The sequence below is a fragment of the Moschus berezovskii genome, chromosome 4 (genome assembly GCF_049115385.1).
Source record: "Moschus berezovskii isolate FMDL1 chromosome 4, NW_MosBer_1.0, whole genome shotgun sequence".
Taxonomy (NCBI): Eukaryota; Metazoa; Chordata; class Mammalia; order Artiodactyla; family Moschidae; genus Moschus; species Moschus berezovskii.
In genome coordinates this window covers 107087287-107159375 of record NC_142463.1, presented here as the reverse complement: position 1 = coordinate 107159375, position 72089 = coordinate 107087287, and the positions used below count along the sequence as shown (strand labels likewise).

Below are 72089 nucleotides of genomic sequence, written 5' to 3'. Positions count from 1 at the left end.
CAGGCACCACAGGTCCCACTGCCATAGACCCCAGAGCTCTGACTGTTGCAGCCAGCCCTCGGGGAGCGGTCAGTCCTCTGGAGGCGGCTGCTACTGAAGTGGACGCTGAGCCAAGAAGAGCTGACCTGGGGACAGCAAGTGGACAAACATTTCCTCCTCCTCCTCCTGCTCTTCCAACTGGGCCTCCCCTTCTTGCTGGGGGTCTGGGCAGGGCCTTTGAGCTCTGGTCCTGAGGATCCCTGTGCCCTGGGATCTAGGAACCCAAAACCTCTTCTCCAAACCAATTTATTGACCTCCTTTCCTATAAATGTGACAGCCCTGAGAATACAAAAGCACAGACGCCGTGTCCCTCTGCAGCGTCTCTTTTTGCATAAACCAGGCTGATGTGAAATAATAAAGCTAGAAATCTGTATCCCTTCTTGCCTTGACTGATTTTTCATTCCTACATCATTTTTCTCGTACTATGTCCTCATCTCCTGGTTCCCTTAATGCGTCGGTATCTACAGGTCTTTTCCAGATTTGTCTCTTGTGCTGCTAATGCCCTTTACAGCAAAACTAAATTTCATTGATTCAGTGTCTAGTTCAGAATCCGACACTGCATTTAGTTGCCATATTTCTTTTGTCTCCTATTTATGACAGTTCTTCAGGTTTCTTTGTCTTTCATGACCGAGGTTTTTTAATAGCCACTGGTTTTTGTACAGTGTCCCTCAATTCAGATTTTTCTAATGTTTCTTCTTGACTAGATGTGATTTAGCATTTTTGTAGGGATCCCATAGAAAGTGAAGTGAAAGTGTTAGTCACTCAGTCATGTCCAATTCTTTGTGACTCCATGGACCGTAGCTCACCAGGCTTCTCTGTCCATGGAATTCTCCAGGCAAGAATATTGGAGTGGGTAACCATTCCCTTCTCCAGGGGCTCTTCCCTACCCAGAGATCGAACCTGGGTCTCCAGCATTGGAGGCAAATTTTGTTTACCATCCTTACCACCAGGGAAGGTGCTACTATATCTTTCTTAGAATTTGATATTCAGTTTCATAGTGTATATAATTACTTGTCCTATTCCTGGTGATACAACTTTGACTGCCTGGTTTAGGTGATGACTGCCAGGGTTTTTCATTGCCTAGTTACTATTTTTTTTTTAACATGGAAACATATATTACCATATGTAAAACAGATAGCCAACAGGAATTTGCTATTTAACTGGGGGAACTCAAATTGGGGCTCTGTAACAACCTAGAGGGAGTGCGGTGGGGAGGGAAGAAGCAGGGAGGATCAAGACAGAGGGGACACATGTATGCCTATGGCTGATTCATGTTGATGTTTGGCAGAAACCAACTCAAATCTGTATAGCAATTATCCTCCAATTAAAAATAAATAAATTTAAAAATAAAATAACTGGTGAGAGATACCTTCAGTTCAGTTCAGTTCAGTTCAGTCGCTCAGTCGTGTCCGACTCTCCGCGACCCCATGAATCACAGCACGCCAGGCCTCCCTGTCCATCACCAACTCCCGGAGTACACTCAAACTCATGTCCACAGAGTCGGTGATGCCATCCAGCCATCTCATTCTCCGTCGTCCCCTTCTCCTCCCGCCCCCAACCTTTCCCAGCATCAGAGTCTTTTCCAGTGAGTCAACTCGTCTCATGAGGTGGCCAAAGTATTGGAGTTTCAGCTTTAGCATCAGTCCCTCCAATGAACATCCAGGATTGATCTCCTTTAGAATGGACTGGTTGGATCTCCTTGCAGTATAAGGGACTCTCAAGAGTCTTCTCCAACACGATAGTATTTAAATATCTATATTTTATCAAATATTCACCTCAAACTTTTTGGAATCTGTTCATTCTATATGAAACAACTATTACTCTGGTGTCACTGATGTCATTGATTATAATTTGTGTTTTATATATTGATCTTGTATCCTCCTACTTTGCTGAACTCTTTTATTCAGTTTAGTGCAATAAACATTCTTGTAAATGAATTTTTCCTATACCATATCTTTGTTTTTCTTGGCTAAATTCGTATAAAAATTATTGAATGAAAGGCTATGTTCGTTTTAATTTTAAATTCATTACACAGTAGTAAGTATTAAATTGTCATCCAGAATAATTATGCCAATTTATATTGCCACCATCAAATTTGAATGTATGTTACCACAAATTCTCACATCCACAATTTTATTAGCCATTACAATAGTTGTTATTTTGAAACAAATCAATTAATCTGATAAACCACGTCCCCAAATTTAAGATATTTGTTCCCTTTTTTGTAATGTTTCAAATATTAGTAATGTTGAACATGGTGTGGCTTCTAGCACAACAGAAGGCCTCTTGGGCATACCCAGTTGTTCCTGTAATTCCATTGACCCTACCAGGACTGTACTGTTAGTAACTCTTTTCTCTATGTCAAGGGCTGTGTAGTTAATAGATATTGTCTAATGCTTATTAGAGTCAGGTAGCCTCTCTGCCCTGTTAGTCTCAGACAATGAAAAAGACCTTTGCTGCTATATTCCTAGTACCCATGAGACTAGTTCCCCATCATAAATAAGATAAGGTCTTATTTATGAATGCACTGTCGGTCTTCAAGCATGTACCCCATTCCCTAGATTAACTATAAAACTGACCTAATGGCCACTTGGTGGTTCAGAGTGCAGCAGCTCATGCTTTTGGATCATCATTGCCCAATCCTAGTCATTTGAATGTTAACCACAATAAACTTTACATTTCTATTTTAAGGAGTTGGCTGTTTTGTTTTCGGTCTCAAGATATCTTCTCAGTTCGGTGGTCACTTTTCTTTAGCTTTGTCCTCAGACAAACATCTTTTCAAATTTTTTGTGCCTTTGTGCTTGAGAAAATGCACTCATGCATATGTGTGTGTGTGTGTGTGTGTGTGTGTGTGTGTGAATAAGAATGGGCTGCCTCTTTCCTTTGTCTATTAGATTTTTTGTATTTTCTTTTTCCGTTTTAAGATATATTTTTATATTAGGGATATTAAACCCTTATTGGCAAATGTGCTGTATTTCTCTGTGGTTGATTACCTGTCCTTTTGCTTTTGCAACATGCAGTTGAATTTGTATATAATTTATCCATCTTTTCCTTATATATTATGGGATTTGTGCCATTCTTATTTCCTGGCCACTTAGTAATGAAGCAACAATCACCTATGTATTCTATTCCTTTATAGTACTGTCTCATCATTTAAAATTTAAAAGAAAGTTTTTCAAGAATGGGAAAAAAGCTAAAATTTTTTAATGTACTAGTTGGTAGCTTAAAAGGGAGGGGAGTGAGAAGGCATAGAGAAAAAAAATACAGTCTGAATTCAGTTCAGTTCAGTTCAGTTCAGTTGCTCAGTCGTGTCCGACTCTCCACGACCCCACGAATCACAGCACGCCTGGCCTCCCTGTCCATCACCAACTCCCGGAGTTCACTCAAACCCATGTCCACAGAGTCGGTGATGCCATCCAGCCATCTCATTCTCTGTCGTCCCCTTCTCCTCCTGCCCCCAATCCCTCCCAGCATCAGAGTCTTTTTCCAGTGAATCAACTCTTCGCATGAGGTGGCCAAAGTATTGGAGTTTCAGCTTTAGCATCAGTCCTTCCAATGAACACCCAGGACTGATCTCCTTTAGAATGGATTGGTTGGATCTCCTTGCAGTCCAAGGGACTCTCAAGAGTCTTCTCTAGCACCACAGTTCAAAAGCATCAATTCTTCGGCGATCAGCCTTCTTCACAGTCCAACTCTCACATCCATACATGACCACGGGAAAAATCATAGCCTTGACTAGACGGACCTTGGTTGGCAAAGTAATGTCTCTGCTTTTTAATATGCTATCTAGGTTGGTCATAACTTTCCTTCCAATTAGTAAGCGTCTTTTAATTTCATGGCTGCAATCACTACTTCACATTAAATCTTAGCAACGCCTCCTCCAGCTCCCTGAGAAGGTGAGAGAATGAAAATGTAAGAAAAAGAACCCTTGTGTTAGTACTTGACCTCAGAAAGCCTTTGGTAACCAAACTGTTTACTAAATGAAGCCAAAACCATTGACAGCTAATATCCAAGGCCAAAGGGTCAGTCCAAGTGATATGGCTATCATCATGTCTCTGACTCATCACCTAAATCCAAGCAGATTGATATTTGGGCTCTGCCCTACCTCAAGAAAGAGGTGTGACCAGATGACCTCTTTTCCCCATCATTCTAGGAATCAGGAGCTGGGATCCTATGTGAGCCAGGGCACAGATATCCTGTCCACTCCCCCATAACTAAGCTCATTGAAACAACCTGGGCCAATGTCATAATCAGGTGAGACAGGGACAGATCTCTGCAGGGTGACGTGATCACAGCTCACCGTGCCTGTCTCAGTGTGTGGTCTCCTAGGAGCATGGCCTGTCATAGGGAAGAGCTACTTGTAAACTGCAATAGCAGTGCTAATGTTAATGCAAGGATTTTTAAGAATCTCTGAACCACCCATTTGTATGTAACCTTGTACAGCTGCTGAAGGGAGTAAGAAAAAGAAGACCCAAGTTGTATTGTCAGAGGATCTATTAAAATTTCATTTGTGAGAAATATCACATAAACAATATGGAGTGAGTGGGACTTGAACCGCCTGACTCAGAAAGGAAAACATCATGGAATAAAGCATAGGATTAGGATAGGGAGATGGTGAAGGACAGGTAAGCCTGGCATGCTGCAGTCCATGAGGTCGCAAAAGTCGGACACAAGTGAACAACAAGGATAGGGAGAGACTTGTTTCCAGGACAGCCAATATGTCAGTTCTTTTAGGGAAGCAAATCAGAAATTGGATTAGTTGTACTAAGTCATATTGCAGAGAGCCTTGGATGTTAAAGTGCTGCCCTTGATCCTGAACGTGCTCTCGAGCCCTGGATGAGACTTCCTTAAAGTGTGGGGGTAATGATTTCTAGAGTGTGGGATGGTGGAGAGAGAACACGCTTGGATCCCAGTGAAGACTGGCATCAAGGAGAAATCCTAACACATGGAGGCAATGAAACATCAGAGGAGGCTGTGCATCTTGAGATACCTTGTGCTGAGAACACAGACAAGGTGGATTCTGTATCCTTATCTATGACTGCATTGTATACACTGTTAAACAATTTAAAATACAACTATGTCCACACACACAGCTCACCAGATATTGGTTCTCCTTGCCCGACAGACTTAGGCATAGATACTATTGAGTTAGGTCTTTGTGTGTGTGCTAAGTTGTGTCTGACTCTTTGGGACTCCACAGGCTATAGCCTGACAACTTTTCTGTTCATGGAATTTTCCAGGCAAAAATACTGGAGTGAGTTGCCATTTCCTCCTCCAGGGAATCTTCCTGACCCAGGGATCAAACTCATGTCTCTTGCATCTCCTACATTGGCAGGAGGATTCTTTACCACTGCGCCACCTGGGAAGACTGAGTTATGTCTACCTCCTCTCAAACTCTAGAGAGTTATTTTGGACACTTGTGGAGGGAGCACTTTCTTTTCATAGTTAACTCCTAGGTCTAATTTGCCTTCATCTAATTAATTTGATGATTTTTAAAAATACTGCTGCTCTGTAGGCATGAGAGGATACATACAAAATTAACATCAGCCATTATGTTAATCTCCATAAAATGTTCGAAGGTTAAAAAAGCAGTCCTTGGAGGAACTCTTGTGTGGAAGTCTTCCTATTCTGTCAGGTCCTGCTGCCTCTTCCAGGTGGAGGCTCATCTCCACAGCGTCCTCCTCTACAAATGCCTCGGGACTGAACTCTGGCATTGTCTCTCCTGGCTACTTTCTGGTCCACAGGCTCAGCCTCTTTCCTCGTGTGAGGTCCTTGGAAGGCAAATTCTCATTCTACCATAGAAGGCAATGCAGATTTACTCTCTAGCTGCTCTACATGGATATCATTTTATGAAAATGTACTAAAGAGCTCAGTTGAAAAAAAATGTTCATTTAAAAAGTTAGATGTACTTATCCGAGAAAATAACTTATCTTCAAAAAAAGACTATTCATTTTTAATTATCAGTGAGTAGATAGCTCATATGTGAGGGTTCATTGTGTTACAGGGCCTTTTTCAGGAAGAAAAACATCTTTCTTCCATGGTTCTGTTGACCCTCAGGATATCATTGAGAGTGATTCTTAGCAACTAATTTAAAGTTGAGGAAACGAAGAATGAGAAAAGTTGGGTGATTTTCATAAGATCACACAGCTGAGGGTGAGGACCAGGATTCTGTCCCTGGTGTGTCTCATGCTCAGTCCAGGCTTTTAACCGGACTAGTGCAAACACACACGGGCACACACATATGATGGGCCTGGGGGCTGGGCACAGCACAGACACTTGGAGGCTTCATGAATCTCAGTTCAAAGCAGACCATCAAGGAATTAGGACAGGAGTGCTTAGGAGGCCAAACTCTAAGGTGAAGGTGTGAGGGACAGACAAATGTAAGGAGAATGAGGTGGCACTGGTGCTGGTGATGCCCTGAGCCCCGTGGAGGGAGGAGTGTCAGTCATCACCTGTCAGAGGAGCCACGTGGTGGCAGGAGGCGGTCCCCTCATGCCCAGACCCTGGGTCACACCTGAGTGCATAGGCCAAGCCTGGGATAAAAGGACCTTGGGGCCAGAGCACCTCCATCCACTCCTCTCCTGAGGTGCTGATAGACTCTGCGCTACTTGTACTCTGGTGAGTGTCCACTGGGAAGGGGATAGGGCCTTGGGGGCTGTGGCCCATATTATTAGCGAGAGGGACAAGGCCTGGAAGTTCAGAAGGAGCCAGGAACTGGCAGGAAGAGTGAGAGAACCATGGGAGTTTACTGATGACTAAGGACACTATTAAGGAACCAAAGATGCTGTGTAGGACTCTCAGGATGAAAGGAAACCATTGGCTGCTCTGAAATTCTGGAACAGGCCTCAGAAAGGGAGCTTACCTTTGAGAGATACTGTATTCCCTGCAAAGTATGATCTGGGGACAGCAATTCTCCGAGTGAGGCGAGGATCAGAGGCACTCTGGGAGATGGTTGCGTACGTGGGTCAGGATAGAGCCTGGGAATGCATTGTACAAGCTCTAGAGGGGAAAAAGCAGAAGTTTAATGCTCTGTAGGTCAAGGATAGTGTAAGAGGTGTCTGAAACCATCAGAGGCCAGGCTCTGAGTCAAGGGACCTCTGATCTTTCTCTCTCACAAGGTGAACCAGCCAGGAAATTGCTAAGACTCCTTCTAACCTAATGTTGTAAATGTCTAAAATATTCAATTATTTCAATGTTTACAAAATATTGTTTCCATAAAGAAAATATTTTGGTAATATTTGGATAACATAAGTGAAAAAACTGTGTTTTAGTTAATAGAATTCGGTCTCAGTGTTCAAACTGATGAAGCAATCGATGACCTCTTTTTACTTTAAAATGATAAGCTGAGGTTCAACGGAGATGCTGTAAGAGTAGTTGATAAGACATTAAAATGATCAAAATGTCAGGTTATTTAATCGCATGTATTAGAAATGATTCTAAAAGGTCAGGAAGGGCAGGGAGGTCTCTGTGCACTGGTCTGACCTGCCGTCTGTCTCTCCCTCAGCTCCTGAGCCCGGCCACCAAGATGTCCTACCAGCAGAACCAGCAGCAGTGCCAGCCCCCTCCCAAGTGTGCCCCCAAGTGCCCCACCCCTAAGTGCCCCCCAAAGTGCCCCCCAGTCTCCTCTTGCTGTGGTGTCAGCTCCGGGGGCTGCTGCGGCTCCAGCTCTGGGGGCTGCTGCAGCTCTGGGTGTGGAGGCTGCTGCCTGAGCCACCACAGGCGCCGCAGGTCCCACCACCGCCGACCCCAGAGGTCTGACTGCTGCAGCCAGCCCTCGGGGGGTTCCGGGTGCTGTGGAGGGGGGAGTGGTCAGTCCTCTGGAGGCGGCTGCTGCTGAAGTGGACGGTGAGCCAAGAAGAGCTGACCTATGGACAACAGATGGACAAACACTTCCTCCTCCTCCTTCACCTCTTGCTGTTCCTGCCCCTGTCGCTGGGGGTTTGGGTTAGGCCTTTGAGCTCCAGGATCCCCAAACCTCTTCCCCAAACCCATTTATTCACCTCTTTTCCCATATGTGTGGCAGCCTTGGGAACCTCAAAGCACAGACCCTGTGTCCCTATGCAGCTTCTCTTTTTGCATAAATCAGACTGATGTGAAACAATAAAACTACAAATCTGTATTTCTTGTTGGGTTGATTTTCTATTCCTACCTCATCTTTCTCATACTCTGTCCTCAACTCCTAGTTCCCTTAATGTGTATCTATAGGCCTGTTCAGATTTACCTCTTGTGCTACTAATGTCTTCTATAGCAAAACAAAATTTTTTTGATTCAGAATCTAATTCAAGATCCAACATTGCATTTAGTTGCTTGTTTCTTCAATTCCCTCCTGTTTGTGACAGTCCTTAAGGCTTTATGTCGTTCATGACCTGGACATTTTTTTATGAACTGTTGGTTTTGTGGACAAACACTCCGTGGGGTTTGTCTGAGCTTTCTTCTTGACTAGATGTGACTATGTGTATTTGTAATGGTTCCCACAGAAGTGATGCTATGACCTTCACAGAGTCAGAAGTCATGCCTCACATGATGTGTAATTGACTCATTCCTGGGATCCTGAAAATTGCAATACAAGTATTTGGGAAGATTCTGAAAAAGTGAGACATTAAATTTCTGAATTCTCTTCCATTGCTTTTTTTTTTTTTGGCAGTAGAAGCAGCCTTTCCACCCCACTTGAGTAAATTAATCCTGTATTGTTCCAGAGAATTATAACAACTTTTCCTGAAGTAGTTGCCTTGCAGGAGACTGGTGGTTCTCACCTGGACCCACTCTCACCATCTCCCTTTGCTCTTAGATGTATTAGTGAACTCAAGCTCAAGCAGGCCTGAAAAGGTGAGGCATGAATTGTGACCAACAAACAGTTGGATTATAGTCCAAAAAAACTACATGATTTTTTCCCTGATTTATACAGACACAAACCCAGGGGTATGTGTAGAATGTATATTAGGAGCACAGGATAATTGTGGAAGGAACTTAAAGTTGGTTCAGGGCAAATTTATTGATATGATCAGGCAAGCAGATGTTCCTAGACTTAACATTCTAACATTGTGAGTTGGACAGGGCTTTAACAGTTTGGCTGATTGGTTACCATGAAGAAAAAGGCAGTCTCCACTAAATGAAGGCGAAATGCAAGAACTTCCTTGGTATACTGCAGAGGAAGGGATCCAGAGGCTTGGCTTGATTGGAATGCTAGAGTGAAGTTATCATTTATATCTGCTCGTCCATCCCAGAAAGGTCCAGAGGACTCACCTTTTACAACAGCCAGGAGAAATCAACTTGTAAGGAGAGCCCTGGCATCCTTGACTAACTGCGATTGCTCATCTCTCTAAGTCAAAAACTACAGTGGAATCTGATGTCCCTAAATTGGGAAACCTACATGCAATAGTGATAATTGGATCCAGGATGGCAGGGCCAAGTGGCAGCACTTAGTCACCAATAGCAAAGTGGGTGTGGTGACTGTAATGGACCTCAACATCAAAATGACAGTCAGGATGTTCAGACTCCCAGAGAGCTGTGTCTCTGGTAGTTCATCATGCTGTACTTAGAAGTGAAGTAGATGGGAAGTCTACTAAATTCTCAGTTGATCCATATAAGTGGAAGAGTTCTAAGTCATGTGAACAAAACTCTGACAAGAAAGAACATGCTCCCCAATCAGCTTCTAGTCTTGAGCTAGTTTACAGACCCAGAGCTTTTTGAATTAAGGAGAGGCCAGGTCCCCTTAAAGAAGGATCCCAGTACTCTGCCCAAAAGTTATAGTCAATCTTTCCCCCAACCTTCCTCAAAGAGACCTACGACCTTTGACCAGGGTGATTATGGTTATTTATGGGTTCAGCAGGATTTTTACTCAGAAGGGCTGATGTGTCTATAAAGACCAACACTGAATTCACAATAAGACACTATTACTTGGGTTGATCAGCTAACTACCTGGTGGCAGGTTGACTGCGTCAGGACACTCACATCATGAAAGGGCAGTGCTTTGCACTTATTGGAATAAGGACTTCCTCTGGATACAGATTTGCCTTCTTTGCATGCAATTCTTCTGCCAAAGCATTCATCTGAATGAGTCTTAATAAGAATGGATAAGAATGCCTTATCCATCATCATGGTATTCCGTGTGGCACTGTTTCTATGACAGTTAATTTTATTTTTTGGCCCAAGTGGCCATGGGGTGCCTAAGCTAAACGACATTTCTGGATACATCTGTGAGGATGTTTCTGGATGAAATTAGTATTTGAATCATCGATTCGGTAGATTGCTATTCCCAGTGTAGGTTGGGCATAATACAATTTGTCGAGAGCCTAAATAGAACAAGTAGCAGAGGATGGAAGATTTTGCCCTTTTAAAATTTTTGCCTAATTTTGTGAGTTGGGACACTGACCTTCTCCTGCTCTTGGCGCTGCTTGTTCTTGGCTTTCTGGCCCAGACTGGAATCTACACCATTAGCTCCCCTGATTCTCAGAGAGGCCTTTAGATTTGGACTGAAGTACACCACCAGCTTTCAGTGGGACTTTACAGCATCCTTTATTGCATTGCTGCTGCTGCTGCTAAGTTGCTTCAGTTGTGTCCGACTCTGTGCGACCCCACAGACAGCAGCCCGCCAGGCTCCCCCATCCCTGGGATTCTCCAGGCAAGAACACTGGAGTGGGTTGCCATTTCCTTCTCCCATGCATTAAAGTGAAAAGTGAAAGTGAAGTTGCTCAGTCGTGTCCGACTCTTAGCGACCCCATGGACTGCAGCCTACCAGGCTCCTCCATCCATGGGACTTTCCAGGCAAGAGTACTGGAGTGGGTTGCCATTGCCTTGTCCTCCTTTATTGCATTAGCCCAATTTAAAAAATAAATATCTTCATGCATACATATATATAATCATATTTTTGTTTATCTGGAGAATGCTGACATATACAGCAAATAAAGCATAGCAACGGGTCTGCTTATGGAATTCACTGTTCTTACTGTGCTCCCTATCATCCTCAAGCAGCTGGCTTGAGCACACAGTGGAATGGCCTTTTAAAGACCTAGTTACCGAACCAGCATAGTGGGAATGCCTTGCAGAGCTGGGGCAAGGCTCTTTAGGAGGCTACATATGCTCAAAATCAGCAATCAATATTATGGTTCTGTTTCTTCTACAGTCAGATGATATAGGTCGAGGAGTTAAAAGGTGGAAATAGAGTGGCACCTCTCACTATTACTCTTAAAGATCTCCTAGCAAAATTTTTGCTTCCTGTCCCTGTGACCTTATGCTGTTCAAGAGGTCTTAGTTCCTAAGGGAGGAATGCTTCCACCAGGACACACGGTGACTCCACTGAACTAGAAGTTAAGACTGTCACTCAGCGACTTTGGCCTCCTCATGCCTCTGAATCAACAGGCAAAGAAGGGAGTTACTGTGCTTGTTGAGTGATCAAGTCCGATTACCATTAGGAATTTGGACTATTACGTCAGAATGGAGGTAGAGAAGGACATATTTGAATATGCAAGATCACTTAGGGCATACCTTAGTACTACCATACTCTTTCATTAAAGGCAGTGGAAAAACTACAACAGTCTAATTCAAACAAGACTACTAATGGTCCAGACTCTCCAGGAATTAATGTGGGTCACTCCACCAGGTAAAGAAGAACCACAACTAAGACTTTAATGATTATTATAGTATTTCCTCCCATATTTTGCTATGAATATGCTTGTGTGTATGTGTGAATAGAAAGTCTTTGTTTTATTTCATTTCTAATCGCCTTATCACATAAGGAGTATTGACTACTGTATTTAAGTATGGTTCAACTGCGTATCACGATATTTAAGTTACGACTATCAAGGAGAAGAGTAAACATTACTTAAGGATGCTGCATCTTCTTCTGGGGAAGCGGTTAGTGCATTTTTGATGTATGCAGCATGGTTGTATCATGTTAGCTGGAAACGTGGCCTTGTCATTGTCTGTATTTAGGGGAAAATATGAGGTAAGGAGATGTATGGGGTTTCACTCGTGGCTCAGTGGTAAAGAATCTGCCTGCAATGCAGGAGACCTGGGTTTGACCCCAGGGTCAGGAAGATTCTCCTGGAGAAAGGCATGGCAACCCACTCCAGTATTCTTGCCTGGAGAATTCTGTGGACAGAGGAGCCTGGTGGGCTACAGTCCATGGTGTCACAAAGACACAACTGAAGTGGCTGAGCCCACACGTATGTAAGGAGATGTGTACAAGTGCCAAGTTGACAAGTGGTGAACTGTGATGGTTAACATTATATATTAAGTTGGTGAGACCATGGTACCCAAATTGTAAGTTAAACACCAATCTAGACATCGCTGTTTAGATTTTTTTTTACATGTTATTAACATTTAAATCTGTAGACTTTGAGTAAGCAAATCATCCTCCATAGTGTGGGTGGACCTCATGCAATCAACTGAAAGCCTTAAAAGACTGAGCACCCTAAAAGAAGAAGGAATTCTGCCTACAGACTGCAGGCTATAACATCAACTCTTCCATGAATCTTCAATCTGCCAACCTACTCTACAGATATCAAGTTTACCTGCCCCTACAACTATGGGAGCCAATTCCTCAAAATAAATTTCATTAGATACACGCACATGTCCTGTTCATTCTGTTTCTCTCTGAAGAATTCTGACTAATACAATATGTATGAATATGTGTGTGAATATGTGTTTGTATGAGCAATAAGGGCTCTCTGTGTTTTTTGTCCATTACGTTTTTGTATGTTTATTAATTTTTTAATTTATAAGATATATTTATATGTTCAGTTCAGTTCAGTCGCTCAGTTGTGTCAGACTCTTTGCGACCCCATGAATCACAGCATGCCAGGCCTCCCTGTCCATCACTAACTCCTGGAGTTCACTCAAACTCATGTCCATTGAGTCGGTGATGCCATCCAGCCATCTCATTCTCTGTTGTCCCCGTCTCCTCCCAAACCCAATTCCTCCTACCATCAGACTCTTTTCCAGTGAGTCAACTCGTCGCATGAGGTGGCCAAAGTATTGGAGTTTCAGCTTTAGCATCAAGTAATTCTTTATCAGGTATGTATTATATTTTTCTTTTGTTGATTATTTATCTTTTTATCTCATATATGCCATTTTATGCTGTAAAATTATATTTTTATATTTATTTCCATTACTCTTGAAGGTGGGTCATAAAAGATCTTGTTGTGATTTATGTCAGAGTGTTCTGCCTATGTTTTCCTCTAAGAGTTTTAGTTTCTGGTCTTACATTTAGGTCTTTAATAAATTTTGAGTTTATTTTTGTGTATGGTGTTAGGAAATGTTCTAATTTCTTTCTTTTACACGTTGCTGCCCAGTTTTCCCAGCACCACTCATAGAAGAGACTGTCTTTTCTCTACTGTATATTGTTGCTTTCTTTGTCAAAACTGAGGTGCTCATAGGTGCATAGATTTATTTCCGGGCTCTCTGTTTTGTTCCATTGGTCTATATTTCTGCTTTTGTGCCAGTACCATACCATGTTGATGAATGTAGTTTTGTAGTATATTCTGAAGTTAGGGCGATTGATTCCTCCAGCTCCATTCTTCTTTACCAAGGTTACTTTGGCTCTTTGGGATCTTTTGTGTTTCCATACAGATTGTAAAATTATTTGTTTAGTTCTGTGAAAAATACCATTGGTAATTTGATAGGGCATCCCAGGTGGCTCAGTGGTAAAGAATCTGCCTACCAATACAGCAGACTCAGGAGACGTGAGTTTGATCCCTGGGTCAGGAAGATCCCCTGCTGGAGGAAACAATAACACACTTCAGTATTCTTGCCTGGAAAATTACATGGACAGAGGAGCCTGGCAGGCTACAGCCCATGGGGTCACAAAGAATCAGACATGACTGACCTACATACAGGTTTCTCAGGAAACAGGCAAAGTGGCCTGGTATTCCCATACCTTTAAGAATCCAAGAACATGGTATATCTCTCCATCAATCTGTGTCACCTTTAATTTCTTTCAACAGTGTCTTATAGTTTTATGCACACAGGACCTAATTAAACTTAAAAACTTTTACACAATGAAGTAAACTATAATTTCCAAATATACAAGCATGAGTTCATAAAGCTCAAAAGCAGAAAAACAGACAATCCAATGAAAATGTGGGCAGAAGACTTAAACAGACACTTCTCCAAAGAAGACATACAGATGGCTAATAAGCACATGAAAAGATGCTTCCTGTCTTCGATCTTTCCCAGCATCAGGATCTTTTCAAATGAGTCAGTTCTTCACATCAGGTGGCCAAAGTATTAGAGTTTCAGCTTCAGCATCAGTCCTTCCAATGAATATTCAGGACTGATTTCCTTTAGGATTGACTGGTTTGATCTCTTTGCAGTCCAAGGGACTCTCAAGAGTCTTCTCCAACACCACAGTTCAAAAGCATCAATTCTTCAGTGCTCAGTCTTATTTATGGTCCAACTCTTATATCCATACATGACTACTGGAAAAGCCGTAGCTTTGACTAGACTGATCTTTGTCAGCAAAGTAATGTCTCTGCTTTTCAACATGCTGTCTAGGTTGCTCATAGCTTTTCTTCCAAGCAGCAAGTGTCTTTAATTTTATGGCTGCAGTCATCATCTGCAGTGATTTTGGAGCCCCCCAAAATTAAGTCTGTCACTGTTTCCATTGTTTCCCCATCTATTTGCCATGAAGTGATGGGACCAAATGCCATGACCTTAGCTTTTGGAATGTTGAGTTTTAAGCCAATTTTTTCACTCTCCTTTTTCACCTTCATCAAGAGGTCTTTAGTTCCTCTTTGCTTTCTACCATAAGGGTGGTGTCATCTGTATATCTGAGGTTATTGATATTTCTCCCAGCAATCTTGATTCTAGCTTGTGCTTCATCCAACCCCACATTTTGCATGATGTACTCTGCATATAACTTAAATAAACAAAGTGACAATATACAGCCTTGATGGACTTGTTTCCCAATTTGGAACCAGTCTGTTCTTCCATGTCCAGTTCTAAGTGTTGCTTCTTGACCTACATGCAGGTTTCTCAGGAAACAGGCAAAGTGGCCTGGTAGTCCCATACCTTTAAGAATTTTCTACCCTTTGTTGTGATCCACACAGTCAAAGGCTTTAATGTAGTCAATGAAGCAGAAGTAGATGTTTTTCTGGAACTCTCTTGCTTTTTCTATGATTCAGTGTATGTTGGCAATTTAATCTCTGGTTTCTCTACCTTTTCTAAATCCAGCTTGAACATCTGGAATTTCATGGTTCATGTACTGTTGAAGCCTGGCTTGGAGAATTTTGAGCATTATTTTGCTAGCATGTGAGATGAGTGCAATTTGCAATAGTTCGAACATTATTTGGCATTGCCTTTCTTTGGGATTGGAATGAAAACTGACTTTTCCAGTCCTGTGGCCACTACTGAGTTTTCCAAATTTGCTGGCATATAGAGTGCAGCACTTTCACAGCATCATCTTTTAGTATTTGAAAGAGCTCAGCTGGAATTCCATCATCTCTACTCACTTTGTTTGTAGTGATGCTTCCTAAGGCCCACTAGACTTCACACTCCGGGATGTCTGGCTCTACGTGAGTGATCACATCATCATGGTTGTCTGGGTTATCGTGGTTATCTGTTATGTAAGGCCACCCAAGATGGACAGGTCATGATGGAGAATTCTGACAAAACATAGTCCACTGGAGAAGGGAACGACAAACCACTTCAGCGCTCTTGCCTTGAGAACCCCATGAACAGTATGAAAAAGCAAAAAGATATGACATTGAAAAATGAACTCCCCAGGTCTGTAGGTGCCCAACATCCTATGGGAGAAGAGTGGAAAACTATCTTCAGAAGGAATGAAGAGGCTGAGCCAAAGTGGAAACAACTCCCAGTTGTAGATGTGTCCGGTGGTGAAAGTAAAGTCCATCAGCATGGCCGTCATCAAAAAGTCTACAAACAATAAGTGCTGGAGAGGATATGGAGAAAAGGGAACACTCTTGCACTGTTGGTGGAAATGCAAATTGATATGGAGAACAGTATGGAGATTCCTTTAAAAAATTAGGAATAAAACTACCATATGACCCAGCAATCCTACTACTGGGCATATACCCTGAGGAAACCAGAATTTAAAAAAACACATGTAACCCAATGTTCACTGCAGCACTATTTACAATAGCTAAGACATGGAAGCAACCTAGATGTCTTTCAACAGATATGGATAAAGAAGTCATGGCACATATACACAGTGGAATATTCAGTTCAGTTCAATCACTCAGTCGTGTCCGACTCTCCGCAACCCCATGAATCACAGCACACCAGGCCTCCCTGTCCATCACCAACTCCCGGAGTTCACTCAAACTCATGTCCACAGAATAGGTGATGCCATCCAGCCATCTCATTCTCTGTCGTCCCCTTCTCCTCCCGCCCCCAACCTTTCCTAGCATCAGAGTCTTTTCCAGTGAGTCAACTCGTCACATGAGGTGGCCAAAGTATTGCAGTGGAATATTCAGTTCAGTTCAGTGACTCAGTCATGTCCGACTCTCTGCGACCCCATGAATCACAGCACGCCAGGCCTCCCTGTCCATCACCAACTCCCGGAGTTCACTCAAACTCATGTCCACAGAGTCGGTGATGCCATCCAGCCATCTCATTCTCTGTCGTCCCCTTCTCCTCCCGCCCCCAACCTTTCCCAGCATCAGAGTCTTTATAAAAACAAATGCATTTGAGTTGGTTTTAGTGAGGTGGACAAAGTTAGAGCTTATTATACTGAGTGAAGTAAGTCAGAAAGAGAAAGACAAATATTGTATATTAATGCATACATACGGAGTTTAGGATGATGGTACTGATGAACCTATCTACAGGGCAGCAGTGGAGATTGCAGACACAGAGAGAAGACTTTTCGACACAGTGAGGGAGAGAGAAGTAGAATGATTTGAGAGAGTAGGATTGAAACATATACATTACCACATGTAAAATAGACAGCCAGTGGGGATTTGCTGTATGACACAGGGAACCAAAACTGGTGCTCTGTGCCATCATAGAGCAGCAGGCAGGGTGGGAGATGAGTGGGAGGTTAAAGAAGGTTGGATGTATACCTATGGTTGATTCATGTTGATGTATGGCAGAAAACATCACAATATTTTAAAGCAATTATCCTCCAATTAAAAATAAAATAAATTTTAATGGTATTTTAAAATTTAGTTTATTAAATTTTTCCTTTATAAATTATGGGCTTGTGCCACTTTTAAAATATCTTCTCCTTATTAATTAAGCAACAGTCATTTATATTTTCTATTTCTTTGGAGTGTTGTTTAATTTTTTATAACTTAAAAGAAGATTTACATGAAGGGAACATTTGTTAATGTTTTCCTTTGTAGTTTGGATTGAATGAGAGTGGGAGAGTACAGAGGAAAATTAACTCAGCCTGATTTACTTCCCATTAGATCTCCAGTTTCTTGTTAACTTGAGGGAATGATGTAGAGATAGAATCCTTGGATGAATCGGTGACCTCAGAAAGCCTTTGGTCTTGAAAATGGTATCAGAGCCACTGACAGCTAATATCCAAACCAAAGAGTCAGTCCAAGTGATATGGTTGTAATCATAACTCTGACTCATCACTTAAGTCCAAACTGATTAGTGTTTCAGGCTGCCCTGCCTTGAGGCAGCAGTGTGGACAAATATGACCTCTTAACCCTATTATTCTAGGAATCGGGAGCCAGGCTCTCCTGTGTGAGCCAAGGCATGGATATCCTGGCCACTCCCCATAACTGAGATCACTGTCACCCTGAGCCAGTGTCATAACCAGGTGAGATGGGCAGAACTCTGCAGGGTGACGTGGTCATCACAGCTCATGGTGCCTATCTCAGAGTGAGGTCTCCTAGAAGGATGACCTCAGTCACAGGGAAGAGCTGTTTATAAACTGCGGAATCAGTGCTTTGCCGTATGTTGTTTAGTTGCTAAGTCTTCTCCAACTCTTTGCAACCCCATGGACTGCCGCAGGTCAGGCGCTCCTGTCCTCCACTATCTCCCAGTTCAGTTGAGTTCAGTTCAATCACTCAGTCGTGCCCGACTCTTGCAACCCTGAGGACTGAAGCATGCCAGGCTTCCCTGTCTATCACCAACTCCTAGGGTTTGCTCAAACTCATGTCCATTGAGTCGGTGATGCCATCCAACCATCTCATCCTCTGTCGTCCCCTTCTCCTCCTGCCTTCAGTCATTCCCAGCATCAGGGTCTTTTCCAGTGAGTTGGCCCTTCACATCAGATGGCCAAAGTGTCAGAGCTTCAGCTTCAGCATCCGTCCTTTCAGATTTCTTTTAGGATTGACTGGTCTGATGTCCTTGCAAGGGACTCTCAACAGTTTTCCCCAGCACCACACTTCGAAAGCATCAATTCTTTGGCACTCAGCCTTCATTATGGCCCAACTCTTACATCTGTATGAGACTACTGGAAAAACCATAGCTTTGACTATCTGGATCTTTGTTGACAAAATGATATCTTTGCTTTTTAATATGCTGTCTAGGTTTGTCATAGCTTTCCTTCCAAGGAGCAAACGTCTTTTAATTTCATGGGTGCAGTCATCATCTACAGTGATTTTGGAGCCCAAGAAAATAAAATCTGTCACTGCTCCCATTTTTCCCCCATCTATTTGCCATGACGTGATGGGGCTGTATGCCATGATCTTAGTTTTTTGAATGTTGAGTTTTAAGCCAGCTTTTTCACTCTCCTCTTTGACATTCATCAAGAGGCTCTAGCTTGTCTTCACTTTCTGCCATTAGATTGTTACCATCTGCATATCTGATGTTATTGATATTTCTCCCAGCAATCTTGATTCCATCTTGTGATTCATCCAGCCCAGCATCTTGCATGATATACTCTGCATATAAGTTAAATAAACAGGGTGACAATACACAGCCTTTTTGTACTACTTTCCCAATTTTGAACCAGTCCATTGTTTCATGTAAGGTTCTAACTGTTGTTTCTTGACCCACATACAGGTTTCTCAGGAGACAGTAAGATAATCTGGTATTCCCAACTCTAAGAATTTTCCAGTCTGCTGTGATCCACACAAAGGCTTTAGCATAGTCTATGACCCAACGAAAGCTGGCAATTTGATCTCTGGTTCCTCTCCCTTTTCTAAACCCAGCTTGTACATCTGGAAGTTCTTGGCTTATGTACTGCTGAAGCTTAGCTTGAAGAATTTGGAGCATTACCTTATTAGTATTCAAAATGAGTGCAATTGTTCAGTAATCTGAATATTCTTTGGCGCTGCCCTTCTTTAAGATAGGAATGAAAACTGACCTTTCCTTGTCCTGTGGCCACTGTTGAGTTTTCCAAATTTGTTGATGTATTGAGTGCAGCACTTTAATAACATCATCATTTAGGATTTTAAATAGTTCTACTGGAATTAATTAATGTATCCCAATAAATATTCATTGAATGAATGCCCTGAATCATTAGGCTAATTTGCATTCCCAGTAACAAGGTTTTTTGAAGGACCATTTGCACACAACCCACCAATAATAGTTTTAGAAACATTTTTTTCATTTTTAAAAAATATTCACTTATCTATTTATTTGGTTGGTTCTGTTGGGTCTTTGTTGCAACACTCAAGAGATTTTCATTGTGTCATGCAGGATCTTTCATTGCAATACACAGACTCTCTAGTTGTAGCACCCAGGTTCTAGAACTCAGGCTAGGCAGTTGTGGTAATTAGGCTTATTTGCCCCGTGGCATGTGGGATCTTAGTTCCCTAACCAGGGATCAAACCCGGGTCTGCTGCATTGCAAGATGAATTCTTGGCCCCTGGATTACTAGGGAAGTCCCTTAGGAACCTTTTTAATCTCTGACAATATATTATGAATCTAAGAGCTCCCTCCTGAAGAAACAAGTTCTATTCTTTGTTAGTGAGGTGGAATTTTTTTTCTAAACTAATTTCAGTGGAAACTAGAAATTTTTTTCATTTCTTTCTTCCTTTTTTTTTTGTATTGATCATTTATGACTCTTCCAAATCTTTCATAGAAATGTTTACTTGTTTATTCTTAATATGAAACCTATGTTTTCTAGGGATATTGATACTATAACTATCATATGTAATCTATTTCCCAAGTTAATTATTTTTATTAAAATTAATTTTTAGAGCAATTTTAGGTTCATAGAAAAACTGGGGAAAGTTACTGAGATCTCCCATATACTTCCTGTCCCAACACCTGCCTAGCTTCCTCCACTGTCAACATCCCCCACCAGACATGTACATTTGTTACACTTGATGAAGCTTCCACTTCTACTTCATTGTCATCCAAAGTCTATAGTTTACATTACCATATAGTCTTACTGTTCCACATTTTATAAGTTTGGACAAATGTGTAGTGACATGCATGCATCAGTATGGTATCATACAGAGTATTTTCACTATCCTAAAAATATCCTGCCTATACATCCCTCTCCCACCCCAACAACTCTTGGCAATCATTGATCTTTTTTTTAACAAGTCTTATCTATTTATTTATTTTAACTTTTGGTCATACCCTGGAGCATGTGGGATCTTATTAATAGTCCCCTGACCAGAGATCAAACGTACACCCCCTGCATTGGAAGATGGAATCTTAACCACTCGACCACTGGGGAGTCCCAGTCACTGATCTTTTTATTTCTGCCACCATTTTGCCTTTTCCATGATGTCATATCGTTGGAACCATACAATGTGTAGCCTTTTCATATTGGCTTCTTTCACTTAATAATATGTATTTAAGCTTCCTCTCTGTCTTTTCATGGCATGATAGATCATTTCTTTGTAGTGTTTAATACTATTCCATTGTCTGGATCTACCACAGTTTATTTACTCACCTCCTAAAGGATATCTTGATTGTTTCCAAGATTTGACAATTATGAAAACGCTGCTCTGAACATCTGTCTATAGATTTTTGTATGGATGTAAGTTTTCAACAATTTTGGGTGAATACCAAGAAATGTGATTGCTAGATCACATGGTAAGAGAACATTTGGTTTTGTAAGAAATTGTCTTCCAAAGTGGTTGGAAAATTTTGCATTTCCATTGGCAATGAGTTAACATTCCTATTGTTCCACAGCCTCACCAGTGTTTGGTGTTGTCAGAATTCAAGGTTTTAGCCATTATGATAGGTGTGTAGTGGTATCTCATTGCTGTAATTTGCATTTCCCATGGCATACGACATGAAGCATCTTTTCATATGCTTATTTGCCATCTGTATGTCTTCACTTGTGAGGTATCAAGCCCTTTGTCTATTTTTTAATTGGGTTGTTTTTTCTTTTTGTTGAGTTTTAAGAGCTCTTTGAATGCTTTGGATGGTACTCCTTTATAGTAGAAAATATTCTCTCCAATCTGTGGCTTATTTTATCAGTCTTAACATTGTCTTTTACAAAGCAGAAGTTTTTAATTCAATGCAACCTAGCTCATCAATTATTTATTTCATGTATCATGACTTTGGTGTTGTATCTAAAAAGTCACTGCCATACCCAAGATCAACTAGGTTTGCCTCTGTTCTTTTAGGAATGCTATAATTCTCATTTTACATTTAAGTCTGTGATCCATTTTCAGTTTTGTTTTTTTTTTTGTTTAAGAATATAAGTTCTGTGTCTAGATTCATTTTTTTACATGTTGATGTTGAGCCCCATTACATGAAAAGACTATCTTTGTTCCTTTATATTGCTTCTTTTTTCCCCCCAAGTACCAGTTGACTATAGATTTGGGGAGGTCTATTTCTGGTCTCTCTATTCTGTTTCATTGATCTATTACCTATTGTTTCACCAATACCAAATTGTGTTGATTATGCAACTTACTTATAGTAAGTCTTGAAGTCAGGTAATGTTAATCCTTATGAGCTGATTCTCCTTCAGTATTGTATTGGCTGTTCTGGGTCATATATGAAGATTATATAATCTTTAGAATCAACTTATTGATACCTACAAAATAATTCCTGGGATTTCGATTGGGAGTGCATTGGATTTATAGAACAGATTGGGAAGAATCAACATCTTGATAATATTGAGTCTTTCTAGCCATAAACATGGAATATCTCTCCATTTATTAAGTTCTATGATTTCATTTATCTAAGTCTTATGCTTTTCCTAAAATAGATTTTATACATATTTTATTAGATTTATACCTAAGTACGTAATCTTGGGGGTGCTATTATAAATGATATTGCATTTTAAAATTTCAAATTTCATTTGCTCATTTCTGGTATATAGGAACAAAATTGACACTTGCTTAATTTTGTACCTCCACCTTGCTATAACTCTTTATTACTATCTTTTAAATTTTCTGCAGAGATAATAATGTTATTTGTGAACAGTTTATTTCTTTCTTACCAATCAGTATATCTTTAACTTATTTTTCTTGTCTTATTGCATCAGCAAAACATCCAGTACCACCATGTGGAAAAGGAGTAGTGAGAGGGGACATTCTTGTACCTGATCTTAGATGGAAAACTTTGAGCTTCTCATCAATTTTGCATTCCTCCACCTTTTTAATGGCATTTTCTACCATTTAGATTTAATTTTTCCATATTTAACCATGTAGTTTACATGTATCTATATTTTCCTTTATATATTATGGATCTTATATTATTTTTAATCAAAGTTTTCTCCAGATAATTAACTACCAACTACATTTTAAAGGTGTTGATTGTATTTGTAGTTATATGACTACATATATTTGACAAAACACTGAATTGTATGTTAAAATTAGCAAATTTTATTGCATGTAAATTATACAGAAATAAAAGTGAGTTTTTAATTTAAAATAAAGATTTATTCCATCTATATTTTTGTATGTATATATTTTGTATATTTAAACTGATGGAGGAGTCAAGTAGAGATTGTTAGGAGAAGGGTGAGGGATGCGGAGCATAGGAGTGAAGAATGCTGGTGGGAAGAGAGAGGAAGAAGAAGCTGTCTGTCTCCTGGTCATGTCTGCAGGGCAGAGTTAGATATATGAAGGGAGGAAGGGAGCCAGAAGTTGAAGAAGCTATGTTCACAACTAATGATACTTCAGGATATTGGTTAAAAGGGAAAACAAAGAATTAGAAAATGCAAACCTATAAAAAATACAAACTTTTCCCTTCTGACCCATGACCCTGTCAACTGTCTACTGAGGCTTCTGCAGCCACCAGCAGAGCAGGTAAAAGGATAGAACAACAGTGACCAAAACATGAATGAAATCTGTCTACATCAAGTCAGTGAGCAGACTCTGTATTATTTTAACTCAGGCAGCAGGATGCAATAAGTTGCCGAGGGACACGGAGTCTGTGCTTTGGGATTCCCAGGGCCATCACATGTATGGCAAAAGAGGTGAATAAATGGGTTTCCGGAAGAGGTCTGGGGCTCCTGGACCCTAGGGCACAGGGATCCTCAGGACCAGAGCTCAAAGGCCTTGCCCAGACTCCCCGGCAAGAGGGGTAGGCCTAACAGGAGGTGAAGGAGGAGGAGGAAGTGTTTGTCCACTTGCTGTCCCCAGGTCAGCTCTTCTTGGTACAGGGTCCACTTCAGCAGCAACCGCCTCCAGAGGACTGACCACTTCCCCCTCCGCAGCACCCAGAGCCCCCTGAGGGCTGGCTGCAGCAGTCAGACCTCTGGGGTCTGCGGTGGTGGGACCTGTGGCGCCTGTGGTGGCTCAGGCAGCAGCTCCCACACCCAGAGCTGCAGCAGCCCCCAGAGCTGGAGCCACAGCAGGAAGAGACTGGGGGGCACTTCGGGGGACACTTTGGGGGGCATTTAAGGGTGGGGCACTTGGGGGCACATTTGGGAGGGGGCTGGCACTGCTGCTGGTTCTGCTGGTAGGACATCTTGGTGGGCAGGCTCAGGATCTGAGGGAGAGACAGACAGCAGGTCAGATTCAGCACACAGAGATCTCCCTTCCCGCTTTTGCCCTCTTAGCATCACTTACAATCTTAAAAGTATAACAGCCAGTAGTTTTACTACTCTTAGTAGCTTTCACATACTCTTGAGTTTTATATTTGAAACTTCGCACAGCCTTGTAAGTCAGACAAGAACTTTCATCTATTTGTACAAAGTAGTAACTAAGACCAAACAATATAAAAAACATCTCCAAGAGTCTGAAATCTTGCAAGTGGAGATGAAACTGATTCTATCTATGTCTTCCAAATCTGAAGCTGTCCTGTTTATAGGCCATTTAAGGACAAATTCTTTCTTAAAGAAAAAATTACAGCAACCAGTCCCCTGATCGTAACTTGATTTATTCTGTCAGCATTGCAAAAAATCTTACAGATTACAGCTCTCATTAAGCTCACTTATATTAAATATCATTGCTGTTGTTTAGTTGCTCATCACGTCTGACTCTTTTGCAACCTCATGGACCGGCCCACCAGGCTCCTCTGTCTGTGGAATTTCCCAGGCAAGAATACTGGAGTGGGCTGCCATTTCCTTCTCCAGGTGATCACTCTGACCCAGGAATCAAACCCTCATCTCCTGCATTGGCAGGTGGATTTTTTTTTTTTACCACTGAGCCACCAGGGAACCCCTTAATTAAAGAAGAGACTAGTAATCCTCTCAATCACTGCAGCCCTGGAACTTGAACCTCTGCCTTCTGATCTCAGTCCAGAGAGGTCCCATCTGCTTAAGCTGATGGGTTGCGATGGTGATCCTCAGGCTTACTGTTTCTTAATCAACATGGAAGTTTGTAAACGCACTTCCAGACCCATGAATAAGCATGGAGAAGTTTAATAATAAGAAAGTTTAAAAATCCCAGAGGAGCCTGAGGTCTCTGTCTTGGGCTGCTCCTTCACTGCAAATAGGGGCAGGGTACATTTTCACATGTGAGCTCCCTCCCGACACCTGTCAGAGTGGAGCACGGTGTCTGTCAGTCATCAGCGTCCTTGCCCTGAGAGGCCCTCTCCACTGCAGGTCAGCTTGCCTCCTTTAGAGCACAGCCGCCTGACTCGTCTCCCTGTGTTCCCAGCTGGTACCAGATCCCTCCTTGCGTCCCTCCCTCGGTCTTCCTGTGCCCTCCTCTGACACAGTGACCTTACTCTGTGAAGGTCCTGCCTTCTCGCTCTTATCTGAGCATCCTCTGTGGAAGGCCCCACTCCAGTTCTCCGAGGACGCTTACCTGTACACACGCAGCACAGGCTTGTCGGGACAGCAGGAGAGGAGTGGATGGAGGTGCTCTGGTCCCAAGGTCCTTTTATCCCGGCCTTGGGCTCTGCCCTCAGCTGTGAGACAGGGCCTGGGCATGAGGCGACCGCCTCCTGCCAGCCACGTGGCTCCTGTGACAGGTGATGACTGGCAGCTTCTCCCTGTCTCACTCTGAACTCAGGGCAGCCTCTCCCAGTAGCTTGGACTAGAGCTACTTAGAAACAAGGAGTAGAGAAGTTGGGAGACACTTTACTTTGGATCTTCTGTTTCATTCTCCTTGAGAAATGCCAGCATGGAAGGCCTCTTAGCTCCTTGTTTTGCTTGGGCCCCAATCACTTTCTTTTTTTTCTTCCTTCTTCTGATAAAAATTCATTACTCATGGCAGTCCGTTTCAGAATGTAATTTGGAGATGTCGTCACAATTCTCCACTTAGGTAACCCTGCCAGGCTATCAAAGGTCAGCAAAATTTGATCTGCCCCCAGATATGCCCCGTGGCCTGTTTCACCATAGCCTGCAAACTAAGAATAGTTTTACATGTTAAATGTTTGTGAAGAGGAATCGAAAGAAGACTCTTCCATGAAACATGAAAGTTATAATAAATTCAAATTTCAGTGTTCATAAAGTTTTACTTGGAAGCAGGCCTGCTCATTTCTTTATTCTCCAGGGCTATTTTCATACTGCGGTGGCAGGATTAAGTAGTTGGGAGAGAGACCCTAGGGTTCCCAAAGCCCAAAGTACTTACTCTTTAGCCTTTACCAAAGTTTGCTGATGTATCTCATTGCTTTTATGAGCCAGAGATTAGACAGATCTGGAAAACAATCCTGATTCTGCCACTTGCTAGCTGTGTGTCCATGCAAAATTACTTGAGTCATTTTTAGTTTTTGTTGTTTGTTTGTTCCTCAGTTATAAAGTACAAGTAGTGATAAAAATATTTCACAAGGATATTGTTTCAGTCAATAAGGCAGTATAAAGAAAAGGACTGGTGGAAGACTGGTAGTGTGGTGGATCCTCAAGTTATAAGAGGTCTATGTATTTGTAAATAAAGGGAAATTATGTAATTTTAAACCATAACTTCCTTCAAAGAAGAGTAAATCTGGATTTTTTTCATTCTTTTCCTTTTCAAATTACTTGCTCTGCTTAAATATCTTGACTTTTTTTTTTTTTTTGGCCATGTCCCTCAGCTTGTGGGACCTTATTTCCCTGACCAGGGATGGAACCCATGTCCCTGCAGTGGAGTCCTAATCACTGAACCGCCAAGGAAGTCCCTATCTTGATGTTTTTGACTATGAAATATGGCCAGGAAAGGAGTTTGTGGTGAGGAGGAGATGAGCTCTGCATTGCTCCACATCGAACATCAGAGATGATGTGTAGGGAAACAGAGAAGTGCAGAGTGGGACACCTAGGCACCAGGGCCGGGGACCTGGGGGTGAGGTGGTAGAGCGACCTCCAGAGGCTCTTTTTAAGCCCTTTGCAACTTCCTGACCCTAAGTTTTTATTGTAGATTTCTCTGCTTGTAAAGTTTTACTACCCCAGCAAGTTAAGTAGTTGAAAGGCAAAGACAAGAATTCACATTTGGTTCAAGTTGGTGTATAGCACCACGATGAGATTTTCTGAAAGGAAACTAATTAATTAATTAGAAAAAGGCACAATGAAGCCAGAAGCAGTATGTGAAGGAAAACCCCCTCCTTCCTGTCAGTGGCAGAAAAATTTGGGGAAAATCAAAAGTTTCCCAGAGTCTGGAACATTATAATGACTTAACAAATCACAAGGGGAAGAATGAAGTCAGTTAACATATAGTTGCAAAATATTAATAAGTAATATATACATTTGGGTGGACAAATTATATAAACAGAGACTAAATGTGTATGTTTATATAAACATACACACACATATATTTTATAGTGGTATTGTGTATATTGTGTATACAGAGGTATTTTATTGGCTGTTATTCTGCATCCCACCTTCCTGGTGTTTCCCTCTATCTTCTTCATTAGAACTCTTCTAGAAATAATTACCCATGACCGTTAAATAAGGTGACCAAAATCATACATCAGAGTTTGACAGAGACAGTTTTAGATTATGTCTTTTATCCCAGCATACATTTTCAGAAACCTTCTTTTCAATTTTCTTTTCAAATTCAACCCTGTTCCAGTTCAGATAATGATTATATAGTCACACTACCATCCAATGATGTCTTCTTAAGAGGCTTCCCTGATTCAGGATAAAACCTAAACAACTTGGCTTTGATTCAAATATCTATACAGTATGATCCTTTTCTGTTTCTAAAGGGTTTTTTTCTTTGTTCCCTTAAGAGAAGAAATCTTTCTCTTAAATTGAATTAGCTCATTAGCTCTACTTTGAATAGGCTGAATGCACGGGTGCTAAGTCCCTTCAGTCATGTCTGACAGCTTGTGACGCTATGGACTTCAGGCAAGACTACTGGAGTGGGTTGCCATTTCTTCTCCAGTGGATCGAACCCCCATCTCTTATGTCTCCTGCATTGGCAGGTGGGTTTTTACCATCAGCGCCACCAGGTTACTTCATGCCATATCTTTGTTTTACTTATGTGACATATTTCTGATCAAGTATTTATTGAGAACAGGGTCTGGATATAAGACATTTATATCCCCCTCTGCTCCTAGAGCAGAGATATGCAGACAGTCATTTCACAAGGGTTTCTTAGCACCCAAGAGTCTGCACATAGCTTTTCCATGGGATTTAAGTCAATCAGGTAACAATTTGACATTAAGACGTGTACTGTTATATGCGCTGGTCATATCATCCTACAGAGATCTCTCTATGTATTACTCAAGTGAAATATTTGTTCTCAATATCTTCTAAAGGGCGTAGCTATGGAAGGAGAGACTGGGATATTGATTCCCTGGTTCACACAGTCAGTACTACTCCAAAGCCCAGCTCATGGATTCCCAGGTTAGTGGAGCTGATGTTCCATTGGGTCACACCTCTGCCTCTAGGCACAGCAGCACCCAACCTTCCATGAGTCTGACTCTGGGTAAAGGTGATTAATCAGCAGTGCGGTTGCAATATCTTGAGGACTTCTTTCTAAGCCTTGGCTTTTAGAGTTCAACTGATGCAGTAACATTTCAAAAGAAAACAAAAATGTTTAGTAATTAGGGATTGGTTTTCTGAAGTTATTTACTCATCAAAGTGTAAGGCGAGTGCAGAGAAAAAGAGAGTGAGCTAGGCAGTCGGGCAAGAAAAGGAAATAGAGGAAAACGAGAGGGTGACTGGCCCTTGAGAAGAACCAGTGTCCTCCCTCTCTGACGGGATCTTTCTTATATACCTCCAATGAAAAATTCTCTGAAGGGATGGTTAATTTTTAGCCTGTAGCTGAGTCCTACGGTCACACAGCCAGAGGTCTGGAATCTGGTGGTCTCCTAGCCTTCAGAAGGTCTGTGCCAGCAGGAAAGCAGAATGTCCTTTGGGCAATTTGGTCATTCTCAAGGGTCACTGTGACTTTATCCTTTGTTTGAGAGGTCAACATAATAAGTTATGTTAACAATGAGTCCCCATGTAGGCTCTATCACAAAGGTATCTGTCTCCCATGTTCTTGGATAATTTCACAGGATGGGAGGAAACACTGCTGAGATTCACAGGAAGTTATTAAAACTGGGTGAATTTTTCTCATTCCCTGCACCCTACAGCCCCTTCCAGAGACAGGCCCTTGTACATCATCAATTTTTACTTCCCTTCCCTTCCCCTTCAAAACATTTGAAAGTGAAAGTGTGAAAGTGTTGCTTCGTCATGTTCAACTCTTGCAACCCCATGGACGGTAGCCTGCCAGGCCCCTCTGTCCATGGGATTCTCCAGGCAAGAAAACTGGAGTGGGTTGCCATTCCTTTCTCCAGAGGGGTTTCCCAACCCAGGGATCAAATCTGGGTCTTCTGCATTGCAGACAGATTCTTTACCTTCTGAGCCACCAGGGAAGCCCTCAAAACCTTTATGTTATAAAATATGTTTAAAAGGACATTTTAAAAGTTTTAAGGGAAAATAATTCATTGAGAAATAAACTTATTTTGAAGGAAAAAGAATGATAAAAGAAAAGTTGATAAATGGGTATATCAAGTTAAAAATCTATATAACAAATAGCACTCACAAATAAGACAAAGAAAATCAATCATTGGGGAGACTGCAACACATTTACGAGGAATATAGAGGGCAGCTCTTACAGGTCAACGGAAAATACGCAAATTCAGTTCAGTCACTCAGTTTTGTCTGAGTCTTTGCACCCCATAGACTGCAGCATGTGAGGCTTCCCTGTCCATCACCAACTCCCAGAGCCTGCTCAAATTCGTGTCCATTGACTCGGTGATGCCATCCAAATATGCAAGCACGCCAACAAACCGATGAGCAAAGAACATGAACAGGCAACACACATTGTATTTGGAGTATTTCTATGGAGTATTTCCTGCCATATCAGTAAACAAAGATGTCACAGCCATCAGTGATTTCCACACCTCCAAATGTAAATTTCTGAGCCCAGAGGGTGTCCGAAAGGGAGAACAATGCCTGCGATCCAGCAGCTGTTGGATGCCACCACTAAAAATCAAGAAGCAAGATGCTGGCCCCAGATAGCTGAGATACATATGAAAGGAATGATTTCGATGAGCCCAGATGCTTGCATCTTCCCATACGAAAAAGAACACTAAATTCCTTAACTTGAGGTATCTGGTTTTCCTTAACTGACAATAATCTTTTGCTGTTCAGACTGCCTGCTGCCTGCCCCTTTTGTTGCAAACTTCTGTATAACCTGACTCCTCCTACATCCTCAAAGCAGTTTCTCAGGACTATTTGAGATACTACCTCCTGAGCGTGAAGTCCCAAGAGTCCCCACCAAACAAAACAACTCTCTGCTTTCAGGTTGTGCCTATATTTTTCAGTTGACACACATATCAGAAGATAAATACAAATGGCCAAAGAATAATTGAAAATATATTTAATGTTACCAATCAAAAAAGAGCGACAAATTAAAAGGAAATGTTTTGTGGAACAGTGTCAATCCAGTGTATTCATTTACTGGCAAAGATTGAGTGCCTGACAGACTCTCATTGTGGGAGGGGATGCATGGAATTGGGCACTCAAACTTCATTGGCTTGAAAATAAATTGGTATAATTATCATGCATGACAGTATGATGATTCATTCATTTAACAAAGACTTTATCATGTGTGAATGAATTAAAATATAAAATGTAAAATGCATACTTTTTTTTTACAGTGTTTGAATATATAGGAACTTAGCCTAAGGAAATAAAGGAACAGTTAGAAAAGAATATATGCATAAGGATGTTCCTTGTAGCCAATTACCAATAATAAGAATACAGTAATCCTAACCCTGCCAGACTCCTCTGTCCATGGGATTCTCCAGGCAAGAGTATCAGAGTGGGTTGCCAATTCCTCCTCCAGGGGATTCTCCCAACCCAGGGATCAAACCCACATTTCTTATGTCTCCTACATTGGCAGGCAGGTTCTTTACTACTAGCACCACCAGTTAAGCTCCCCAAAACACATTTTCCCTGACCGGGAATCGAACCCAGGTCATAGTGGTGAAAGGACCTAATCCTAGCCACTAGACCACCAGCCTGACAATTGGAATTGCTCCGTCATTGACAGTTCTTATATCACCCTGTCCTCAGGACTCAGAGCAGTAAGAGAGTAGGAGGTGTTTTTCAGACAGTGCACAGATGAGGGTCACCAAGTCTGCTGGAAAGCCTGTCCTTCTTGTGTAGTCCATGACAGTGAAAGACGGTGAAACTCTCCTCCCACTGGTTTGACTGTCTAAGGTGGGTAAGAGGGTGGTCAGAGAGAGCATCCTGGATCCTAACGTGTTGCCTGGACTGTGTGGACATCCTGACCTCAAACTCAACAGAAATTGTGGAGAATTTCCTATGTGTGGGCAGGAGGGCCCCCATGCATGGGAAGCAGAGAAGAAATTAAGTCCAACCTCCACTGCTGGACACTGACTGCTGGACTCACCAGAGATCAAAAGGTAAAGAGAAGGGGAGATCCAAGAGTTTGTCTCCTTGTTTGTAAGGAGCTTCAGGCCTTGACGCATCTATCAGGACCCATACCTGCATTTCTCCCTGTGCCTAGAGGAAGTGGTCATTGAACTTGCTACTTATCAACCTTTATTTGCCTTTCAGTTCTTCAATAAGTCAGCAGTTCCTTACATAAAGTTCTGCCTGTTAAGGCAAACATCTTAATTTCTGTTTCCTGACCTCTGCTAAGAGAGCGACTCGTTTCAGCTTTAATGAGCACAGGAGTTGAAGGAATTTAATCTTGACTCTTGAAAGCAACTGATACTGTTCTAGGGTCCACACGACAAGTGGAGAAAGGGCGGAGGGCAGACATGCTTGTCTTTCCCGGGACATCGACAAGTAAGGGAAGAGCAGTCTAGGACAAGGGGGTGAACGGATGACTTGTTTTATTGTTTCATTTCAGGTAGGGAACTGCCAGAGGCATAAGAATTATTCTCTGGGGTTCCCACGGCAGCTTGAAGAGATGGGATCAGGGATCAGCAGATGAGTTTTTAGGAAAGAACACAGATTTCTAGATTCCAGGTCAGGAGAAACTTCTAGGACAAAATCTGAAATTTTCACTGATATATCTCAGCAGACAGTCAGGTCAAAGGAAGATGGCCTTCTCTTTTTCATGCCTCTAATTCAGCTCTTCTTGGCTCAGGGTCCACTTCAGCAGCAGCCGCCTCCAGAGGACTGACCACTCCCCCCTCCACAGCACCCGGAGCCCCCTGAGGGCTGGCTGCAGCAGTCAGACCTCTGGGGTCTGCAGTGGTGGGACCTGCGGCGCCTGTGGTGGCTCAGGCAGCAGCCCCCAGACCCAGAGCTGCAGCAGCCCCCGGAGCTGGAGCCACAGCAGCCCCCGGAGCTGACACCACAGCAAGAGGAGACTGGGGGGCATTTTGGGGGGCACTTAGGGGTGGGGCACTTGGGGGTGCACTTGGGAGGAGGCTGGCACTGCTGTTGGTTCTGCTGGCAGGACATCTTGGTGGGCGGGTTCAGGAGCTGAGGGAGAGACAGACGGCAGGTCAGACCAGTGCACAGAGACCTCCCTGCCCTTCCTGACCTTTCAGCATCTTTCTAGCCCTTTTATCTGGAAAGCCTTCAGATCAGACAAAAGAAAATCATCACTTTCGTGCTCATTAACATTTCCTAAGTGTCAGAAAAAGGACCAGGAAATAAATTGGCTCCAGGTCAGCATTCGCTCTACCACGTCACCAAGATCCTTGAAAATGTCCAATGTAGGGACCATTTTAGAACTGAAAGCCTCATTAAGGAAAAAGCAAAATCTTCCTCTCCCTGAAGAATTTCTGATATGTTTCGGTTTTGCAGAACATAGAAAATTGCAACTGCAAAGGGCCTTGGAGTCCATGTGTCCCAGTCAGCTCATTTCAGAAGAAACCGAACAAACAGAGGCAAACTCACTGGCCCGGTGCTATTCACAAACACATCACAGTTTCATCCCCAGGTTCCCTGACTCCCAACCCAAAGACTATCTTATATCCTGCTCCCCAGGCCTGTCAGTGGGCTTCTCAACCTCACTATGGATCTTCTTCTTGGAATCCAAACAGATCCACAAGTGTTTCTGATTCTCTCCACTAAGTACTAACATCCTCAGTCCATTATTTCTACAACTGGGTGGGGATGTGTTTCCAAAATGATGTTTCCATTATACACCTCACTCCAGCATAATCTCGAGGTCAGTATTTTTATTCCCTAAAAGCAGAAAAACACACCCAGCAACTGAAAACTGTTTGTTTTCTCTAGATTTCCAGCACTAGCCACAAGAATCTTCCCAGTAGCTCTTGGTCTCTCCCTCATCTTATCCTTCTCTCCTTCAGATTTCCTGGGCTTTTGTCCTTGCCAGCCACAATTCCAGCCCCCAAGTTTCTGCCCTGCCCTCCCCTCTGGTCTGAGCATTGTCTGTGGAAGGCCCTGATCCCTGCCCTTCCCTCTGGTCTGAGCATCGTCTGTGGAAGGCCCTGCTCCCTGCCCTCCCCTCTGGTCTGAGCATCCTCTATGGAAGGCCCTGCTCCCTGCCCTCCCCTCTGGTCTGAGCATCCTCTGTGGAAGGCCCTGCTCCCATTCCCAGTGGACACTCACCAGTGCACACACAGCGCAGAGTCATCAACAACTCAGGAGAGGAGTGGATGGAGGTGCTCTGGCCCCAAGGCCCTTTTATCCTGGCCTTGGACTCTGCCCTCAGGTGTGAGCCAGGTCCTGGGCATGAGGCAACCGCCTCCTGCCACCCACATGGTTCCTGTGACAGGTGATGAATAGCAGTTCTTCACTGCCTCCCACCACATGGCTCAGGGCAGCTCTTCCTGGCTAGGAAAGCACCTGCCTAAAATGAGGGTTATAGTGGGCAGAAACAGACACCAAAATTCATGGAATCCTCTGTTGCCTTACTTTCCATGGAAGATGGCTCTATTCACAGCCTTCTCTTCACACTGAGGGACCTGGTCACATGATGCCTTTCCTTCCACCCTAGATACTAATTTTTCATCTGGACCTTTGGATCTAGATAGCTTGGAGTGAAAATCTACATGCCTAAGTTTTGGGGTGGTGTGTATGTGTGTATGACTGTCAACTAAAAAATATATTCACAGTCTAAGAGTTTAGAGTTGTTTCATTTGGTGAAAATTTTTAGGACTTCAAGCCCTGGAAATAGCATCTCAAGTAACCCTGAGAAAACTTAGAAGAGGTGAGGGGGAAACTAGGATATACAGGAGTTTTGCAACAGAGGGCAAATAGTAGATGCAAAAGATCACTATCAGTAAAAGAAAACCAGATATCTTAAATTAAGGAACTTAGCACTTTTCTGTGTTTGGGAAGATGCAAAAGTCTGGGCTACTGAAATCATTCCTTTGATATGTGCCTTAGCTATCTGTGACCAGTATCCTCTGTTTACATATCCCAAATTTCCCGGGGGCTCACCATAGGGAGTGGCTGCATCTGATGACTGCTAGATAGCAAGTATTCTTTTCCTTGGGGCTCACCAGCTCACCATTGGTGGATGACTGTGACATCCTTTGTTTATTGATGTGGCAGGCGATATTTCATATCAGAATAGAATATTCTGATTATTAGAACCATATCAGAATGGAATATTCTATCACAACTTTAGTTTTACACTTGTATACTCATTGCTTTTCCTTTTTATGTAAAGTCTACTACATTTAAGGCCTCAGTGGATGTTTTCCATATCCCGTAGGTATTAAGACTTTGTATTTTTGTTATTTTTCTGTAATGATGTTGTTTTTAAATGCCATGTACTCAGTGAGTGATATAAACACATTGTAAACTTCAGTTTTCTAATAAAATTTTTAAAAAAGCAACTTTAGTTTTCTAATATTTTAAATTGAGATTATGACAGAAATGTCTTCTTAAGGATCTACAAATTAGGATGGCAAAGAGGCAGTAGACCAGATGGTATTCAGCACTGAGTGATGTTCAGATTGATAGACAGGCATGAAGAAAAATAGATTCAGACATGCATTTTTAACAGACAGTGGGCTTTTATTAAGCCGAAGCTATCTTTTAAAAATAGGTGGATCTCATTAAAACTAAATACCATTTTTTCCAATATATCTCAACGAATCTGACTTTATAAAGAGACCTCTAGAATTAAAATAGGAGAAGAGGACTGAAGAGAGGCATATTTCCCTAAATTATAGCCTGAAAAGAATTCACAGTTTCCTGGGGCAAATCTGAAGGAATGAAGTAAAGTAAAAATGGGATAAGTGAAAAAAGAAAGTGACCAAGGAAGAGGTCTTAAAGTGTGACTTCAAGTGGTGTGACTGGTATACTTAAGAACAGACATATTCAATATTCATTAGAAATTTTCCATTATTGCAGTATAGATTTCCTATGTTCCCCAAGGTTAAAAATAACCAAATGGAAATTTTAAAAATGAGAAACAGATTATCTGAAAAAATAAGTTCAAAATTAAATATAATGTCAGAAAACTCACTGGATGGTCTTAGCAGATTGTAAAGCACAGAAGAACAGATTGGTGAACCTGAATTTGAAAAAAATTATTCAAACTGAATGGAAGAGAGGAAAAAGTACTGGGGAAAAATGAACAGATGATTGGTAATCTGTTGAAAAATATCAAACAGTCTACATACATGTTAGAGTCCAGAAGATAAAATAAATAGAATGGAGGAGGAAATATATTTTAAAACAACAGTCAAAAATTTTCCAAATTTCATAAAAATTGTTAACTAATAAATCCAAAATGTTATGAACAAACAAACAAAAAGTCCAGTAAGTAGTAAAGTGTGTCTAGGGGCAAGATACAAATTAGTCTTGGAAAATAGTTAAAAGAGAAAGGAATTCTGAAGAAGGTAACCAGGAAGACTTGTCAAAGAGGTCTGGTATGAATATAGGTTTTAAAGGGTGGTGAAGCCTTGATCCCTGGGGTGGAACCAGGAGGACGTTCAGTGGAGAAGAGCAGTGGGAGAATGTGTGGTGCAGGAGGATGCAGGTGGTCTTTTGGGAGCAGAGTGGTCCAGCATGATTGGAATGTAGGGCATGTGTGATGGAGTAGGGAGGGACAGTGAGGCACAGAATAGGCAGAAAAGAAGACCAGGTCCAGATGTTGGGGAGACTACAGCCAGGGTCAGTCCCCCAGGTTTTATGCAACGTTCACCAAAAATCCGCTGAAAGTCTCGGTTCAGTTTTATTATTGTAACTTGTGTGTTTGTCATTTTAGCAGGGTAAGGATAGTCGCATTCATGCTGGGGATTCATGCCGGAGACTTTGGGACAGAGGACGACAGCTGTAGGGGGAGAGCTGAGAAAATGCCACTGCCGATAATCCTCTAGATGTTGCCACAGATTGATAATCCCTTTCTCATGGATTCCAAATCCAAAGACCTTAGAACACTGAGTTTTTTGTCTGATTATTTATGATAGTCATTTGGTGGCAAGAAAACTGAACTGAGCTGACAGTGAGATCTCTTCACATTACTGTGAATGTTCCTATGTTCTGTTGCAGAAATACAAATGACCTCTCTGAGGGAACCCTGAAGCCATGGGGTGTGGAGGATCTGGACTATACACCCTGCCTCCCCAAGATGTGGTGGACTCCTTGGCTTGAGTTTTTAAAAATTATGTGAATACCGCAATTAAATAGAGGCCGGCACCACCAGGGGGAGCTCTCATGCCTTGCAAGGATAACAGAGTCCAACAGGAAGAAAAAGACTCTTCTTTCCTGGCAAGGACTCAGCCAGTGAAAAACCATGGACTCTTGCTAACTGCAGCCCTCCCAACTTCCTTTTCCCCTTTATAAAAGTGTTCTCCTTTCCTCACCATGTAGGGACTTGTATGTGACTCCCCATGGTTGCAGACACCACATTGCAATTCACCAAGGATCCCAAATAAACTCATCTTTGCTGGAGAAAAATCTGGCAGTCTGTTTTAAGTCAACAAAATCTATGGTGTTGGGGTAGTACATGGCCAACTCTGAAGTATTCCTGAAGCATTACTATCAAAAATAAATTATATTTATTGACTATCCTCCTTTTTAAAAATGTCCTAAATTTTATTTGGTCCCAAAGGATTCAGATAAGGAATAGGTCTGTGGTATTTGTATCCTGGCAACCCACTCTGGTATTCTTGTCTGGGAAATTCCATGGACAGAGGAGCCTGGTGAACTACAGGCCATGGGGTTGCAAAGAGCTGGACACGACTTAGCAACTAAACAACAACAAATGTCAATATAGATGAGGGTGAGAAACACTGTTTGCTACTGGAGGATTAAGACTATACTCATTGGAAACAGCTCCTGGATTTCTGACTGAATAAAACAAACCTCTGAAGAATGCAAATGAGATGCTGTGGAAATAAATGATGAATGAAATGCTTGCTCAACCCAGGCTTTTTATCCAGGCTGGGTCAAGTCAGGAGGCTTTTGAGTGACTAAGGGCTCAATCTCCATTCAAGCCTAAAAAGTATCTCTGATTGATGGAGAGCCTCTTCTCCCTGGTACCACCTGTCCCTCTGGCTGGTCCAAGGAGACACACCAGTGGAGAACTGGCTGCACAGCATTAATAAGCTGATGGTCACTTGTGATAGCTGCTCATCTCAGTATCCTTAAACCCAACATCCACCCTGGTACTTGAACTTTCTGATCTCAAAACTTCTACTCTTTCTAGATTCAGCATTTTGCCTCAGCCATTTTCCAGCACCATCACTTTATCTCTCTTCTGTCTGCCATTCCATGTCCCTTTACTTCTTCAATTGCTTTTCTTACAAGCCCCTCTACTTGACCCAGCTTGAGGCAGGAGAAAGATGGGCCCCTGGGGAGTTGAAGTTAGTTTCCGGTGAACCGATAATCCCAGATAAAAATAGCAGGACAATTGAGGAAGGAGGCTGGGCTCTGCACAGATAGAAGATGTGTGTGTGTGTGTGTCAGTGCTCAGTTGTGTCCAACTCTTTGTGACCCCATGGACTGTAGCCTGCCTACCAGGTTCCACTGTCCATGGAATTTCTCGGGCAAGAAAACTGAAGCGAGTTGCATTTCCTACTCCAGAGAATCTTCCCAACCCAGGGATTAAACCCATGTCTCTTTAGTCTCCTGCATTGGCAGGCAGGTTTTAATCACTGTGCCATTTGGGAAGCCCCAGATAGAAAATAAGAGACCACATATTTCTCATTCTCAAAGTCAGGAAACCTCCCCAACTACACGTAAGCAGAAGGGCTCCTTAGAGGTCAAAAGAGAGAAGGTGTCACCTCATAATAAGTGATGTCAGCTACCCATAGGCCTCTTTGCTAGAATCCATCCTGGTTGAAAGATGCACGTGTACACGTAGGAGGACCCTGTATTATAACAAATTCTGACTCAAAACCAGTCAAAGCAAGATAATTGGCCAAAGGAAACCTGGAAAAAAATGCCCCCAAAAGGTGATTCCAGGGGGCATGACTCCATGTTTCTATCAGCACATACTGTACCTTTTTTCCCTCCTAATAAGCACTTTGGTGGTTTCACTGCTTTCCATCTCTTTGTGGAAATGCGTTTCTGTACAGCTGATGGTCCAGGGCCTGTCACTGGCCACTGGCCCTCGTGGTCTAGTGGCTAGGATTCAGTGCTCTCACTATCACAACCCAAACTCAATCTCTGTCTGGGAACCAAAACCTGGCTTTAAGCCACTGCAGGCCGAGGCCGCCGGAGATCAGGCTGACCACATTCATTCCTGATTGTGCTTCTCTTCTACTCATTTAGCCTCTGCTTGGGCCCGGATTTACCTGTGTTTGTGGTCTACCTCCTTTATCAAGTGGACAGTTCCCAGGGCCAATTGCTATATCTTTCCTCTACTTCTCTCCTTAAGGCTGACCATCTTACCGCCAAAAACAAATGTATTTGTAGTATTTTGTAACATACAAAGTGTTTTAAATATATATCTCATTGTAACTCTCAATGTGACCCAGACAGGTGTATGTATTTTTTTAGCTGAATTTTATAGATGAAAAAACTAAGTGTCAGAGAGACTTAGTTAAGCTAAGTCTTAGCTTAAGACCTAAGCTAAGCTAAGACCTCCCAGTTAGTAAGAGGTGGGGCCTGCATCAAGTTCACTTTTCATGATGTCCATCCTATGTCTTTACTATTCCTGTGTGCTGGTTCACAGTTCCACATCCCTCTGAGCCCCTTTTTGCCACACACCATGTTCAGTCCCTCTCCCCTTCCTATGCTGTCTGGGATGCATGCACAGATCATCTTCATTGCTTTATTTGTTTTTGCCTCCAAAGTAGTTTGGGTATTTTATTATAAAATTTAAAAACACATCCACTGTTTGTATTTTTCTTTGCTAGAATATCAACATGGGCTTCCCTGGTGGCTTGAACACCTTGAGAATGATAATCTTCGTCTATTTTGCTCACTGATATATCCCACGCATCCAAACACCTGGCACATAGTAAAAACTCAATTAATATTTGAATAAATATTTGTTGAATGTGTGGATAAATTTTCCATTTCCAAACAGTTCTGCTATCTTCTTTATTTTTAGCCAAAATCTTCTCTTTATGCTTTCCACTCATTTGATTTAAGCTCTTGGATTATGTTTTCTATGAAAAAAAAAAGCCTTTCAAATAGTGGAAGACTGCAATATGCTACTCTTTTTGTAACATCACTCTGCCTTTCACAGGGAGACAGACCAAGTTTGGGAGTAAGATACGCCTGGACTTGGATTCTAGCATTATCAGGTCTTAGATGTATGACCAGATAAATTAGTTAACGTTGCTAGATTGTGTGTGTGTGTGAGAGAGATAGAGAGGGAGACTGTCTATAAACTGGAGCAAATCATAGCATCTATTCAAGGGGTGAATATGAGTAAGAATGTAGGTTTCCTCTTCAGGTGGTGGCTGGCACGCAGTAGGTCATCATCTTCTAGCCTCACTCCTGTTTGATCTGAGCTGAAACACTAGGTGCCCAGGTGTGCACTGTGTGTGCCAAGCAGGGCAGCACACTCATGCCTAACTATTAGGAACAAGAGTTCATCACCACTTGCCACAGACCATCTCACTCTTGGCCTGTATTAAGTTGTAATCAACCATGCTTTCTCCATACACGCAGGTTTACAAATACCAACTCAACTTCTATCTTAAGTGTGGTTAGCATTTAAATTCATAACCTAACATTTATCTTAACTACATTTTATCTTATCAGATTCAGTCCATTATTCTAACCCGTGTTGAATCACTGCCTACTCTTCAATTTCCCCATCGCTTAAATTCCACACCTGGAATTTTAGTCAATTTCTTCTCAAGTGTTTCTCTAAGAGGTTGATAAGAAGTTCATTAGAGCAGGATAAGAATGGAATCTGGGGACCACACAAATGTTAGGAACCAGGAGAGATGATCAAAGAAGGAAGAAATACCCCTCCAAGGGCTTCTGTCATTATGCCATTTGCTCTGACAGCGCACCTACCATCATCTCTGTCTGGAACACAGTTCCTCTTCCTTCTGTTCATTAGATAACTCCCACTTGTCCTTCACATTGCTGATCATAGTTGCCTCCTCCAGGCACTTGACCCCAGCAAGTGCCCCTCCAGTGGACTTCCTCAGTACCCTGTGCCCCTACACTGACACTCGTAAGACCTCTATTGTCTCTTAACCTCTTGGTGAGAAAAACAGGGTCTGCCTGGCTCACCTTTGCCTCTCCTGGAATAAGCACAGTTCCTGGCAGAGCACTGAGGCTCCATAAAGATTTGCCAAATGAATGGATGTGTTGATACAAGTTGATACCTGGTTTTTTCCCTGATAGCTGTTAGTACTGGAGAACAGAGGGAAGGTGTTAACCCAGCTCAGGGCTCCCGTGATAAGATGTAGTGAGGAATGTGGTGGGCAGGTTTGACACATCTTAAGTTATTTCTAGGCTTCTTGGTACTTCTACTCTAACTTTCCAGGTCAGGGAGCTTCTTCTTTTGGAGGAATGAGTTTGATGGTCCCTTTCACACAATGGAGAAGGAAATGGCAACCCACTCCAGTGTTCTTGCCTGGAGAATCCCAGGGACGGTGGGCTTCCGTCTATGGGGTCACACAGAGTCAGACACGACTGAAGTGACTTAGCAGCAGTAGCAGCAGCAGTGATGGGGAAAAACATGAGTCATCATGCATCACCATTACCCTCTCTTCCCTCTCTTCCTTCCTAGTCTCAGGCCATAGGCATGTGGATCCTCTGGGACGTCCAATCATGTCATAAATCAGGAGTATGCTGTGGCCAAGGACCAAATCTTGCTCACCACCTGGCCGTTCTCCCATTTGACAACCAAGTATCTACACGTGTACTCCCTGCCTTCTGATTATTGCCATACACCTAGCTAAACCATTATGAACATCTAAGCTACTTCCTTACGCGTGACAGTTCTATCTGCTTATTCATCCTGGACGATTCTAATCTGTTGGACAAACTATGGAGTGTGGAATTTCTCCCTCTTAATATTTGGGAAATTCCTGGATAAAGGAGAGATATGTCAAAACCTGGCTTCTCCTATCCAAGCAAAAATATCTCACATATACTGGACACCACCCCACTCCCTCATCAGCCACTTACAAGTGCTCCATTCTAAGTATTTTTAATGGCAGCGGGGCTGGGGGTTTAACTGAGAGAAAGAAAGAAGTACTATAATCTTAAAGTGTTTCTAGACTGAGTAGAAATTTGACTCCACACAGAGGATAATTACCTAAAACCTCCCACACACACACAAAAAAAACTTAATGGTCAGCACCCTGTTGCCATCATGTCCACATTCTCCTCACGTTGTACCCAGATATGCAAAAGCTTTAACGTCCCTTGTAGGTATAGAGTAAGCTCAGGCCCCTGGGTGTTCCTTGTAGTAATGGTCTCCCCACCCCGCTGATCAGAATAATCTTCAACTACAGTCCGAGATTTTATTGCTGGAAACTCAAATTAAGTAGTTCTGGGTTGGATCCTTGGATTCCATGTCTTTAAGTGGGTTCCCAGCTTACTCCACCCTAGCCTTGTGCCTGTAACAAAGAGGAATTATGGAAACTGACCTGGTGCGAAGATAGCCTCTAAGGACATCTAGTGTGATTTCCTCATTGGACAGTGAGGATGCTAATCTCAAGGAGGGAGGCTTCAGTTCAGTTTGGTTCAGTCACACAGTCATGTCCAACTATTTGTGAACCCATGGACTGCAGCACGCCAGGCTTCCCTGTCTAACACCAACTCCTGGAGCTTGCTCAAACTCATGTCCATCGAGTCAGTGATGCCATCCAACCACCTCATCCTCTGTTGTCCCCTTCTCCTCCTGCCTTCAATCAGGGTCTTTTCCAATGAGTCAGTCCTTTGCATCAGATGGCCAAAGTATTGGAGTTTCAGCTTCAGCATCAGTCCTCCCAATGAATATTGAGGACTGATTTCCTTTAGGATAGACTGGTTTGATCTCCTTGCAGTCCAAGGGACTCTCAAGAGTCTTCATCAACACCACAGTTCAAAAGCATTAATTCTTCGGTGCTCAGCTTTCTTTATAGTCCAACTCTCACATCCATACATGACTACTGGAAAAACGATAGGACCTTTGTTGGCAAAGTAATGTCTCTGCTTTTTAATATGCTTTCTAGGTTGGTCACAGCTTTTCTTCCAAGGAGCAAGCGTCTTTTAATTTCATGGCTGCATTCACCATCTGCAATGATTTTGGAGCCCCCCCAAATAACATCTCTCACTGTTTCCCTTGTTTCCCCATCTATTTGCCATGAAGTGATGGGACCAGATGCCATGATATCAATTTTCTGAATGTTGAGTTTTAAGACAGCTTTTTCACTCTCTTCTTTCATCAAGGGGCTCTTTAGTTCTTCTTCACTTTCTGCTATAAGGGTGGTGTCATCTGCATATCTGAGGCTTTCCCTTTTTGCATTTCTTTTTCTTGGGGTTGGTCTTGAGCACTGCCTCCTCTACAATGTCACACACATCTGTCCATAGTTCTTCAGGGACTCTGTCTATCATATCTAATCCCTCGAATCTGTCTGCCACTTCCACTGTATAATTGTAAGGGATTTGATTTAGGTCATCCCTGAATGGTCTAGTGGTTTTCCCTACTTTCTTCAATTTAAGTCTGAATTTTGCAATAAGAAGGGAGGCTTAGAAAAAGGGAAAGAAAGGAGAACTGCAGAGAGACAGAAGCAGGATTCCAAGGAACGAGACATGAGCCTTAGACCCAATTTCTTACATTCCCTTGGACTACTTGGCCCTCATCTCTGGAAACTGGGCCCTCGTTCAGAAGCAGCATGACTGGGTGCCAGGCACAGAGGTTTGGCTGACCCCTGCCTCACAGTGCTTGTGACTTGGCTAGTGCAGTGGCATTTCTAGCAATAGTCCATCAAACTGGTAAATGGAAATGGTACTGTGCAACAAGTGGGTTGCCTCAGGTTAGTGGGTTGCTAAGCTGTGACAGCAAATAAGCATTATGTCTCTCTCTTTTATGAGTACCTTCCTAGCAGATAAGCAATGAATAGAATATCTGTCAATTAAAAAATGAATGAGTAGATTTCACATAAGAGCCTTGGTTTTCTTTTGTACAACACAGGGTTTTACTACGTGGTCTCTTGGGGCTTTATCATTGACACTGAGGCACTTGATCCCCTGGGTGAGGGGAAGACATCTGAAGAGCCAGGCACTGGATCTGTGGTTCCAGACTATTGAGCTAGAGCTATGGGGTCTTTTGGTGTTGTGGTCTGTGTGGAGGAGGCACTATTGCCTAAGCCATAGTCACCCCTGCTGTCCTCCTAAGAGGAGACTTTTTCATCTTCTAAGACCAAGGTGGCCTCAGGGCACTCTCTTCTCTAGGGAAGCCCATCCCAGCATCATTTCCCAGCGTCCTCTGTGGTATCCATCTCATCTGCAGGGAGGCAGAGGCATCTCCCCCTTCTCTGCCTCTCTAAGCCCTACCTTCATATACCCAAAACCACCCAAGCCTAATGGGATTTGGGAGCAATCAAGGAATGCAAACTCAGCCTCAGATGTGTCCTTTTCTGTTGTGTCAAAAAAAAAAAAAAGCTAATAAGCTATTCTGAACCAAACAAGAGTGTGTCCTGTGCAAAGGACCCCAGAGAGCCTATCCCAGACTCCCTCCGTCCCTCCCTGACTCCACTGGGGTCACATGGCTATGACTAAGGCCCCAGAGTTGAGTCCTAACCCACCCTGGCCTGAGACCTTTACCTCTAAACAGAGGAACAAGAGTTATCCTCCTTTATTTCTTTGTCCTTTTATTCCTCAGCCCCTTCATCCACCTGTTCCTAGCAGGGGCCAGGGACACTGATGGTAGACAGAAAACCGACAAGGCAGCCCACTCAGTCTAGGCTAAGGAAAGCTCAGACCATGAGTAAAATAAACCCAAGAAGAAGAAGAAAAAAAACAAACAAAAAAACAGCCCAGAGAGTCAGGAAGGGGTAAGAACACAGGCATCATGAGGATTTAGGCTGTGAGGGCATCATCATCTTTATTGTTACATGGTTTCCTCTTGTCTCCAGTCCTGTGGTTGCACATCAGGATAGCCGTAGCTCAAGCTGCAAACCCAGAAGTCTTGCTGAGGAGCTGCCTACCCCAGGAGAAGCACAGGACTTTGGGGATACTCTGACTCCACTCCAATGGGAGTTTACAACCTAGCTGGGCAAGTAAGACAGACACACCTGAAAAGTGAAATAACAATTCAAGACATGTTGCAAAGCAGTCGCCAAATGGATGGTGTGGATGATGCAATGAGTTCTAGAAAATCAGTCCAGGCTCCTGCAGAGAGGAACAAATACAAAAGGCTCCAGGGAACAGGTCTTGAAATACAGGCTGGATTTTTAGATACTGGGAGTAGCAGAGAAGTGGTCCAGGTAGTAGGGAAAGAGTGAGCAGAGGCTTGGAGGCAGGGACCCCAAGGGGATGTCTTGGGAAACACCCAAGATGTGCCATGGTGGCCAGACTGGTCTGGCTAGAACGGAGGATGTGTTTGGGGAGGAGTCAGATGTGAGGCTAAAGAGGTGTCTGAGGCCCAGGTGTGGATCCTGAGATGGCAGGCAAAGGAGTTTGGACATCATTTCTGCAGCAGGGAGCCTCTGAAAGTCTTGGAAGAGATACTAACCAGAAAACGTTGGAAATTGCAGCTGCTGGGAATGGAGGATCAACATTTTCAGGGCAAGAGGTAAGGCCATCTCAGCCATGCTTTCTTTAAAAGTAGGCACCCTTTGCTCCACCATGGGTTCCACCTTTCACTCCAACACTGACGCCTCCTTGGTCTCCACAACCACCAAGGCCCTGTGACTCTGGAAGGCCTACATCGCAAGGTCTACATCTAGGCTCACTGTCTTGCAGCCAGTTATAACCAGCTGGGCCACAGACGGGGGCCTCAGTGTCCAGGCGGTGTGGACTGGACTCACGACAGCCTAGGTCTCCTGTGCATGGATTTGGATTTGGACCTGACCAGGGGCTGGGACAACGTCGGGGCTCCACACATGGCTCTGGGCTTGGGCAGGGCGATGGAAGCGGAATTGGCTCCGGAAGTGGAAAAGATTCTTGGCGCTCACAGGGCTGCGGACATGGATGCGGTGCTGGAAGATCACACTGCACTGGGCGAGGATGTCGTGGGGATGGATATGGCACTGGACGTGGCTCCGGATACAAACAGGGTTCTGAAAGTCCGCGTGGTGGAGAGCAGGGACGGAACTCTGGACTTGCGCACCGCTCTGGACGTGAACACGTACGTGGAGCCGGGAGTGGACGTGGGCATGGAGCAGGAGGTGGACTACGCCGCAGAGATGACTCTGGACATTGGTCCAAACGCCGCGGAGGACGGAAGCTTGGGAGTGGACACGGTTCTGCACGTGGTCTCAGATCCGGGCAGGAGGTACCCCAGGAGGGTCGTGGGGCACAACTCTCAGAGCAGCGTCTGATGGGAGGAATCTGAACAGAACACTTCTGGGGGGGAACCTGCCTGGGGCAGCGAGGGGAGGAAATCTCTATTCGGCACTTGGGACCGCATCTCGGAGAGCAGCCCAAAGTGGGACGCCGAGAACAGTCACTGTTATAGATGGGCTCAGAGCGGCGGGGTGGGGTACAATAGTTATAGGAGCCCGGAGAACATCTTGACGGCAGGCAGCTACTGCTGTAGTAGGGCTCGGAACGTCGTGGTGGGGAGCAGCTGCGGTAAGAAGGCTGCAGCTGGCGAGGAGGGAGGCACCTGCTGGTGCTCCGAGAGCGACTCTGTGCAGGAAAGCTCCCGTAAGAGCCCTGGGTCTGGCACTGGGGCGCACAGGTGCTAAATGAAGCCCGGGACTGGCGCTGGGGGGCGCAGCTGCTGTAAGAGCCCTGATACTGGCACTGGGTGGAGAATCTTCCCTGAGGCCGGCACACCGGGGGACCTGTTACATAAGTCTGGACAGGCTGAGGTGCCGGGTAGGGCACATAGCTCTGGCCTGGGCATTCCACATAAGTTTCTGTATAACAAACTGGAGCACATTCTACATAGCAGGTCTGCACAGGGCATGGGCCTTCACACTGCACATAGGAAACCTCAGACTGGCATGGAGCCTGGCATTGAACACATGTAATCTGAGGCTGGCTTGGAGCCTGACCCTTCACCTGTGTGGTCTTAGACTGGCATGAAGTTTGGCCCTTCACGTGAGTGGTCTTAGACTGGCGTGGAGCTTGGCCCTTCACCTCTGTAGTTTTAGACTGACATGGAGCTTGGCATTTTACCTGGGAAACTTGAACTGGGCATGGTGCAGGGCACTCCACAATTTGCATCTCACAGGGGGCTTGGACCACCACCTGGCTGTTGGCACAAGGGGATTGGGAGATGCAGAAGGGGGAACATGTCACGCAATACTGAGGGTGCGGCTGGTAACACTGAATCTGCTGCTGGTCACACATGGTTCTGATGCAGGCAGGTAAGCAGAACCTGAGGGCAGAAAGACCAAGATCAGGAGGGTGAGAGTTGCTGGGGAGTGGTGACCAGGACCAAGGGGAAGACACCCTGCTTCTTTCCTGGCCTTTCCTCCCTTACCTTCAACTTGTATCCAAGAGTCCTCACAGAGTGAGCTGGACCCAAGATTAGTCACCATTGCCCACAAGACCTGCCTTGAATCTGCCCAAAGACCTGATCTGAGAGAACTTCCAAGGACTGCAAATGGGCATTCCAGTGTTCAGCACAAGAGGGCGCTGATGACAAAAGAATTCCCTCACTTCATCGAGTCCTAAGAGGTGGGAGGGAGCTTTATATGAAGTAGAAAGAAACCTTCCTCCCAAGGCTATAGCCCAAAGTGGGAACTCCACACCCACAGGAGCTTGGATGTCCTCAAGGACTCACATTGGCAACTTGCACATATGTGCAAACATGCAAAAGGGCACATATGGGAGCAAGCCCTCAGGACTTCCCAGGTGGTTCAGCGGTAAAGAAACTGCCTGCAGTGCAGGGGATGTGGGTTTGATCCCTGTGTCAGGAAGAGCCCCTGGAAGAGGAAATGGCAACCCACTCCAGGATTCTTCTTGCCTGAAAAACCCCATGGACAAAGAAGCCTGGCAGGCTACAGCCTACAGGGTTGCAAAAAGTGAGACACGACTGTGTGACTATGCATTCATGCACTCAGGCACTATCTGCGCTCAAAGAAAGTATCCACTGTAGATTAAAGGATCCAGTCACTTACCGGACAGCTCAAACTCAACGTAAAATGTTCGTTTCTCTCTATTCAATCTGTTCAGGTGAATTTACTTAAACAAGCCCTCGTGGACATATGCAAAACATGCACATACCACATACACCAACCTTAGAAAGGCTCAGGACCGTCTTGGAAACTTGCCTAGGCAGATTCTTGATGTCAGTCGCCTCAACTGGGACAGTCTGCTAGTTTCAGAAATGTTTTTTCCCCAGTCCCTCTGAGAGGCAAGGCACAGTTACCTAAAATGGGGTGACCCAAAAAGTGCAAGTTTCCTAAATCACAAGACTGACATTCAGGCACACATAAAGCTCTAAATAGCAGAGTGTTAGAAACACTATGTGGGGGTGCAGGCATGCTCCCCAACAGCACACTTAGCCAGGGAGAAGCTGAGGGCCATCCCCACTCCTCTGTCCTCCTCAAATCTGCCAGTTCACAGGCATCATCCCAGTGACCCACAGCACAGAGACTGTTTTGACAGTTAGTCCATCCATCGAAACATATCTCCACGAGCTCCTGAGATACTGAAATACTTCTAATGAAGAGCAAAGCCTTCCACTGTCTATTCGTACAGCCTAAGTATACATGTCCTTGAGGAAGGTAACCCTCTTACACACATATCTGCTCACAAGATGTAAATTAATAATGCATCTTTTCCAGAGAAAGAGGTCCAGATGCAAGAAAATGGTACCTAAGGTTAAGTCCATGGTTATCCAAGGCAAATACACTGACTTCAGTGTCCCAGCTTTTCACCCCAACTTTGTAGATATTCTTCCTCCATCCTCTAAAAACCGTCCAGACTGTTCTTCTCTGAAGGAGCACCTCTCTTTTTCTGGCCCCAGGGTCTCCCCTCACTGTGCCTCATCCTTGTGAACCCCATGGGCATCATCCAGATCCCAATCCCAAGAGCCAGCCCCTAGACTCACCCTCCTCATAGGCCAGCAGTCATTCGGGCTGAGGAATCTGGAGACAGGACTGTATATAAAGGCTTCTGGGTCTGGCATAGACCATGAGACAACTGGTTGGCATCTGCCGGGCATCACCCAATTCCAGCAGCCAGTCACCTCCCTGTATTCTTGTCCTTGCAGTCACCTGTAGAATGTGGGAGTGCCTCACCTTAGTGCCGAAGCCTCTGAACTATGAAGGAGCAGGTCCTTGTTTTCTTCCTCCTTCTTCACACTGTCAGTTTTTTCTCCATCCCTAGAAGACCTGGTTAAGGGGATGATAAGGTGTGGCAAAGGTATCTTTTCTCTTGAAAGGTGATTCCAGGCCCCTACATTCCTTCTTGTCTCAGATTCTAACCAGGTAGAGAAAACAGAGGAAAAATCCCTTTTTAAATTAAATAACAGATAATTCACTTCAGTTCAGTCATTCAGTTGTGTCCAACTCTTTTCGACCCTGTGGACCACGGCACACCAGGCTTCCCTGTCCATCACCAACTCCCGGGGCTTACTCAAACTCATGTCCATTGAGTCAGTGATGCCATTCAACCGTCTCATCCTCTGTCATCCCCTTCTCCTCCTGCCTTCAATCTTTCCCAGCATCAGGGTCTTTTCCAATGAGTGAGTTCTTTGTATCAGGTGGCCAAACTTTTAGAGTTTCAGCTTCATCATAGCCCTTCCAGTGAATATTCAGGACTGATTTCCTTTAGGATGGACTGGTTGGCTCTCCTTGCAGTCCAAGGGACTCTCAAGTGTCTTCTCCAACACCACAGTTCAAAAACATCAATTCTTCAGCACTCGGCTTTTTTTATGGTCCAACTCTTACATCCATACATGACTACTGGTAAAACCAGAGCTTTGACTAGACAGACCTTTGTTGGCAAAGTAATGTCTCTGTTTTTTAATATTTTCTCTAGGTTGGTCATAGCTTTTCTTCCAAGGAGTAAGCGTTTTTGAATTTCAAGGCTGCAGTCACCATCTGCAGTGATTTTTGAGCCCAGAAAAATAAAGTCTGTCGCTGTTTGTTTCCCCATCTATTTGCCATGAAGTGATGGGACCGGTTGCCATGATCTTAGTTTTCTGAATGTTGAGTTTTAAGCCAACTTTTTCACTCTCCTCTTTCACTTTCATCAGGAGGATCTTTAGTTCTTCTTCACTTTCTGCCATAAGGGTGGTGTCATCTGCATATCTGAGGTTATTGATATTCCTCCTGGCAATCTTGATACCAACATGTGCTTCATCCAGCCCAGCATTTCTCATGATGTACTCTGCATATAAGTTAAATAAACAGAGTGACAATATACAGCCTTGAAGTACTCTTTTCCCAATTTGGAACCAGTCTGTTGTTATATGTCCAGTTCTAACCGATGCTTCTTGACCTGCATACAGGTTTCTCAAGAGGCAGGTCAGGTGGTATGGTATTCCCATCTCTTTCAGAATTTTCCACAGTTTATGTTGATCCACACAGTCAAATGCTTTGGCATAGTCAATGAAGCAGAAATAGATGTTTTTCTGGAACACTCTTGCTTTCTCCATGATCCAGCTGATGTTGGCAATTTGATCTCTGGTTCCTCTGCCTTTTCTAAATCCAGCTTGAAAATCTGGAATTTCACGGTTCATGTACTTTTGAAACCTGGCTTGGAGAATTTTGAGCATTACTTTGCTAGCATGTGAGATGAGTGCAATTGTGTGGTAGTTTGAACATTCTTTGGCATTGCCTTTCTTTAAGAGATAATTAAAATCACCTAAAAAACAGAGGAAACTTTACAGGATGAAGAGAATATTGGGTTAGAGCTAAGTCTTATATCTCAGATTAGCTACTTGCAACTGTGACCTTTATAACCAACCTGAATATTAATTTACTCATCTGCAAAATGAAGATAATTAAATCAATTTTCCTGAGTTGTGGCGATCATTGAGGCAGTTATTTTATGCAGAAGCATCCAGACAAGAATGATATTCAAAGCATTGAGCATCTACTAAGAGTAAATGCTGATCATAAGCAACAGGCATATCTGGACTGATAGTTGCCTGCTTCACCCCAGTCTTGAGCTGGCAACCTGATGGTTTTACAGCAGGTGTGCAGCGGATGCTATTTGGAGTGGTCCTTGAAAACAGCACAGTGCAGAAGAGGAAAAATCCCGTGAGCCAGATACAGCCAAGATGGGGTAACATTTCATTTCGTGCAACATAGTTTTCACTCAGATAATTAGTAATCGTTAGCATTTAGAAATAGACTTTACTTAAGATTCCAGACATTCAGCTTTTCTTCTAAAGTCGAAAGATCTAGCACAGATGAGCCTACCTTCCATCAACCCAATTAACAACTGCCCCACCCCAAGATAGGGCATGTACTTTTATTTTTTACAGTTCTCCATCATTCCTTACTATATCCACAATGTCACTCCAAGTATAAGTTTCCTTTTATTATTTTCTTTTTCCTCTTATGTTTCTTTGGCGAAATTGAAGGAAAGTGAAATAATCCTGGGTCATTTCACTTGTTTATATAAACTGGTAAACATTTAAGATAGAAGTTAGATAGATTTGGGGTTGAATCTTAACTCTATTCTTTGCTAATGGGGTTAAAGCTCCTTAACCTGCATGAAGCTCAGATCTATAAAATGGAAAGAAGAAAAATAAGAAGGAAAAAAACCAATACAGTATACTAACGCATATATATGGAATTTAGAAAGATGGTAACCTTAACCCTGTATACGAGACAGCAAAAGAGACACAGGTGTATAGAACAGTCTTTGGGACTCTGTGGGAGAGGGTGAGGGTGGGATGATTTGGGAGAATGGCATTGAAGCATGTATATTATCATATGTGAAATTAATCACCAGTCCAGGTTCAACGCATGGTACAGGATGCTAGGGGCTGGTGCACAGGGATGACCCGGAGGGAGGATATGGGGAAGAGGGAGGTGAGAGGGGGGTTCAAGAAGGGGAACACATGTACACCCGGGGCAGATTCATGTCAATGTATGGCAAAACCAACAAATATAATATTGCAAAGTAATTAGCCTCCAATAAAAAAATTTAAAAAAAAATAAGAAGGAGGAGGGTGAGGAAAAGGAGGAGGAAGAGGAAGAAGAAGAGGAAGAAGTAGAAAACTCATAGGAGTATTCTATGAATTAAGTGAGATAATTGGTGTAAAGTACTTAGCACTTTATTAGCTGTTTATTACTCTGAGCTTTAGTTTCCACATATGAAGATGGGAGTGAAAATACTTACTTCACCAGGTTCTCATGAAGATAAAATCAGATAATGGTATGAAAGTGCTTTGTGACCTACAGTGCACATTCCAGTCATGGCCGTGAAATCCTTCCCATGGGGAAGTTTCAGTCCAGATCAGCCTGACTGTAGAGTCAGAGTTCTGGATCCCATCATTCATTCCAAAGGGGTCTCCAGATACCATTATTCTACACTTGGGTGGGGTCATAGACTTTCAGAGGGTCAGAGCAACAAGGGCCCAGAAATTATCTGGTCCCACCTGTCTTTCTGCAGGTAAGGAACAACACCTAATCTCAGACTAGGCCTCTTTCACTACAACAGAGAAGTTATTTCTCTCATCACACAACTTGGCTAAGGTACTCTGAACTTGGGTAGCGTTGGTCTTGAAGGTAGTCAGGGAATCAGTGAAAAGGCAAACCTGAAAACAATCCAGCTGTGTGACCACCAGAATGGAATTATTGAATCCTGCATTGATTTTTAAAAAGATGGAGGCAACTTGAAAAACACAATAAATCTAGAGATAATTCATTGAGCACTTGTTATAAAACTGTCACTTGGGTAAGAAATTTGACATTAAGTCTCTCAATCTTTAAAATAGCCATGTGGGACACATGTTATTATCATAATTTCTTAACTGGGAGAACAAAAATTCAAAGAAGTAGTAGTTTGTTATAGGTCGTAAGCTTGAAAATGGCAGAATCAGGATTCTAGTCAAGTTATCTAGAGATAGAGACTTTAGGAAATATATATATATATGTAAATACACACACAGATATAAATACACACACAGATATATATACACATCATGTATAAATACATCATATAAATGTATATGTATGTGTATGTATAATTACACATAATGAAATGAAGTTGCCTTGGGTTGCATATACACAGAGAGGCATTCTATGCTTTATTATACTATAAGACCCTTTGCAGGAATTATTATATTATCCTTTAGGATACTGGCTTCCTGAACCTTAGAAAAATGTACTGGAGTCTTCATGATTCCTTAGTCCTGAGAGCTAGTCCATAAATACTTGTCCTTTGTGTGCAAAGATGTATATTTTAACAGAGTCAATACCACTTCTTCCTTTGTATCATTCACAATCTTCTTTTCCCCTCCCCTCATTCTAATAGCCGAGGTTCTGGAGCTCATCCCTGAAACGGTGATGATAGTTGTCATTTAGATATCTTCCAATCTTTCCACACAAATTCTTAGTGTCTTGTAACTTCTTCCCTCAAGAATTAAAGTAGTCAGGGTTTTACCTTGGCACCAGGGTACCAATGAGTTTTTCTCCCTAGGACCATCTTCAACAGGTCACATGCCTATTTAAGCAACAGAGTACCTATGTGTCAACCAGGGTAAAGGTAAAGGCAAGAAAAAAATAGTATCACAGATTGTCACATGTGGCTGTTAACAGATGATGAAACAAGCACGCATCAGGAGAACAGAGAGAAGCTAATGCTCAACAGAGCAGGAGAACCCCCCAATTGTTTGCAACCACTCTTAAGAGAGACATTGACAGTTAAAAGAGAAAGCAAGCACAATAAGGATAGTGATAGAGGTAATGAATGGATATATAAGGAAATGTGAAGAGACAGAGAAGAGATAAAGGGAAAGAGACTGGAGTTCAGTTTAGTTCAGTCACTCAGTCCGACTCTTTGTGACCCCGTGGACTGCAATAAGCCAGACCTCCCTGTCCATTGCCAACTCCTGGAGTTTATTCAAACTCATGTCCATGGAGTTGGTGATGCCATCCAGCCATTTCATCCTCTGTCAGCCCCTTCTCCTGCCTTCAATCTTTCCCAGCATCAGGGTCTTTTCCAATGAGTCAGTTCTTTGCATCAGGTGGCCAAAGTTTTGGAGTTTCAGCTTTAGCATCAGTCCTTCCAGTGAATATTCAGGACTGATTTCCTTTAGGATGGACTGGTTGGATCTCCTTGCAGTCCAAGGGACTCTCAAAAGTCTTCTCCAACACCACAGTTCAAAAGCATCAATTATTCAGCACTCAGCTTTCTTTATGGCCCAACTCTCACGTCCATACATGACTACTGGAAAAACCAGAGCTTTGACTAGATGGATCTTTGTTGGAAAAGTAATGTCTCTGCTTTTTAATAACTTTTTAATAAAAGTTATTGGTCATAACTTTTCTTCCAAGGAGCAAGCATCTTTCATGGCTGCAGTCCCCATCTGCAGTAATTTTGGAGCCCCCCAAAATAAAGTCTGTCACTGCTTCCACTGTTTCCCCATCTATTTCCCGTGAAGTGATGGGACCAGATGCCATGATCTTAGTTTTCTGAATGTTGAGTTTTAAGCCAACATTTTTACTCTCCTCTTTCACTTCCATCAGGAGGCTCTTTAGTTCTTCTTCACTTTCTGCTGTAAGGGTGGTGTCATCTGCATATCAGAGGGTATTAATACTTCTCCAAGCAATCTTGATTCCAGCTTGTACTTCATCCAGCCCAGCGTTCCTCATGATGTACTCTGCATATAAATTAAATAAGCAGGGTGACGATATACAGCCTTGATGTACTCCTTTTCCAATTTGGAACCAGTCTATTGTTCCATGTCCAGTTCGAACTGTTGCCTGCATACAGATTTCTCGGGAGGCAGGTCAGGTGGTTTGATATTCCCATCTCTTTAAGATTTTTCCAGAGTTTGTCATGGTCCACACAGTCAAAGGCTTTGGCATAGTCAATGAAGCAGAAATAGATGTTTTTCTGGAACTCTCTTCCTTTTTCTGTTGGAAATATTCAGATGGGGGATGCATAGAAACAAGCGAGTAGGACACAAAGTGGAGCTGTATCTCTGCTCTAAGTTTTTTTTTCACATTTTGCAAATTTAATAATGTTGCTCAGTGAATATTAACCTATATATGTTTCATTGGCAGAATAAAAACTATGCTAGGTAAGTTATGCTTCTGCTTGTTCAGAGAATTGGGGGCTTCTGAAAGTCTACTTATTATCTTGCAACACTGTTAACATCACAAAATGATATTCAGAGTCTAGGGCAGAACTAAACCAACTACTTTAAATGGTAGTAAGCTCTCAGACAGTCATCATACTGTTGAATGGAGAGTCCTGCTTAAGCAGACCCTGAGTCTCACAGAATGTTACCAATGTAGCATCACTGGGTCATCAGTATTTTCTTGCCAGCTCAGGGGCAAGGATATATCAAATGCCAATCTGTCTTTGGTTACTGAGAAGGCTTCACTATAGCCAGTTCCTCACAAGTGCTCCCAATATACTCTGGTGCCTCACTTCACTGCCTTTTCTCCAAAGTCTTTGCTCTGCTCAGAGAACTCTCTTCTGCCCTCTCTCTCTCTCTCTCCACCCACTCCTCTTTGCCTTGTATGTTAAATGTCTGCTAATATCTTCATCACATTTAGCTCAGATACCAATGTCTCCATCTGTTTTACTTGGGTCTATTCTCACCACTAACCCAGGTAAAATGAGCCATTTGGGGGCCCTGAATCATATTCTTTTATAGAATCTACAACCATTGCACTTCTTTGATGATATGTCTCATATCTTCATTAAATGATGAACATCCTGGTAGCAGAGATTGTGCCTAGCAGAAAGCCAGGCTCCTAGAAAGTGCCCACCAAATGTTTTGAATGACATTATGAAAATCGGTCTAGTCATAAGCACCAGAAGCCAATTAAAAGAGTTCAGTTCAGTTCAGTCGCTCAGTCGTGTCTGACTCTTTGCAACCCAATGAATCACAGCATGCCAGGCCTCCCTGTTCATCACCAACTCCCGGAGTTCACTCAAACTCATGTCCATCGAGTCGGTGATGCCATCCAGCCATCTCATTCTCTGTGGTCCCCTTCTCCTCCTGCCCCCAATCCCTCCCAGCATCATTTTTCTAATAATACTAGGAAAGGCTTCTGTAGGAATGACTTGGCTAGATATAAGATGAAATTTCACTGATTAATATAAAGATATTTAACTTTTTATGTTTGAATTATTTATTTGTTGCAGGTTTTAAAGATAAATTACCTTCCAGTTTAGACTTGATACTGTATTTATATGTATATACTTTTTTCTTTGCTTAAATTTTAACTTGAAGTTACTTTATTACTGTAAAACACTTTTATTCTTTATAAATATCTTTTATTAACACAAAGAAGATGTTAAAAGTTGTGTGGTCTCCAGCAAAGTTACTTATATTCTTTGGGTCTCAGTTGGACTTTGTAAACTCTGAAGTTATTTCTAGTCCTAATATTAGGCTCAAATTATAGAGTTAGACAAGCTGGAATCAAGATTGCTGGGAGAAATATCAATAACCTCAGATATGCAGATAACACCACCCTTATGGCAGGAAATGAAGAGGAACTGAAGAGCCTCTTGATGAAAGTGAAAAAGGAGAGTGAAAAAGCTGGCTTAAAACTCAACATTCAAAAAACTAAGATCATGGCATCTGGTCCCATCACTTCATGGTAAATAGTTGGGGAAACAATGGAAATAGTGACAAAGTTTATTTTCTTGGGCTCCAAAATCACTGTGGATGGTGACTGCAGCCATGAAATTGAGATGCTTGCTCCTTAGAAGAAAAGTTATGACCAACCTAGACAAAATATTAAAAAGCAGAAACATTACTTTTCCACAAAGGTCCGTCTAGTCAAAGCTATGATTTTTCCAGTAGTCACATATGGATGTGAGAGTTGGACTATAAAGAAAGCTGACCACTAAAGAACTGATGCTTTTGAACTGTGGTGTTGGAGAAGATTCTTGAGAGTCCCTTGGACTGCAAGGAGATCCAACCAGTCACTCCTAAAGGAAATCAGTCCTGAATATTTATTGGAAGGACTGCTGCTGAAACTGAAACTCCAAAACTTTGGCCACCTGATGCGAAGGACTGACTCATTGGAAAAGACCGTGATGCTGGGAAAGATTGAAGGCAGGAGGAGAAGGGGATAACAGAGGATGAGATGTTTGGATGGCATCACTGACTCAATGGACATGAGTTTGAGTAAGCTCTGGGAGTTGGTGAAGGACAGGGAAGCCTGGCGTGCTGTGGTCCATGGGGTCTCAAAGAGTCGGCAAGACTAAGCAACTGAACTTAACTGATAAGAGTTACAAAAAGAGAGTGAGAGAAGCAAAGATAAAACTGATTGTCACAGAACAACAATAGAAAGAGACAAATAAATATAAAGCTTTGAAGATAGTGTCAGTTCATAGAAAGATGAAAAAAATTATATAATAAACTCATATGGATTGCTCACAAGAATTTATAGGTGCAATTAAGATTAAAATATGGTTGGCTTTTCATATCCACAGGTTATTCATTAGTGGAGTCAACCAATCCCAGATCAAGAATATTTTTAAATGATCAGCAAGTTTCAAAAATCAACACAAATTTACTGTGTGCTGATAATTATTTACATGATGTTTATATTTCATTAATTACTATAAGTAATCTGGAGCTGATTTAAAGTATACAGGAGGATGTGTGTAGATTATGTATAAAGAGTGCACATTCGATTAAAACATAAGGGACCTGAGCATCTTGTGGTTTCAGAGGGAGTCCTAGAATCAGTCCCCTTCTGATATCAAGGGATATATGATTCTTCATATCATATGGAAAAATTAATTCAAAATAGATCAAAACCTAAGTGTAAGAGTTTAAATGATAAAACTCTTAGAAGTGAACATAGGACTAAATCTTCTTGGTTTTACTTTATCTAAGTGGTTTCTTAGATACAACATCAAAAGCAAAATTTGGACACAATTTTTAAAATACGTAAATTGAGCTTCATAAAAATTTTAAAAACCTTTTATGTTGCAAATGTGAAAAGCTGACCCACTGAATGAAGGACAGTATTTGTAAATTATATATCTGAAAAGGGACTTTTATCCAGAATGCATAAGGAACACTGACAACTGAAAGATAAAAAATAAAAAGAAAAACACCAATACAGTATACTAACGCATATATATGGAATTTAGAAAGATACAAATGATAACCCTGTATACGAGACAGCAAAAGAGACACAGATGTATAGAACAGTCTTTGGGACTCTATGGGAGAGGGTGAGGGTGGGATGATTTGGGAGAATGGCATTGAAACACGTATGTTGTCATATGTGAAACGAATCACTAGTTCAGGGTCAATGCATGTTATAGGATGCTCGGGGCTGGCATGCGGGGATGACCCAGAGGGAGGATAAAGGGAGGAGGGAGGTGGGAGGGGGGTTCAGGAGGGGGAACTTATGTAAACCCGGGGCGAATTCATGTCAATGTATGACAAAACCAACCAATATAATATTGTAAAATAATTTGCCTCCAATAAAAAATAAATTAATTACCAAAAAAAATAAATAAATAATGGATCTGAATAGATAGTTCTCCAAAGAAAATATAGTAATGGCCAGTTAAGCACATGAAAGAATGCTCAACATCATATGTTGTTAAGGAAATGCAAATCAAAACCATGATGACATACCACTTCACACCCACTAGCATGACTATAATAAAAAAAGGATAGGCAGTAACAAGTGTTGAGGAGGATACATAGAAACTGGAAGCCTCAACACATTGCTGGAGGGAATGTATATGGTACAGTTACTGTGAAAAGCAATTTGGCAGTGCTTCAAAATTTAAACCTAGAGTTACTACATGATCCACCAAACCCCTCGCTCCTAGCAAAATGAAAATCCTTCCAAGCAAAATGAAACCATCCACTCAAAAAATGTATACATAAATGTTTCATAAGGGAATTGTTCACAATTGCCACAATGCATAAACAGCTCAAGTGTCCAACTGATGAATGGATAAACACTTGCCGTGTAGAGATACAGTGGAGTATTAATTGGCCATATCACGGTGTTGAATTTTGATACATGCTGCAACATGAATAAACCTTGAAGACATTCTGCTGAGTGAATGAAGCCAGTCACAAAAGATCACATACCATATAATTCCATTTATATGAAACGTTCAGATGAGGAAAATCTGTAGAGACAGAAAGTCGGGCTCAGGGGGACGAGATGTGACAGCTAATAGCTACAGAATTTTGTTTTGGGGTAGTGAAAACATTCTAAAGTTAGATAACTACACAGCTCTGTGAACATACAGAAAGCATTTCATTGTACACTTTCTGTGGATGAACTGTATGGTATGTGAACTATATTTCAATCAAAAGGATATATACATTTGCTTCTGTGTGTATATTTGCATATGTATTGTAAGACATCTATCTATCAAGATAGACATCACATACATACACATGCATACATAAGTAGACATATGTCACTTGGTGACAACTAAATCACATTCATGGAGCATAGACTCACAAGCTCCTTGAGATCCAACCTCTCTGCCATACAGGAGACCCTCTATAATTTCTTTAGGGAACAACCTTTCCTTGAACCTGAGTCAGGCATCTTCCCTAAGCATCTTGGAAACACAATCATTCACGCTGACATGTTCACTGGAGGCTGACCTGTAATCCAAGAAAATACTGTGTTCTTCTTGGTGATGACTACTTCTTTCAAATCTTCCCTGCTAGTAGTAATTATCTCAAATGTCCTATGATAAATGGATAAGATCTTAGTTCATCAAGTGGAACTTATTAAATCCAGGTCACTCACCAAGTATTTACAGATTACCTATCAGATTCTTAGAACTGAATTAAGATCAGTCATCATGCATCCACTCAACAAACATTCTGTGAACAGCTACTCATAGCTTCTGTCCTCAAGGAGCTTACTGTCTAATAAGGAAAATAGATAAATGAAAAGACATCTGTAATGCAGTGTGATAAGGGCTTTGATGTAAGCATAGAAAGGAGGCACTTAAAGAAAGAAGAATTAGGAGGCACCTCTTCTCAAAGATTTTACCTTCTCACTCCACAGAAAAAGCTGTACATAGAAACAAATGGGAGACAGTGTTCATTTCAGCACTATTTATAATAGCCAGGACATAGAAGCAAACTTGATATCCATCAGCTGGTGAATGGATAAGGAAGTTGTGGTACAGGGCTTCCCTAGTGGCTCAGTGGTCAAGAATCCACCTGCCAATGCAGGAGACGTGGGTTTGACCCCTGGTCCTGGAAGACCCCACACACAGCAGAGCAGCTAAGCCCATGCACTACAACTATTGAGTCTGTGCTGCAGAGCCCGGGAGCCAGAACTACTGAGCCCTTGTGCCCTAGAGCCCGTGCTCTGCAACAAGAGAAGCCACCACAATGAGAGGTCTGTGCATTGCAGCTAGAAAGCAGTCCATGCATCAGCAAAGACCCGGCACAGTCAAAAGATAAATGAATAAAATAGTGAATAATAAAATATAAATATAAAAGAAGAAGTTGTGGGACATATTCATACCCACAATGGAATATTATTCAGCTGTGAAAAGGAATGAATTTGAGTCCACTGAACTGAAGTGAGTGAACCTAGAAACTGTTACAGAGTAACGTAAGTCAGAAAGAGAAAAACCGACATCGTATATTAACACATACATATGGAATCTAGAAAAAATGGTACCAATGAACCTATTTCCAGGTCAGGAATAGAGACACAGACATGGAGAACAGATCTGTGGCAATAGTGAGGGCAAGAGAGGATGAGACGAATTGAGAGGGTAGCACTGAAACGTACACAGTGCCATATATAAAATAGATCTTTAGTGGAAGTTGCTATATAACACCAGGAACTCAACCCAGTGTTCTGTGACAACCTAAAGGGGTGGGATGGGGGAGGTGGGAGCGAGGTTCAAAATGAAGAGGATATATGTATAATTATGGTTGATTCACATTGTATGGCAGAAACCAACATCGTGAAGAAATTATCTTCCAGTTAAAAATTAAAATTAAACATAAGTGAAATCTTTGGGGAAAATGAGACTACGAGCTTCCAAACATGGAACTGCATGGCTTACAACACAAAAAGGGGTGTCTATGGTAGAGTTGTCTGATTTAGCAAATAGAAATACAGGGTCCCCAAGTGAATTTCAACTTCAGATAGACTGTACATATATTTTAGATATGTATGTCCCCTGCAGCTGGAGCAATTAAAAAAATATTTCTATAGTCATATAGATTGAAGGAATGATGGTGGTAATATCAAGGATGCTGACTCCTTAATTCTTCAACGCATGCATTTATTCATTCAGCTACTGGGTTTAACTGTGTATAAAACATTATGCTACATCCTGGAGTTACAGTGCTAAGATAAAGGAGCCATCATATGTAGCCCCTGTTCTTAGAAATCTGTCAGTTGAGTGAAGAAGATAATCATCAATCAAAAGGCCACACAGATAAATAGCCAATGATGCCCCTGGTTAGTATTTGGCAGGAGAGGTCTACAGAGCAGTGAGAGCTGCTTAGGGCTGAGAATGCAGGGAATGGGAGAGAGCTAACCTGGCTAGAGAAACCGGAAAAGACTTTCCTGAATACATGGATATGGGCTGAGACCTAACGGATAAGTAGGAACAAAGGAGGATGAAGAATACGCTAGAAAGAAGGAACAGCATGTGCAAAGGGACAGTATAGGAGATGTGAGCGATTATGGCACATTCACAGAATTGAAAGCAGCCTGTGGAGCAGGAGAAAGGAACCCCTCAGCTCTGCGTCCAGATCACTGGCAACTATTTTAAGCAGAGATGTGACAGGATCACATCTCTGTCCCTTGAGGTATAATGTGGGAGGAACTGAGCTGAAACAGGGACACAGGTGTGGAGACTGTTTGTCTTAACCCAGGAAATGGATTGTTGACCCTATACTACTATTAGGCACCGTCTCACACCGTCAACACTTTGCCTACTTTGATCTCAAGAAGTAAACCCCACTTAGGAGGCTGAATGCCGCAGGAAAATAGCAAGATCATTGCAGGCAGACAGGTCTGGGCTTATCCTATGGTTCTCCCTCCAAGCAAGAGCGTGGCAGAGCAATTCGCTTACTGTTGCTCAGCCTTGGTTAGTTTCATCATCCATAAAATGTAAATAATATTTGCCTCATACATTGTTGGAAAGGCTAAATGAAAAGTATGTGAAGAGTCAAGCCATGAATGGGCCCTCAATAAAGGCTATTATTGTTATTATCATCATTATATGATTACGATTACTTTACATCACAGCTGTTTTTGTTACATCAGTCTGCTTACCTAATAGAAAAATAATCATTTCTGAAACAGCTTGCAGTGGGACAAAATTGTTTTAAATATGAAATCATATAGGACATATCATGGGACTGTAAAAATAATTAAAAGAGTAAGAGTTGGGGGCTTCCTGATTTGTTCTCAGCTCTCAAATATATTGTGTTTCGCTTTGTATCTTCATATCTTCATTCTGTTGGCTGTGTTTTTATCACTTATTTTTCAAAGAATGTCAAAATAAAATTTACCCCATGTCATGAACATTCTTTAAATTAATGTAAATCACAGTAAGCATAAGAGTCACTGCCCCTGTACACACATGGCATTTCTAGTTCCCAAGCCCAGGACTGACAGAAGGGAAGAAGGTCCTTTTTCCACTTTAAAGGACAAAGTCACTGGTGTCTTTGTCTTGGGAGGTGGTCTGGACAAAGCTGGCTGCTCCTTAGGATGGTTGGTACGTGAATTGGGCAAAGTCATCTGGAGAAACACTGACCCACATGGATGAGGCAGAGCTTCAGGGAGGTGAGGCTTTGTGTGAGACGTCAAGGGCAGGGAGCAGCATGCAGAAGAAGAAACTTAATTTTTCTCTTAGTGGGATTTGGGGCTTGATGGTAGGGTGTGTAGGGTGAGGAGAGAGGGAATTTTGGGGGAGCACAAGGATGAGCCCTGTGCAAAGACTACATTTTAACTCAAACTCCAGAATGAAAGAAAGATTGTGAGGGGAGGGAGGGAATTGGTGGATCTGTGTTACTTGGATCCTCCCATTGCTGCTCTCCTGTGGGTAAGACCCAGGTTAACAGCACTCACCCATCATAGAACCTGGAGCCCCCAGAGCCCCTGGAGAGCTCACACTCACAGCAGTCATGATACAGCCCCAGAAAAGAGTTGGAACCTGTGGTGGCTCAAGCAGCAGCCCCCATTCCCCACCCTCATCCCCAGAGCTGGGCCCACAGCAGGAAGAGACTGGAGAGGGACATGGGGCTGGCAGTTGGGTGAGACATTTTGGGGAACACTCGGGAGGGGCTGGCACTGCTACTTATTCTACTGGAAGTTTATTTCAGGAGAAGTTCAACCAACCTGAGAGACACAAAAATGAAATCAATGTGCCATTTCAAAGATTCCTTCTCATTATTTTCTTTCCCCTGGATTTCATAGAAATCTCTCCTCTACAAATAGCAGGTTCATGAACCAAGTTCCACAATGGCGTCTGGAAACTGATGTGAAGGTAAGCAAACCTTAATGAATACTCTGTCTCCTCAATCTGTTTTGCTTCCCCTGAGGTATGATGGCCAACTCCCCATATGGGCGCCAAACCCACTGACATAAGCCTTCTTATCCCCAAAGGACACAAAGCAGTACACTCATTTTCTGATCCTTAATCTCAAAGATACCAGATGGGAGTAGGATATATCCCCCCAAAAGCAATGTTTTTTTTTTGAATGAATGAACTAGAAAACTATGATAATGAGAACAAAGACCTCTGCAAGTTGCAGGATCCTTAAGCCCACCCCAACTCTCACCACCACTCCTGTGAAGTGACTCCTTCCTCTCTCCCTGGAGCCCCTTTATCCAGGGCCTGATATTTTCCCAAGGATGAGGCACTGCCCATGTATGCAGAGCAGTCAGTTTCACAACCTGGGATGAGGAGACTCTTTTTGCACCAGGATTTCCTTGCACAAGAAGTAGAGGGAACAGAAAGCCAGAGCCTGTCAGACATCTTCTCCCCAGGCCTGCCACCAGCAAGCCTTTCCCCATTCCCACTAGCTCGCCCATGCATTCATTCATTTGGTCAGTAATCATACACTGTCTATCTTGGGCCCAGAATTTTATGAGATGCTGTTGTCTTCAAGAGCCACTGAGTTTCCTTGAGGACATACTTTCTGTTAATTTACTACAGCCTCTAACATCTCCTAACTCAGAACAATATCATATACATTTGCTTGTCTTCCTGCTCTTCCAGATGGAGAATCTGTTGATGACAGAATCTTTATTTCTGAATTAATCTGGACTTTATTCAGTTCCATTCCCTCTGTAGTTTCACAAACAGAATGGGTAGATGTGATGAAAAGATGAATTTTGATGCTCAATTGATTGAGAGGAATAAAGAACTGTGTTTTAGCACCAGTGGGCAGACTTGTGGCTCAGAGTACCATTCTTCAGGCTTCAGACATCCCCTGAAGGAAACCATACACTGGTCACATGTGAAATGCTTTAGTTGTCATCATCTAATAGTGGCTTATTCATTAATTGAATACTTGTGTACAAAATTCTGTTTCCATAAAGGTGAGGCAGGTGCCTGGAGGACATACATGTAAACTGTGCCCTGTACACCAATTTGTGGCGTGCTACAGTGGTGGCCCCACAACTCATGGGTAGGCTCCTACAGCACCTAGTCCTTGCATGTGTGTGTGCTCTTCCAGATGGAGATTACATTTAGGGCAGAAACTGTACTGGTTTTTATTCATCTACATATGCCCAGAAGCCCCACTGAATGCTCACAGGACAGGTAGAGGCAAGGCAGTAAGTTAATGATCACTGACTGAAAGGATGCATGATGTCTGCCTTTGGACGCACATATGAAGAGGCCTGGGTCTCGGGATCCATTTGTTGGGCTGGAGAAGTCCTTTAAAGCAGGACACACGCTGAGTCAAATGTGACATGGCCATGGATGTCATCACCTATCAGTGCTTCCGAAGTAGTACATTTATTAGGCCTGAGTGCACAGGCCTAAGGGAATAGAAATCAGGTGAGACTTGAGTATGTGTCAGCAAGCCAGCCAAGGGAATAAAGCTCAGGTCACTGGCCAGAGAAGGGGATTCAAGGAGAAGCTAATCAGTGGCCAGGAGACAGCATGAGGGATTGAGGAATAGGATAGAGACAGTGATATGAGAGGCCATCGGAGATCAGAAGGGGTTGGTGACAGGCAAGTGACAAACTCTGCCACTCAGTCATGGGTTATTCCACTGGGCTTTGGTTTAAGACCACGTTTGAAGATAGGCAATACTCAGGTGTGAAAATCCATATTTTGCCATTGACACATCTGAAATGAGATACAAGTAGACCTAACTAATGAAATGTGATGTGTTCTACATTGAAACAAGCATCCTATTACTCAAAATGAAAGATAATCATCCCTGCCTTGAAGGCTATCACAAGCCAATTTGAAGACAGATAAGTAAAACACGTGACTCCTCTGTTAGACAAGCCCTGGATGCTTTTGGGGCTTAGGGACGGGTATGCAACTCAGACTGGAGAGGAACTTGATACCTAGTAGATGATATGACAAGGATGAGGTCTTGGTGGTCATCAGAACTAGGATCCAAGACTTCACTGATGGATGACAGATAAGGAAAGAGAATGGACCTAGCATAAGTATTGTCAATCATTCAAAGAAAGAGAATTCTAAGGAAGATGTGATCACTATTATAAATTGCCCCAGTGAGTGTCCACTCCATATGATGGTCTGTTAGAACATCAACAGTGACTTCAGGGTAGCTGATTTCACTGGATATGTGAAGACAGCAGTCATTATTTAATCTTTCTCTTGTTGAATCAGCTTAAAGTTGCTAATAATTGAAAAGTGCAACTCCTGCATTGCAGGCAGATTCTTTACTACTGAGCCTAGGAGCTATGTAACCAAAAGATATTTTTGACACATCCACAATATTCCACTTTTGATACTGGAAAGATGCCGTTGGGCAAGAAAACAAGGTTTGTACCTTGGTGAAGTTTACATTAACGTGAGAAGAGAGAGGCACACACAAAAAAAAATAAATAAGAAACTATTAATTGGTGATGAGTGATATGAAGGAAATCAAGCAGAGTGATGTGCTTGAGTGACACAGCGGCTATTTTAGCTTCAGGGGTCAATGAAGGGCTCTCTGAGAAGTGGCTTCTTAGCTACCAGTGTGATAATGTTAACTGACATCACAGGAGTAGATAATATTGCTCAGGAGAGGTAGGGAGATAGAGAGGAGAGAGCAGAAAGGGAAGGCTCACAGATTGACAGGGATCTGGCTGTGTTCTTACTGTGTGAACTAGGGCAAATTATTTAACATTTCTGAACTTCAATTTCCTTACTTCTAAAATTAACAAGGAATCAAAACAATATGTTTTAAAGAGTTATGAGAATCAAATGACAACAGTATATAAGTTAACGAATATAATAGATTTTTGGAAAAACAGGACCTTAAGTGTATAGAATTGGAGAGATCAGAATCCTTGAACCAAGGCTTACTATTGTCATTGCTCTGCACATGCTCACTTTATTTAGTTCACCTATCTGTCCGTCTGTTCAATTATTCAATCTTCATTCATTTTGATAATATAAAAATTGGGGAACCCACCAAAGAGAGAGCTAAGATTTTGACAGTTATGTTACCTCTGACCACACATTTCTCCCCAGCACTCCTTACCCTGCTCCTCCCCACCCAAAGTGCATGCTGCTGCTGCTGCTAAGTTGCTTCAGTCATGTCTGACTCTGTGCGACCCCATAGACGGCAGCCCACCGGGCTCCCCTGTCCCTGGGACTCTCCAGGCAAGAATACTGGAGTGGGTTGCCATTTCCTTCTCCAATACATGAAAGTGAAAAGTCAGAGTGAAGTCGCTCAGTCATGTCCGACTGTTAGCGATCCCATGGACTGTAGGCTACCAGGCTCCTCTGTCCATGGGATTTTCCAGGCAAAAGTACATATTAGTCCCCCAAAAAGTTTCCATCCATACATTTTCCTTTTCGTATAGTTAATTTTCAGCCATACATGTACAACAACCTAAAAGAATATATTTAAATTTTAAAATATAGAGTATCATGCTGCATGTAATCTTTTAGGAATTGCTTTTGTCACTTCATTGTGTGTTGCTTCAGCTCATTCTTATAAAACATTGAATCACAGACCATGTATGAATATCTCACAATGACTCATCTACCTTCCATGAGATGGGCATTTGGCTTGCTTCCAGATTTTTACTGTTGTATATAATACTAGCAGTTTCATCACTTAATATGAACAGTTAGAGACATTATCATTGTGTCTATTAATGTAAAATTTAATGGAGTAATAGGAATAACATTGGAGAAAGCTTAAGCATACTCAGGGGACTTCCAGGTGGCACTAGTCATAAAGAACCTGCCTGCCAATGCAGAAGATGTAAGAGACCCAGGTTTGGTCCCTGGGTTGGGAAGATCCCCTGGAGAAGGGAATGGAAACCCACTCCAGTATTCTTGCCTGGAGAATCTCATGGACAGAGGAACCTGGTGGGCTACAGTCCATAGGGTTACAAAGGGTCAGATACAACTAAAGTCACTTAGCACACATGAATACACAAAGCATACCCACAGAAGGTGGATATCCTCAAATGGCATCTGTAAGGTTACAGTGGGCCTCTCTGTACAGGAAAGGTCAACAGAGGTCCTTCCAGGGACACCCTGTGAGTATAGACCAGGTGACCTCCCTCAACTCCTGAACCAGGCTTTCCCCAGGCAGGGCAAGGCTGAGTCACATGTTGCTAACTCTGACTTGTGGGGTTCTGCTGGCAAAAATAAATAAGAGATCAGGTGGGCTCAGTGGGGAAGGTTTGTTTGTTTGTTTTTTTTTTTTTTTTGTAACTCAGAAGAGGAGGCCAGAAATATTTAGGGAAAATGCAGATGTCTCCATGGGTAGATTTCAGCAGCTCAGTCTGCAGGGCACAGAGGGAGAGGATAGTGAGCAGCAGGCTGGGGCGGGCATTCAACACTTTGGTTCCAACTCTGCGTGTCGCAAGTCCTTATAGGTGAGATCAGCAGCAGCCCCCAGAGCAGCAGTCAGAGCCCTCAGACTCATGGCAGCAACTGGAGCCCCCAGAGTGCTGGCCACTGCCACCACCACAGCAGTTGGAGATCTGGGGTCTGTGGCGGTGGGACCTGTGGCGCCTGTGGTGGCTCAGGCAACAGCCATCACACCCAGAGCTGCAGCAGCCCCCGGAGCTGAAGCCACAGCAGGAGGAGACTGGGGGAGGACATGGGGTCGGACTTGGGGGTGGGCACTTGGGGGGACACTTGGCAGGACATTTGGGAGGAGGAAACTTAGGGGTGGGACACTTGGGAGGGGGCTGGCACTGCTGCTGGCTTTGCTGGCAGGACATCTTGCAGAGGAAGTCAGTAAACCTAGGGAGAAATGCAAAAAGCCATCAGCACCCAAGTGACAAGCAGATACATCCTATACCCTGGAGTTCACTGACTCCTCAGCCAAGACAAGCTACTTTGTGAGCAGGATCTACAAACAGAATCTGAAAACTGACAGGAGGTGAAATGGCTGCAGTATAGCTGTCTCTCTCTCTTTCTATTCTTTCCGAAAGACAAGGAACCATCTCCCTACATGGGGCCCAAATTCAGCCCCATATTAGGCTTTCCAGCCACTTGGAAGCACTGCTGGCCATAGTTCAGAATCCTTCCTGCAAAGGATCCGTCATTCCTAAGCATTTCCAGTGGATGCTTGTCATCTCTGAAAACCCTTATTGGATGAGGACAAGGAGGAAAGACATTGACGGTCCAAGTCTTGGCAGTTTAACCCCATGTTCCTGCTTCTTCTCCTTCCTTCTTCTCTTCCTCTGCCTGGCAGCCCACAGTGGATGGCTGTTTGTTGCCCTCCCCACCAACCTTGAATATTCTCAGCTCTACAGTCTGCTTCTCACCAGATACTTACTTGAGGATGGCCTGGCAGGCTCTATAGAGAGAGGCCTGGACCAGAGCATCTCTGCAGATTGCTGATTCCCTCACTTTGTTCCCACTCCCCAGAGACCCTTCCCCTCTCCCTCCTTCTTCTGCTCACCCCTTTGCAGTCCTGTCCCCAGAGCCTCCTTTTCGAAGCAATCACCTGATCAGTGGAGGGGTGGGAACTGTCACCGACAGAGCTGAGCCCTGCAGAGCCCAACTCTGGAGCCCTTTTATCCTGGACCTGGTGGCTTACCATGGGTGAGACCCAGCCTGGGGGTGCAGGGCAGTCACTTTTACAATCTGGGATGAGTGACTCCTCACATTCCCAGTGCCCAAGATCCAGAATCTCCCCACATAGGACCTAGAGGAATCCCGGAAGCCAGAGACTGCTAGACATGTGCTTCCCAGGTCTGCTCCCAGCCAGCCATTCCCCCTCCATGCATTCCTTCCTAATTAAGCCAATAATCATGTGTTGTCTATCTTGGGTCCAGAATTTTGCAAGATATCAATGACACGGCAATGATGCAGATTGCTTTCAGGAGCTGGTAGTCTTGGAGGATGAGTTTATAAGCAGAGAACTGTGAGTTGTGTGTCATATGATCTTGATCTTTTGTTCATGTTCCCCATAGCTCTGAGCTCAGTGTTATCCCGCAATCTTTCTACATGTCTGTCTAAACTCAGAAACCTTTGAAAGCCATCCGTCTCTGTAGTATGTGTGTGGTACAGTATCTGGAACAATAAACTTTGGATGAAAATTAAACATCAGGAAAGAAGAAGGTAGATGTTTATGAGACCCTGAGGCAGACTCAGGCAGTCAGCATGGCAGCCTGTTGGCTTCCAGAGTTCCTTGTAGCAAGACAGATTCCCAGGGAAATGTAGCATTATTTCCACTAATCCTGGATATTAGTTCCTGAGAAATATATTATTTGAGAGTATAATGGGAATAAGTATCTGTGACAATAAAATCGAGTAGGAAGAATGAGGATCTGGGGGAATCTAGAGTAAGCATGAAAATATTGTCCTTGAAGTGTCTGATGTCCCCTGGAAGGAACTGGGCACACAGAGGGGATGGTGATGCCATCTCAGGGGAGAGGAGACTTCAGATGTGAAGGAGCCTGGGATTTCTAATAGGATTTTTGCTTCAAGGTTGACAGTGAGGCCTGAACATGCTTGCGAACTAGAATAGCTAATTTTACTATTGGAGCATTGCATTCTTTATGTGATACTTATAAGGAAGACAAATAAATAAGACATATGTGGATTCCTTTAAGTTGACATTATTTGAGCATCTGCTGCTGCTGCTAAGTCGCTTCAGTCGTGTCCGACTCTGTGCGACCCCATAGACGGCAGCCCACCAGGCTCCTCCGCCCATGGGATTTTCCAGGCAAGAACACTGGAGTGGGTTGCCATTGCCTTCTCCGATTTGAGCATCTACTACCTAGAAAACTGCTGTGGATAGGGAAACATCTGTATCTAAACTTTGATGAGCCCACACTGTGGTCAGGGCAGTTTAAGAGAACAGAAGAGGGGAGAAGGAACAAGATGGCGGAGGATTAGGACGGCGAGACCACTTTCTCCTCCACAAATTCATCAAAAGAACATTTGAACACGGAGTAAAGTCCACAAAACAACTTCTGAATGCTGGCAGAGGACAGCAGGCACCCAGAAAAGCAGCCCATTGTCTTTGAAAGGAGGTAGTAAAAAACTTAAAAGATAAAAAGAGAGACAAAAGAGGTAAGGATAGAGCTCTGTCCTGGGAAGGGAGGCTTTAAAAAGAGAGAAGTTTCCAAACGCCAGGAAACACTCTCACTGGCTAGTCTGTGGCGAGCCTTGGAACCTCAGAGGGCCACATAACTGGAAGGAAAAAATAAAGAAATAATTAAAACCCACAGATTACCTGCCAAACAGTAACTCCCAGCGGAGAAGCAGCGCAGATGCCTGCATACGCCATTAGCAAGTGGGGGCTGGGCAGGGAGGAGCCGGCTGAACTGCTTAGAGAGAGGACTGGGCTTAAACGCCGTGAGAACAATCTGAGAGATCTAACAGGGGATAGCAAAGCAGACTGGGATAGCTTCCACACGAAAAGGTGGAAAGCTCTAACATAAGACTCCGCCAGCCCCACTCACAGAACAAAGGACTGAACAAAGGGAGCCGGCTGTGGTTGGCCCATCCCCCATCCCCTGCCCAGACAGGCAGGGAGGTCATACAGAGCCGGAGGGGGCAACTGTGGCCCCAGGAAGGCATCCGATACAAACTGCAGGCAGGCTTGTTGCTAATCAAGACTTCTTGGGCTCGGGCAAGTTGATATCCACCTGAGAATGTGTGCCAGTTGTACACCCAGAAAACCGAGTGGCAGGGACTGGGGAGGCAATAAGTCGCAGCGACCGTGCTCGCCAAACACCTGGTCACCTGAGCTGCTCGGACCTACCGGGGAAGGCACAAAACGCAGACCCAGCCAAGTCTGCGCCTTTGTGGAGTACCCGAGAAACTGAACTTGAGACGCTCAGACCTGGGAAGTGCATACAACCCAGGGCCGGCCTCGGACAGTTCCCGGCAGAGCAACCTAGAGCCTGTGCAGTGTAGACTGGCACAGCACACACGCTGTGAGTGGGGGCAAACCCAGTGTGGCCGAGACGCTGCGAGCACTCCCCACAGACGCCAGAGATATTTGTCTGCAGCGTTCCTCCCTTCCTAGAACAGGACTGAACAACTGAGCCTTAAAAAGTGTCCACCCGCCCCCTAGTATCAGGGCAGAAATTAGACACTGAAGAGACCAGCAAACAGAAGCAAAAACAGAGGGAACCACCTTGGAAATGACAGAGAAGTCTAGAGACTACTCCAAGAATAAGACCAAAAACCAGAGGCAAGAGGCTTAAGCCCGTATCCTGAGAACACCAGAGAACTCCTGAATCCAGGGAACATTAATCGATAGGAACTCATCAAATGCCTCCATACCTACACTAAAACCAAGCACCACCCAAAGGTCAACAAGTTCCAGAGCAAGACATACCATGCAAATTCTCCAGCAACACAGGAAAATAGCCCTGAGTTTCAATATACAGGCTGCCCAAAGTCACTCCAAACCCACTGACATCTCATAACTCATTACTGGACACTACATTGCACTCCAGAGAGAAGAAATCCAGCTCCACCCACCAGAACACTGACACAAGCTTCCCTAACCAGGGAACCTTGACAAATCACCCATCCAACCCCACACACAGCGAGGAAACTACATAATAAAGAGAACTCCACAAAAGGCCAGAAGAGGGAAAGTCCACCCCAAGCAAAGCAATATAAGCAAGATGAAGAGGCAGAGAAATACCCAGCAAGTAAAGGAACAAGATAAATGCCCACCAACACAAACAAAAGAGGAAGATATAAGGAATCTACCTGATAAAGAATTTCAAATTTTGATGGTGAAAATGATTCAAAATCTTGACAGCAAAATGGAGTTACAGATAAATAACCTGGAGAAAAGGATTGAGAAGATGGAAGAAAGATTTAATAAGGACTTAAAGGAAATAAAAAAAGAGTCAATATACAATGAATAATGCAATAGATGAGATCAGAAACACTCTGGAGGGAACAAACAGTAGAATAACAGAGGCAGAACACAGGATAAGCGAGCTAGAAGATAGAATTGTAGAAATAAATGAAACAGATAGGAAACAAGAAAAACGAATTAAAAGAAATGAGGACAATATTAGAGACCTCTGGGACAATGTTAAACGCTCCAACACTTGAATCATAGGAGTCCCAGAAGAAGAAGACAAAAAGAAAGACCATGAGAGAATACTTGAGGAGATAATATTGAAAGCTTCCCTAAAATGGGGAAAGA

General features: G+C 43.0%; 3 protein-coding genes across 5 annotated transcripts; 1 reads left to right on the top strand and 2 right to left on the bottom strand.

Annotated features, from left to right (window-relative positions):
- The first annotated feature begins 6587 nt into the window (after positions 1-6587).
- LOC129541099 (uncharacterized) lies at positions 6588-8158 on the top strand. Its single transcript, XM_088834951.1, has 2 exons — positions 6588-6657; positions 7544-8158. The coding sequence occupies exon 2, from the start codon at positions 7565-7567 to the stop codon at positions 7874-7876; it is 312 nt and encodes a 103-aa protein (XP_088691077.1). The 5' UTR covers positions 6588-6657; positions 7544-7564; the 3' UTR covers positions 7877-8158.
- A 23361-nt stretch (positions 8159-31519) lies between these two features.
- Positions 31520-33357, bottom strand: LOC148778186 (late cornified envelope protein 3C-like). The gene is made up of 2 exons (XM_088835770.1): positions 33233-33357; positions 31520-32134 (listed from the first exon to the last, which is right to left on the bottom strand). Exon 2 carries the CDS (start codon positions 32111-32113, stop codon positions 31802-31804), a length of 312 nt encoding a protein of 103 aa, XP_088691896.1. The 5' UTR covers positions 32114-32134; positions 33233-33357; the 3' UTR covers positions 31520-31801.
- Positions 33358-44071: 10714 nt separating this feature from the next.
- On the bottom strand, positions 44072-48248 carry KPRP (keratinocyte proline rich protein). Of its 3 annotated transcripts, none has more exons than XM_055403657.2 (3): positions 48216-48248; positions 47400-47531; positions 44072-46535 (listed from the first exon to the last, which is right to left on the bottom strand). In XM_055403657.2, exon 3 carries the CDS (start codon positions 46505-46507, stop codon positions 44807-44809), a length of 1701 nt encoding a protein of 566 aa, XP_055259632.2. In that variant the 5' UTR covers positions 46508-46535; positions 47400-47531; positions 48216-48248; the 3' UTR covers positions 44072-44806. The 3 variants fall into 3 exon arrangements, with proteins under 3 accessions (XP_055259632.2, XP_088691895.1, XP_055259633.2); XM_088835769.1 differs by having other exon boundaries at positions 47434-47531; XM_055403658.2 differs by lacking the exon at positions 47400-47531.
- Positions 48249-72089: the final 23841 nt, after the last annotated feature.

Coding starts and splice junctions, on each gene's coding strand:
- LOC148778186 (XM_088835770.1), bottom strand. CDS start 32,113: ATGTCCTGCCAGCAGAACCAACAGCAGTGCCAGCCTCCTCCCAAGTGC.
- KPRP (XM_055403657.2), bottom strand. CDS start 46,507: ATGTGTGACCAGCAGCAGATTCAGTGTTACCAGCCGCACCCTCAGTAT.
- LOC129541099 (XM_088834951.1), top strand. CDS start 7,565: ATGTCCTACCAGCAGAACCAGCAGCAGTGCCAGCCCCCTCCCAAGTGT.